Genomic DNA, 72089 nt, shown 5'->3' with positions numbered 1-72089 from the left:
TTAGTTTTCAGTGACAGGTTAATGAGTCGGTGGAACAATTCTGAAGTACTCTCTTCTTTATAGTGCCCTTTTAAAATCATACTCAGCTGTTGCAAGATCTATTGACTCTTCATTTCTAGCATACTTTGGAGGTTCAATCCTGGGCTGATCACTTTCACCACCTCCTCAACGATCTCATCTGGCTGGTAGCCTTTCTGTAAGCCTGCATCGATCTGGTGCAACAAGTTTATATAAGACAGTTTCTCTTTCTGTTCACACTCTACAATCTGTCCCAGAATCTTGAATTCTTTCCTTATGGTGATTTGTGGAGTTAGAGAAGACTGTCTTCCTGATTTATCTAACCCGAGCAGGTTAAAGGTTCTTCTATTTGAGTCTGTCACTAATTGAGAGGTTTTGGTCGATTCCTGCAGGGCTGTTATTAGGGCTTTGAGTTGTTCTTTCAATTCCTGTAGTTCAGTCTGCGGACAGAGATTCCCGCATTTGGTAATTGGTGCTGCCTCTCCATCTTCCAACTTCAACCTGTTTAGAAACTGTGTTAGCTCCTGAAGGAATGTCCCCATGAGGTCTTCAGCTTCTTTCTTCCCCAGCTCATCCTTTTTTGCATTAATAGTAGCTAACAGTTGCCTGCGGTTGTGTGCTTTAGAAAACTGTTCTTCTGACATCTTTATATGTTTTTCTACTGTTCTCATTTCTTCACACGTTAACAGAACAAACAGCTCACTAATTCTGTCATTTTGTATTTACATATCCATTGCTGCTAGTGAGTTTTCTTTAGGGCTGGTCCCCTTTAACTAATGTAGCAGAGTTGAGTTGACGTGCTGTGCTGCTGTGTTTTTCCAGACACTTTTTCTCTTCTCCCTCTACACGCTAATTCCCTCTCAGGACTCCCCATACAGGCCACCATTGTTACATGCACGCCGCTAGGTTCAGATAGGGTGAGACGGGTTTCATAAATTCGTTGGAATCCTGGGCGAACCATTACTCAGGGCAACCATAGGCTGCTGCTTCTCTCAGGCACACGATAGATTCAGTTGCTGACCAGACACATCTGACAAGAGTCTTTTTCAACAGTTTAACAGTGGAATTTAATCTGAAGCACGGCCAGTGCAATTCAGGGATATTACAGCAACAATCTTCATTACAGTACAGTCTCATAAAGCAGGCACAGGAACATCAGTCTCTTCAGTAGCATAATTCAGCACAGATTAGATCTCTTGGCAGCACACTTCTATGCATAAAAAGCAGGCTTTTCCTTCACAAGGACTCACTAGTACACAACATTCTTTATCCTGCATGGAGATGGAGAGGGGGGAGGGTTTGGTGAGGGAGATGATCTCTGTGACACAATTCCTTCCAGTCCTTATTTTCCTGCCCAATGATAGACTTCCCGAACTAACAGTGCAGGGTATCTGACCTGTGTTGAGCTTCACCCTGGACTTGAATCCTATTCTCTTTCCTGCACTTCTGTGAGATACAGATCACACACCACTTATCCCTTTGGCTGCAGCCAGAATAGTAAACAAGTTCCCCCCCTGGGGCTCTGCTAACCACTCACTGTCTCTTGTGACTGTGTTAACTTTTATAGTTGCTGGACGCTTTTGAAGCAACAGCACTACTTCTGCATGTCACATATGGCAGGAAGCATTGCACCAGAACACTGTTAGAGAGGTCCAAGGAGACAGTGTTAAATAAAGGAGAGTTTGCAGCCAGAGGTCAGTTGCTATAAGAGTGCATGCAATCCAAATTGTAAAACAAAGCAGTATTTGTATTATTTAAGTTTTGTCACTGAAGAAAAGCATGTTGAGCAATGAGAGAAAGACTGTAAGTGTTGAAGCCAATGCTGGGTTAGAGCAGGCAGGCTCTGGAAGTGACTAGAGTCCAGAGATGGAGAGAGAGAGACCAGTGGACAATGTTAGACAGGCTGTTCTGAGTTCTAGTGAGAGACCTTATGTTGGGAAAGATGTTTATTCCCATGAACCACTCCGTGGTCCGTGCAGTCTTGGTGCAACTCCCCACAGTGTTTCCAGATCATTAAAAATAAAAGAAGGTCCAAGGCACCAGATGTTCTCCTCCAATGAATCTCTTTATTGATTACCGCCTCTTGTGATTATAGGTTATACTGCCTGCACACCTCTTATTATATTTGACTTGGAAAGAAAAGGCAGAAACGTCGCTTGTCTTTTCTACCTTTTGCATGCAAAACCAATAAAGATATTACTTTAAGGAGAATGTCTGGTGCCTTGGACCTACTTTTATCCCTCTTGAGAGTGCCTGTTCTTAAGGTTTCAGCAGAGTGACTAGGGTGATATGGGCATGTAGGGCATTGAAAAACCTACTGGGTTCTTAGAAGATAAGGCAATTTATATTGAGTTATGGCTCCTCCAGTGTAAAGTCCAAATATTGCATTGTAAACTGTGAGTTGGCATTGACCTGTGTGAAATTATTGCTGTTACTGCTACTTCAAGAGAGAGTAACACTTTTTTTCAAGGTCTTGGACTGAAACAGTGTTGGCCTCTCTGTGGTCAGAAACCATAACCTTTAGTGCAAATATAGGGTGTTCATGAAAAGTAGTGGAGTGTTGTCCAAGACAGCAGTATACTGAAGACTAGTGCAACCCGCACAAGGCTGTTCCAGGGAGAAGTCTGCCAGAGTCTAATAATGGCACCACAGTACAGGCAAAGGAAGACAGTGTCTTTGGCCACAGGCACATTTAGGGACATTACAACATCTCAATGACTGTCATTCTTGAAATATTGAACTAACTGTTGTGGTAAAGCGGCTGGCTCGGCTGTACACGGAGATAGACACGGAACACTGTCTCTTTAAGTTTCGGGTTGGTTTAATAATAATGTCATAAACCAACCTAGAGTTCATAAAGTAAACACAGCCTGTGTATTTAAACCCTAGACCACAGGTGGAGATATGGAGAACAACCTCCCGCGCGCTCTATGGTTGTTCTCATAAAAACACACCCTTTTTAAAATGGTGTATTAACCCCTCCCAGCAAATAACATGCTGGAGGAAACATAACAGTTTTAATTCACTGAAGCTGATAGCCTCAGGGAAACATACTGTATCTCTCCTCCAGCACTTTACTAGTGTCTTTGTCACAGTGTGATCTTCTTAGTTTTAATGTTAGATGTTGAGAAGATATTTTGCTGAAATCCAAATGCTACTCAATACATGACATTCAGCAGTGACTCCAGGTATTTGACTCTTAAATGCATACATAAAAATTAATCAACATAGTTCAAGTGGGCATGTTCCAAAAAAGGGTATGTTCATGAACAAAAGGTCATAATCTAAAATAAGATGAGGGAAGATCAGGATTCACTGTAGAAAGTATTTTACTTAGAGAATAGCCAAACCTTGGTACAAGTTTCCTACTGACATAAAGGAAAAATCAACAGTAATAAGTCAGGAGTAAATCAATGACAGTGCAATGATGATGATTCAGAACACAAAAGAAAATTATATTTCTTTTTTTTGCCATCGCAATCTTATTAATTATTTACGTACAAGATCACATTGAAGCATTTGGCCCTTTTCATATAAATGTTAATTAGACAGATCTTAAAAAATAAATTACATACCATAGTTGTTCCACTTTTAGATTCCCACCGTTTTGAGAATAAGGGGCCTAAATCTCCAATCTAACCTAGAGAGTAGGATGAACAAGAGCCATCATCTTCCAACTTCCACATTCATTTGGCTGTTTTTGACAATCTCATTCACCTCTATGGAGAGGGCACATCACGGCACATCTTCATCCTTCTCTAAATCCAAGAACGGAGCATTGAGACCCCTTGTTTTCAACAACGTTGGAGATCAGATTCTTACATAACTTAGTTTTATAGTCAACCGGATTCATTGATTTTCCAGTATGAGCAGGGTCTTACATAGTGTTCACTGCTCATCCAATGGACGACATGCTGACAAGTCACGTCGGCTTTCAAATGTATTGTTAGTAACTGAGTGCAAATTGATTTCTGCAAAAAACTCACGGGTATCAATGTTCAATTTACACTCAATTTTTAACAATCAGTTTGAAAGCAGATGTGACATTCATGACTGATCGGGCCTGGGCGCAGGTTGAATGGAAGGGGATCTCTCAACAATCACTACATGAGACCCTACCCTAAAAGAAAAAAGGAAAACCACTTTAACATTGACAAGGACCTGTAAAGTTGAATGCTGTATTATATCTGACTTCTCGCAGTATTGTATCGAGAGATCACAACAATAACTGGATTTTGTTATTCAGCTAAGGGCTATCATGGGAGTTATACTTTGTTCTACTCTTGTGTGTCACCGAATTCTCATAAGCAATTAGCTAATCAACAGGATATTAATGAATTGCAGGTTGAGGAGATCAAGGGTAAAGATATATCTAGATACAGCATCATATTTTCTTGTAGGACATTTGTCCTCTTCTGATCACTCTGTAACAGTTATCAGACAAGGAAAGGACTGAATTATTAGGCGGAGTACTAGTTAAATGATATATCTTCATGGTGGCAGCTTGCAAATTTAGTTGATATGTGTGTGGACTAATTAGATTAATTAAGTATGCACGCCTCAGCAACAAGGCAGGAGGGAAATCAGATTGAAGACGACTTCTGATCTATTCCATCATTTTCACCCTGCACAGACTAAAAGAATCGCAAGAAGCACAAGGAGACAGACTTTATTAATAGACTCATTGCATTCATCACTTCATTGATGAAGGATAAAATTAAAAAAGTGGCAGCTTGATTTTTGCTTCTCAAGATGAAGCCTCTGTGGCAGTACAGAGAAACTCTGTTAATTCCTACCAAGGTTTATCAATCGTGAGAGTGAGGTCTTTTATCAACGTACAGTTGGCAGACACTAAATGTACCACATGCCAAGATTTGGTCACAGCTGGCCGAGTTGCTGGAACTCACTTGAGAAATGTTTTGGCTGTGTAATTTATGCAATTTTAAGGAGATGCTCCATGGCTACCTTTTCTCTTAGTCATACAGTTGTGGTAAAAACAATTCACAAAGTGCTACGCGTACATGTATCATATATAATTACACAAATGTTGCAATATTTATGTGAGGAGTGGCACAGCAGCTCTTCAGCGATGCCCCTTTCATATGCCACCTTCACTGTGACAGCACACTTCAAAGATGGATCTGCTTTTAAAAGAATAAGAATAACCAACCACATTTGTTGTAGGTGTCAGTGGAGCGACTCCATGCCATAATCATCACTATTGTAGCGTCGGCGTCCCTGCCTCCTGCAAGGCAGGGACGCCGTTCCCCTCACCTCTCCGCTCCGTGCCCGGCGTCTTCCTTCCACTCTGCTGGCAGCGCGTGCTGCTTCCCGGCCACTGTGCTTAGGGTGCGCTCGCGTGCGCTCCCCCTCTCTTAAAGGGGCCGCGCGCGCCCTCCTAAGGAGTCCCCGGCCAATGGCCGGAGGATCTCACCATATATAAGGCACCTCCTCCAAAATGGAGGTGCCCGAGCAATGTTGTTGCGAAGCCTATCAACTCTGCTTCAGCCCTCAGGTCCCGTTACCAAATACCTGCCAGTTACCTGCCAGATTCCTGCTTGATACCTGCCTGATACCTGTCTATCTGCTTGCATTCCTGCAGTCCGACAGTCTGCCTACCAGCACCTGCCAGTCTGTCTATGGATCAGTCTGCCCGCTCACCTGGGAGCGCCCACCTGCTACCTGCCTGCTAGCCTACCTGGAGGCTCTGCCATCACTTGCCGTGACCACCTGCCAGCCAGCCGTGAGACTCTTACCCGCTCGCCTGGGAGCGCTCACCTGCTACCCGCCTGCTAGTCTGCCTGGAGGCTTAGCCTTCACTTGCCGTGACCACCTGCCTGTCCAGAGACTCTTGCCAGCTCACCTGGGAGCGCTCACCTGCTACCCGCCTGCTAGCCTACCTGGAGGCTTAGCCGTTACTTGCTGTGACCACCGGCCTGTCCAGAGACTCTTGCCCGCTCACCTGGGAGCGCCCACCTGCTACCTGCCTGTTAGCCTACCTGGAGGCTTAGCCGTCACTTGCTGTGACCACCTGCCTGTCCAGAGACTCTTGCCCGCTCACCTGGGAGCGCCCACCTGCTACCTGCCTGCTAGCCTACCTGGAGACTCTGCCGTCACTTGCTGTGACCACCTGCCTGTCCAGAGACTCTTGCCCTCTCACCTGGGAGCACTCACCTGTTACCTGCCTGCTAGCCTACCTGGAGGCTCTGCTGTCACTTGCCGTGACCACCCGCCTGTCAAGAGACTGTTCCCGTCACTTGCCGTGTCCGTTCTGTCCTTCTACCCTGAGACTGTTCTTGTCACCTGCCGTGTCTACCTTCCCACCTTCCCTGGGAGCCACCTGCCTCCTTACAAAGACTGCCCCTTTGTATAATAGCTCAGAGGTTCCACCTCCCAGACCCGTTACAGTTTGCTCGGGCCATGGAACCCGGTGGCACCCAAGCTCCCTCGCTCTCGGACCTATGTCATGAACTCTCCCGTCAGAGGTCCCAACACGAGTCCATCCTGAGTCACCTGCGTAGTGTTAACTCCCGCCTGGACACATTGACTGCCTCATCCGGAGCTGCCTCTACTCGCACACTTACTACCCCGGCACCGCCGCTGCCCATCAATACCATGGCATCTCTTCCCGGTCCCCGCCTCTCCGCCCCGCATCGTTTTGGCGGAGATCCCGGCCAGGAACGGGGCTTCATTAACCAGTGCACTCTGCACTTCGAACTGTTGGCACACCAGTTTTCCACCGACCGAGCCAAAGTAGCCTTCATCATGTCCCATCTCACGGGGGAGGCGCTGGCTTGGCTAAATCCTCTATGGGAGAGAGGAGACCCCCTGGTGTCTAACCTGCCAGCCTTTCTCACGGCTTTCCGGAAAGTCTTCGACGAACCAGGACGGAAGACCTCATCCGCCTCATCTCTGCTACGCCTCCGCCAAGGAAGTCTCACCGTGGGCCAATATGCCATACGGTTCCGTACCCTTGCTTCGGAGCTTGCCTGGGATAACGACGCCCTGGTGTCCGTCTTCTGGGAGAGTCTGTCCGGCCGTATTAAAGATGAACTCGCCGGTCAGGACATTCCTACCACTCTCGACGACTTAATAACACTTGCCACCCGGATTGACATCCAGTTCCAGGAGCGCACCAAAGAGGTCACCCGTGAGAGGAGGTTTCCACGCCTTGCTCCTACCTTCCAGAGACCCGTCACTTCCTCCGTTACTCCCCAGGCGCACTCACCCGAGCCTATGCACCTCGACCAGACCAAGATGGTCAAAACCCTCAAGAATTACGCCGTGCCGAGGGGAGCTGCTTCTACTGTGGCAGTAAGGAGCACCGGATCCGTTCCTGCCCGGAGAGGTCGGGAAATGCCTGTGTCTAGGATCGTTCAGAGAGGTCGCCCTAGACAAAAGTAAACCCTCTCCATCTCTGATGCTGTCGGTCTCTATCATCTGCGGGGAGAACCGTTATTTTGAACTGGCTCAACTTGACTCTGGAGCTGCCGGAAATCTCATTTCTCAGTCCCTGGTAGAGAAATACTGCATTCCTACCAAACCTCTGGCTGTACCCTTATCTGTCGCCGCCGTGGATGGGGGTCTCTTACCACATCCCATCCAACTCCTCACTGAATCCATAACTCTGCAGGTGGGAATGCTGCACTCTGAGAGCATCTTCTTCCATGTTCTGCCTGGATTCTCTCACGACCTCTTGCTAGGCCTACCTTGGCTCCAGAGACATGCACCCGTGCTTGATTGGCAGACCGGAGAAGTCCTTCGCTGGGGACAGGACTGCCATAAGACTTGTTTAGTTCCCGTCCAACCTGCTCGTCCTTCTCCTACCCCAGCCAATCTACCCGGCCTACCGGTTCCCTATTGGTCTTATGCGGACGTCTTTAATAAAAGAGAAGCAGAGACATTACCCCCTCATAGACCATATGACTGCCCAATCGACCTGATGCCCTGCGCTACTCCTCCCCGTGGGCGTATTTACCCTTTGTCCGCTGCTGAGACCCGGTCCATGTCTGAATATATTGAGGAGAATCTGGCCCGGGGATTTATCCGGAAATCTACCTCCCCGGCGGGAGCAGGCTTCTTCTTCGTCAAAAAGAAGGACGGCTCACTCCGTCCCTGTATAGACTATAGAGGCCTTAACCAGATCACAGTGAAAAATAAATACCCCTTCCGCTCATTCCTGAATTATTTGACCGTCTGAGGGGGGGCTAGAATCTTCACCAAGCTGGACCTCCGTGGGGCGTATAACCTGGTCCGTATCCGTTAGGGGGATGAATGGAAGACGGCATTCAACACCCGGGACGGCCACTATGAATACCTTGTAATGCCCTTCGGTCTCTGTAACGCTCCCGCCGTCTTTCAAGAGTTGGTCAATGACATCTTCCGTGACCTTCTCTACTCCTGCGTGGTGGTGTACCTGGACGACATCTTGGTCTTCTCTCCGGATCTTCTCACTCACCGGAGGGACGTTCGTCAGGTCCTGCTCAGGCTCAGGCAGAACCACCTCTACGCTAAATATGAGAAGTGCCTCTTTGAGCAGACCTCGCTTCCGTTTCTGGGCTACATAATCTCTCAGACCGGTCTACGAATGGAACCTGAGAAACTGTCTGCCATCCAGAAGGGGTTGAAGGCTATTCAGCGGTTCCTGGGCTTCGCCAACTACTACCGCCTCTTCATTCCGCACTTCTCTTCCCGGACTGCCCCTATCTCTGCGCTCACCCGTAAGGGCGCTAATCCCAGAGAATGGCCGCCCGAAGCAGAGGAGGCCTTCCTTTCCTTAAAACAAGCTTTCTCCTCCGCTTCTGTGCTGCATCGTCCGGACGGCAACAAACAATTCTTCCTAGAGGTTGACGCTTCCTCCTCCGGAGCCGGAGTGGTACTTACCCAAAAGTCGTCTTCCAGAAGAATGGTAACCTGCGGCTTCTTCTCCAAACTCTTCTCCTCTTCTGAGCGCAATTATTCTATAGGAGACCGAGAATTATTGGCCATTAAGCTGGCACTGGAGGAGTGGCGTTACCTGCTCGAGGGGGCTCTTCACCCGGTAATAATTTACACGGACCTCAAGAACTTGGCTTACCTCCAGAGCGCCCAGAGACTTAACCCGCACCAAGCCCGGTGGTCCTTGTTCTTCGCCCGCTTTGATTTCATTCTTCATTTTCGCCCGGCAGACAAAAACATCAAAGCTGATGCCTTGTCCCGATCCTTTTTGGTCTCTGATCTTGAGGAGCAGCCTAAGCACATCATCGACCCCGCCAGAGTAATGCAGGTGGCCCCCGTGAATCTAAATCGTCTTCCACCCGGAAAGACGTTCGTAACAGTACCTGATCGTGAGAAGGTCCTACACTGGGGACACTCATCTAAGCTAGCTGGCCACGCTGGTCAGAAGAAGACCCTCCAGCTTATTACCCGGCATTACTGGTGGCCTACCCTGCACAAGGACGTAATAGATTTTGTTTCAGCCAGTGTGTCCTGCGCCCGCAACAAGGTTCCGAGACACCTGCCAGCCGGCCGCCTCCTTCCTCTTCCTGTACCTGCTGCCCCATGGCAGCATATAGCTATGGACTTTATAACGGACCTCCCTGTCTCTGCCGGTTGTACGGTCATTTGGGTGGTCGCTGACCACTTTTCCAAGATGACTCACTTCATTCCCCTGCCGGGTCTCCCGTCTGCATCTGAGTTAGCTAAAAACTTTATCCATCATGTTTTCCGTCTTCATGGTCTTCCTCTCCACATTGTATCCGACCGAGGGGTTCAGTTCACCTCTCGCTTTTGGCGAGCCATGTGTAAATTGCTGGGGGTCACCTTGGACTTTTCTTCTGCTTATCACCCACAGTCCAATGGCCAAGTAGAGCGGATCAACCAAATTTTAACCAGTTTCCTTCGGCACTTTGTTAATGCTCACCATTCCGATTGGGTGGATCTTTTACCGTGGGCCGAATTTTCCTACAATAATCACGAGAGCGAATCTTCCACCAAATCCCCGTTTTTTGTAGTCTTCGGTCAGCATCCTCGGATCCCATTTCCTGTCTCCACCTCGGTGGACAATCCGGCTGCGGAATCTCTCATTAGCGAATTTTCCTCCATTTGGGAGAGTACCCGATCCGCACTTCTTTGGTCATCCGAGCGGATGAAAAAACAGGCTGACAAAAGACATTTGGATCCACCACAATTCCGTCCTGGAGATAAAGTCTGGCTCTCGTCCAAATATGTCCGGCTCAAGATTCCTTCCTACAAGTTAGGGCCTCGGTTCATCGGCCCACTGGAAGTTATCAAACAAATCAACCCGGTGGCCTATAAATTGAAACTCCCGGCCAACTTGCGGATTCCTAACTCCTTCCATGTATCTCTACTCAAACCTGTGGTACTTAACTCTTTTTCCAAGTCTACAGGTACGCCTCTTGCTCCGGTTTCCGCTGAAAACGAGTTTGAGGTAGAGAACATTCTGGCCACCAAAAGGGTAAGAGGAAAGTCCTTTTTTCTAGTGGATTGGAAGGGGTTTGGTCCTGAGGAGAGAACGTGGGAACCCCGGGAGAACATCCATGCCCCTCTCATCCTTGATAAATTTCTCTCTGGCCTAAAAAAGGGGGGGCCTAAAGGGGGGGTACTGTAACGTCGGCGTCCCTGCCTCCTGCTAGGCAGGGACGCCGTTCCCCTCACCTCTCCGCTCCGTGCCCGGCGTCTTCCTCCCGCTCTGCTGGCAGCATGCGCTGCTTCCCCGCCACTGTGCTTAGGGCGCGCACGCGCGCGCTCCCCCTCTCTTAAAGGGGCCGCGCGCCGTCCTAAGGAGTCCCCGGCCAATGGCCGGAGGATCTCACCATATATAAGGCACCTCCTCCAAAATGGAGGTGCCCGAGCAATGTTGTTGCAAAGCCTATCAACTCTGCTTCAGCCCTCAGGTCCCGTTACCAGATACCTGCCAGTTACCTGCCAGATTCCTGCTTGATACCTGCCTGATACCTATCTATCTGCTTGCATTCCTGCAGTCCGACAGTCTGCCTACCAGTACCTGCCAGTCTGTCTATGGATCAGTCTGCCCGCTCACCTGGGAGCGCCTACCTGCTACCTGCCTGCTAGCCTACCTGGAGGCTCTGCCATCACTTGCCGTGACCACCTGCCAGCCAGCCGTGAGACTCTTACCCGCTCACCTGGGAGCGCTCACCTGCTACCCACCTGCTAGCCTACCTGGAGGCTTAGCCGTCACTTGCTGTGACCACCTGCCTGTCCAGAGACTCTTGCCCGCTCACCTGGGAGCGCCCACCTGCTACCTGCCTGCTAGCCTACCTGGAGGCTCTGCCGTCACTTGCTGTGACCACCTGCCTGTCCAGAGACTCTTGCCCGCTCACCTGGGAGCGCCCACCTGCTACCTGCCTGCTAGCCTACCTGGAGGCTTAGCCGTCACTTGCTGTGACCACCTGCCTGTCCAGAGACTCTTGCCCGCTCACCTGGGAGCGCCCACCTGCTACCTGCCTGCTAGCCTACCTGGAGGCTCTGCCGTCACTTGCTGTGACCACCTGCCTGTCCAGAGACTCTTGCCCGCTCACCTGGGAGAGCTCACCTGTTACCTGCCTGCTAGCCTACCTGGAGGCTCTGCTGTCACTTGCCGTGACCACCCACCTGTCAAGAGACTGTTCCCGTCACTTGCCGTGTCCGTTCTGTCCTTCTACCCTGAGACTGTTCTTGTCACCTGCTGTGTCTACCTTCCCGCCTTCCCTGGGAGCCACCTGCCTCCTTACAAAGACTGCCCCTTTGTATAATAGCTCAGAGGTTCCACCTCCCAGACCCGTTACAACTATGCATAAAGAAGGTCAAAATGTTACTCGGTTGCCACCTGTTATTCTTGGATGTGTCTCTTTGGCACCATTCAGACATCCTCGAATCACATACAGAATCTTTCTGTGATTTTCACGGATAGTATATGACGCACCCCCTGGGCCATGTTCAGGGGATACCCGGAGCTGGATCTGGGTAGGGGTAGTAGTCCTTGTGGCGGTGACCCGGTCCGTGCCCAGGGTGTCAAACTAAGTGGCAGTCTAAGGCAGTAGATGTTAACTTGATCGACTACGCCACCCGTTGAGTGCGGCTTTGAAGCCGCCGCTGCAGAACAGTCCACTGAGGCCAGGTGTATAAGGATGTGCAGCGTGGTGGTATAACCCCCAACGGGAGGGGTATGGCCTCAGGGCAGCAGGTGAAGATGAGGGGGGTTGTGACGGTGCAGTAAGAAGAGTCAGAGTCAGGAGATGCAGTTTCAGGGGTTTTACTCACAAGTGTTCTCTCAGTCACTCTGGCCTTGAGTGACCACCCGAGCCGTGCTGCGTCCACCAGGTCCTGGACTCGGCTAACCCCCAGGCAGTTCTGGAGCGTGGTCCTGAGCTCCCTTCTCCCTCTCTGTCTCTGGCCATTCCCACCAGGGATCCACCTTTGGCCGGCTCCCTCGGGTCTCTTAGTGGTCAAACCTCCTCTGGGTTCCCTGACCCTATGCTTGGTGTGCCTTTCTGGTGGATTTGGTGAGGGTCGTGGCAAATCTTGACCACGACCTCCGGTTCCTGGCTGAGGATAAGTGGCCTCCACCAGTTCGGGTTCCGGTACCCATGTCCGCCAACCCTTCACCCTTTTTGGTCTGATTCTGGGTTCTTAGGGTTCCCTCTGATCTTCCACTCTGGGCCTTTCTTTCTCCTCTCTCCTCTGCAGGCTTGGCTCTGGAGCTGGGCCCAACTGGAGCCACAGCTCCCAGTCAGCCCTCCTGGCTGAGCTCCTCTGCTCTGCTCCTCCTCAGGCTGAACTCGACCCTGTCCTAAGATGGTGCCCATCATATATACTCCCTCTATGTGTGAGCCCAGGTGACTAGCACCCAATGAGCTCCTAGCTTTACCCAGAGTACTCCCCCTATCTGCCCCTACACTACTGGGATGTTCCACCCCCCTCCCACTCCAGCCAGGGACAGACGCTGTCGTTCCTGCACATATACTTGGTGGGAGTACCGTAGTTCTGTCCCCCGGAAATGGGATGTATGTAGTGCATGCAGCCTACTGAGCTCAGTCCCACACTCCATCCTTACCCGGGAGTGGAATACCACACCTCTGGAGTGAGGTGCAATACCCCTGTAGCAGCCGAGTCCTCAGGGTGCTACATATACATAACGTAGACATTAAAATTTGTGGTGCTATTCACATGCACATGCTCTCATGGGGTGCACTTAGATAGTGCTGGGCTGCCCACCTAATCTAATAGTATGGATGTCACCAATAGGCTGTAAGCCAGACACTGTGCATTACCTGTGTGTGATGAGCGCCGTATACAAGCCGCTTTTGTGCAATTCAGTACTAATCATTCAGCCCCTCCATGAATTGGTAGGTTGTGAGTGGTTCTCTCATCAGTATTTTGCACCTGTGTTGCCGCCATCTTTACTATAGGGTTTTGCTGCATCCTTATAGTGCATTAGTTCTGAGACCTGGGCAGGTAAATACTGCTGCCCTTTTTTGAAGTGTTAACCCTCCGTCACATACAATATCGGTTCTAACGAGTTCACATACAATGTGACTGTCAGGCGCAGGCTAGAAAAATACCTATAATATCTAATGTTTGCAATTTCAGTGCTCTAAAAGTGATCAGTGACCTTCATAGGGATGTAATAAAAGAGACTACACATAATCAGGTGCAAAAAAACCCCATTTACTTAACATAAAACTAATAACTCTGAAATACAAACATTTCAAAACTCCCGCCAAATAGTCCCGAGTTCGACTCTGTCAAAAAACTCTACAAAGAAAATTTATGCAAACAAACTTAATTTTAAGGTACCTTAAGTACTATTAAACACATATTCAATCAGAATTAGATCCTGAAGTTTCCCCAGAAAAATTACACTTGCAGAGCAAAGAGCAAGAATTACACATCATTTTTGCATGTGTCAGACAGATTGCATTATGACATTTGTGACATTCATAATTAGAAAGCCTTCTGATTCTGCTTTCCGTGGTGCAGGTGGTGCATCTCCTTATTTTGGGAGGTGGTGCAGGTGGTGAATTTTCACTATCATCTTCTGGGCGGAATCTTTTGAGCTGAACTTGAAGGCGAGAGTGGATACCGATTGTTTTCATACTTCTCCTGCGTAGCTCTCTAAGCACTAGTTCATGGGCCAATTTTTTCAGATAGAATCGTCTATGTAGTGGTTCAAGCTTGTTTTCAAGGTAAATGACTTGTGAATTTATACCACCCAAATTCAACATAGCAAAAAATATGACCATTGGCCAGCGTTTGGTGTTTCTGCTGACGTTGAAAGTTGAGCACATCTGATAAGCTGTATCAACACCCCCTTTGGTTGCATTATAAAATGTAATTATCTACGGGTTTTTTTGTGCCTCAGTCCCAGGATCGATGGCATCATCATTAGAGATGAGCGGTGTTCGACTAGAACTGTTCGCCAATCTCAAATTCGAGCTGTTTTGGGCGGTGTTCAAGTTGTTCGACGAACCCGAACGATTTGCAAAAAATTCGGCTGTTCGAGGTTATGTTCGATAACTGTTCGTGCACCAAAAGCGTGTCCTGCATGGATTGTCTGCCACTCACTGTAATGCCACAGCCATGGTGGTTGTGGCATTACAGTGATTGCCCAAATCGATGGGAACAGTGCCAACAGTGAAACATGAAAAGCCGGCAATTCAGCAGCGGCATACACCTGTACCCGACAATTTAGAACCGAAAGAATAGAGCTTCACACATAGATTAGATAGATATAAACATGTCAGCCACATATATAATAAGTACAGTGATAGTGTTGCTTACTGTACTTGTCATTTAGCGTAAAGGATTTATCAAAAAAAATAATAGTGTTTTCATGCACCGTCTCTTTAAAAAAGCCGGCCGGCAATTCAGCAGCGGTACCCGACAATTTATAACAGACAGAATAGAGCTTCACACATAGATTAGATAGATAGAAACATGTCAGTCACATATATATGAAGTACAGTGATAGTGTTGGTTACTGTACTTGTCATTTAGTATTAAAATAAAGGATTTATTATTAAAAAAATTGGCGTGGGGTTCCCCTTAATTTTAGGCTCTAGCGGAGGTTAAGCAGACGGCTGGGGCAGATGTTTGAAGCCTGGGAAGGGGGTAATACCCACGGAGCTTCCCAGGCTACTAATATCAGCCCCCAGCTGAATACATAGCCTTTACTAGCTATTAAAATGGGGGACCCCCCCAAAAAAATGACGTGGGGTCCCCCCTAATTTAATAGCTAGCAAAGGCTAGGCAGACAGCTGGGGGCTGATATTAATAGCCCAGGAAGGGAGCCATGAATATTGGCCCCCTCCCAGGCTAGAAACACCAGCCGTCAGCCGCCCCAGAAATGGCGCATTCATAGGATGCGCCAATTCTGGCACTTAGCCTCGCTCTTCCACGCTGCCCTGGTGCGGTGGCAGGGGGTAATAGGGTTGGGGTTGATGTCAGCTTATAATGCCAGCTGACATCAAGCCCAGGTTAGTAATGGAGAGGCGTCTATAAGACACCCCCATTACTAACCCCATAGTCAAAGTTAAAAAAAACACAAACACCCAGAATAAAGTCCTTTAATTGAAATAAAGACACAGTCCTTTATTGTTCTAAATTAAACCATACTTACCGTCACGCCCATTCCAGCTGAAGCCAACGATCTCCTGCAATAAAAGAAAAATAATAAAGCAACCTCATCCTTACCTTTCCATGGTTCCCACGACAGCTTCAGCTCTGCTACATCGAGATGACAGGCTGGACCGCAGCAGAACGCTGCCATCCAGCCTCTCATCCCGCAGACACTGAGAAGTGCAGGCTTGCTTGCGCTGCTCAGCGTCTCTCTGTGACGACATCCAGATGAGCCGAGTTCATGTCCAATGAACTCGGCTCACCTCATGCACGTCACTGACAGCGTGGGAAAATTCTCAAGCTGAAGCGCTGAGTGCAGGAGAATTTTCCCACGCTGTCAGTGACGTGCATAAGGTGAGCTCATGTCCAATGAACTCAGCTCACCTCCTGCACGTCACTGACAGCGTGGGAGAATTCTCCTGCACTCAGCGCTTCAGTGCGAGAATTCTCCCACGCTGAAGCGCTGAGTGCAGGAGAATTTTCCCACGCTGTCAGTGACGTGCATGAAGTGAGCCGAGTTCATTGGACATTAACTCGGCTCATCTGGATGCCCTCACAGAGAGACACTGTGGAGCGCAAGCAAGCCTGCGCTTCTCAGTGTCTGCGGGATGACAGACTGGATGGCAGCGTTCTGCTGCGGTACAGCCTGTCATCTCGATGTAGCAGAGCTGAAGCTGTCATGGGAACCATGGAAAGGTAAGGATGATGTTGCTTTATTATTTTTCTTTTATTTCAGGAGATCGTTGGCTTCAGCTGGAATGGGCGTGATGGTAAGTATGGTTTAATTTAGAACAATAAAGAATTGTGTGTTTATTTCAATTAAAGGACTTTTTTCTGGGTGTTGTGTTTTTTTTAAATTCTTTACTAGAAATTCATGGTGGTCATGTCTAATATTGGCGTGACCCCATGAATTTCGGGCTTAGGGCCAGCTGATAATGCCAAGCTGGCCCTAACCCCTTTATTACCCAGTGAGCCACCGCATCAGGGCCCTGGATGAGTTGGGTACAGCGCCAGAAGATGGCGCTTCTATGAACGCGCCATTTTCCAGGGTGGCTGCGGACTGCAATTTGCAGCGGGGGTGGCCCAGAAAGCTTGGGCCTCCCTGCGCTGCGGATTCCAGCCCCCAGCTGCCTAGTTGTACCTGGCTGGACACAAAAACAGGGCGAAGCCCCACGTCAATTTTCTTTAAATTATTTCATGAAATAATTAAGAAAAAAGGGCTTCCCTATATTGTTGTGTCCGGCCAGGTACAAATAGGCAGCTGGTGGTTGGGGGCAGCCCGTTCCTGCCTGCTGTACCTGGCTGGACACAAATATAGTGCGAAGCCCCACGTCAATTTTTTTAAAATTATTTCATGAATTTCCTGAAATAATTTAAAAAAATTTAAGTGGGGCTTCGCACTATATTTGTGTCCAGCCAGGTACAGCAGGCAGGAACGGGCTGCCCCCATCCACCAGCTGCCTATTTGTACCTGGCCGGACACAACAATATAGGGAAGCCCTTTTTTTCTTAATTATTTCATGAATTTCATGAAATAATTAAAAAAAATTGAAGTGGGGCTTCGCACAATATTTGTGTCCAGCCAGGTACAGCAGGCAGGAACGGGCTGCCCCCAACCACCAGCTGCCTATTTGTACCTGGCCGGACACAACAATATAGGGAAGGCCTTTTTTTCTTAATTATTTCATGAATTTCATGAAATAATTAAAAAAAAAGTACGTGGGGCTTCGCCCTATTTTTGTGTCCAGCCAGGTACAACTAGGCAGCTGGGGGCTGGAATCTGCAGCGCAGGGAGGCCCAAGCTTTCTGGGCCCCCCCCCGCTACAAATTGCAGTCCGCAGCCACCCCGGAAAATGGCGCGTTCATAGAAGCGCCATCTTCTGGCGCTGTACCCAACTCATCCAGGGCCCTGGTGCGGTGGCTCACTGGGTAATAAAGGGGTTAGGGCCAGCTTGGTATTATCAGCTGGCCCCAAGCCCAAAATTCATGGGGTCACGCCAGTATTAGACATGACCGCCATGAATTTCTAGTAAAGTATTTAAAAAAAACACAACACCCAGAATAAAGTCCTTTAATTGAAATAAAGACACAATTCTTTATTGTTCTAAATTAAACCATACTTACCATCACACCCATTCCAGCTGAAGCCAACGATCTCCTGCAATAAAAGAAAAATAATAAACCAACCTCATCCTTACCTTTCCATGGTTCCCACGACAGCTTCAGCTCTGCTACATCGAGATGACTGGCTGGACCGCAGCAGAACGCTGCCATCCAGTCTGTCATCCCGCAGACACTGAGAAGCGCAGGCATGCTTGCGCTCCTCACTGTCTCGCTGTGACGGCATCCAGATGAGCCGAGGTCATGTCCAATGAACTCGGCTCACCTCATGCACGTCACTGACAGCGTGGGAAAATTCTCACGCTGAAGTGCTGAGTGCAGGAGAATTCTCCCACGCTGTCAGTGATGTGCATGAGGTGAGCTCATGTCCAATGAACTCAGCTCACCTCCTGCACGTCACTGACAGCGTGGGAAAATTCTCCTGCAATCAGCGCTTCAGCGTGAGAATTTTCCCACGCTGTCAGTGACGTGAATGAGGTGAGCCGAGTTCATTGGACATGAACTCGGCTCATCTGGATGTCGTCACAGAGAGACGCTGAGCAGCGCAAGCAAGCCTGCGCTTCTCAGTGTCTGCGGGATGACAGGCTGGATGGCAGCGTTCTGCTGCGGTCCAGCCTGTCATCTCGATGTAGCAGAGCTGAAGCTGTCGTGGGAACCATGGAAAGGTAAGGATGATGTTGCTTTATTATTTTACTTTTATTGCAGGAGATCGTTGGCTTCAGCTGGAATGGGCGTGACGGTAAGTATGGTTTAATTTAGAACAATAAAGGACTGTGTCTTTATTTCAATTAAAGGACTTTATTCTGGGTGTTTGTGTTTTTTTTAACTTTGACTATGGGGTTAGTAATGGGGGTGTCTTATAGACGCCTCTCCATTACTAACCTGGGCTTGATGTCAGCTGGCATTATAAGCTGACATCAACCCCAACCCTATTACCCCCTGCCACCGCACCAGGGCAGCGTGGAAGAGCGAGGCTAAGTGCCAGAATTGGCGCATCCTATGAATGCGCCATTTCTGGGGCGGCTGACGGCTGGTGTTTCTAGCCTGGGAGGGGGCCAATATTCATGGCTCCCTTCCTGGGCTATTAATATCAGCCCCCAGCTGTCTGCCTAGCCTTTGCTAGCTATTAAATTAGGGGGGACCCCACGTCATTTTTTTTGGGGGGTCCCCCATTTTAATAGCTAGTAAAGGCTATGTATTCAGCTGGGGGCTGATATTAGTAGCCTGGGAAGCTCCGTGGGTATTACCCCCTTCCCAGGCTTCAAACATCTGCCCCAGCCGTCTGCTTAACCTCCGCTAGAGCCTAAAATTAAGGGGAACCCCACGCCAATTTTTTTAATAATAAATCCTTTATTTTAATACTAAATGACAAGTACAGTAACCAACACTATCACTGTACTTCATATATATGTGACTGACATGTTTCTATCTATCTAATCTATGTGTGATGCTCTATCTTTCTGTTCTAAATTGTCGGGTACCGCTGCTGAATTGCCGGCCGGCTTTTTTAAAGAGACAGTGCATGAAAACACTATTATTTTTTTAAATAAATCCTTTACACTAAATGACAAGTACAGTAAGCAACACTATCACTGTACTTATTATATATGTGACTGACATGTTTCTATCTATCTAATCTATGTGTGAAGCTCTATTCTTTCTGTTCTAAATTGTCGGGTACAGATGCTGAATTGCCGGCCGGCTTTTTTAAAGAGACGGTGCATGAAAACACTAATATTTTTTTTAATAAATCCTTTACACTAAATGACAAGTGCAGTAACCAACACTGTCACTGTGCTTCTTATATGTGTGACTGACATGTTTCTATCTATCTAATCTATGTGTGATGCTCTATTCCTTCTTGTCTAAATTGTCGGGTACCGGTGTATGCCGCTGCTGAATTTGCCGGCCGGCTTTTTTAAAGAGAGTGTCTTCTGAGCAGTTTGTCAGCTTTTGGACACCTTTGCAGGTGTTTTCTATGTGTTTCTATGTGTTTTTGTTTGCCTGCCATTGGTTTTAACGGTGTTCGACGGTGTTCTAAGGTGTTCGACGAACAGTTCGACGAACAGTTCCTCGAACATCCCGGTGTTCGACGAACCGAACCGAACCCGAACACTACGGGGGTGGCTCAACACTAATCATCATCATGAAGTGTTGATAGAAGAAGTACAATTTTTTTTGCTTGTGGTACATAGGAAACCAAAACCTTTCCATTATGGAATGTAAACATACTGCTGTACTGTTGTCTCCCTTTCACACTTACAAACTGTGTAGGCAATTCTTTTTTATTTTTTCTTACAGTTCCGACATATGAAAGCTTCTGCATTTTCAGATAATCAATCAGATCACAATTTGAAAACCAATTGTCAGCTGTTATATTGCGACCCGATCCAAATAAGGGCTCAGCCAGTCTTTTTACAACATCACTGGGTTTGTTGCTGACACAGTAAGGACCTTCTAGTTGTTTTCCCGCATAAACTTCCAGGTTGTAAGTGTAGGTCATACTGGCATCGACAAGGGCATACATTTTTATTCCATATTTGTTAGGCTTTGATGGAATATATTGACGAAAGGCACATTTACCACGAAAACCAGGGAGCATTTCGTCAATAGTGAGATTCTCCCCAGGGCAATAGCTTTTTTACAGTTTTCAACAAATTTTTGGAATATATCATGAATTGGAGCAAGTCGGTCATGTGTTTTATGTTCGGTTCGGGTAGTTCTGTCGTCAAACCGAAGGCAACGAATTAGAAGCTTGAATCTGTTTATGGACATAACAAGGCCAAATTTTTCAACTCCATCCCCATCTTTACTCCAAAGTTCCTCCATACTTTGTCTATTTTCCCTATAAGCTCCTGCAAGGTATAATAATCCAGAAAAAGCACGCAGTTCTATTTCATCTGTGGCCTTGATGGTTCTGTTGCAGATGAACTTGTCCTTTATAATGTCTATAAATTGGTTGGTATATGTGACAATAGAGTCCAGAATGTCATCTGTGAATAAACTATTCCAGCATTCAACTGCAGTTTTTGCATTACTTGCAGTTCCTATAACTGCAAGAAGGTGAGTAATAATGTTTTGAGGTTCCCTGGAGTGGCTTCTTGTTCCATTGTTTTTTTTTTATCTTTTTCCCATATAATAAGATTCTACATCTTCATCCTCATTACTGTCACCATCTTGCTCTGTTTCAGAATCCACTTCACATACTTCCACCTCATCATGAGAATCAATCTCACTTTCCTCTCCTAAATCCTCATTCAGTGTGGGGTCTGCATCATCTAACAGCATGTTTGTTACTTCCTCAACATCAAGGTTTTTTGATAAATTGTACATTTTCCTCTCCATTTCAGCAGATAATCTGAAGCAAGAGAAGGAATATGTGTTAGGGAACTACTGTGAGCAGCACACTTTCTTTTTTAATCTGCCTTATTTCTATGAAATATCATCACACTTTGTGTTATACATTCATAAAACAAGCTAAATAAACAATTGTGATGAATAAAAACATAAAATACCAACCTTATTGAGTGTGACGTGTTCACATACAATGAGCCTGAGAGATTAGCGCAGTTATATCTGTCCCCCTGAAGCTCTGCAATCCAACTGTGGTATGAGGTTTCACAGAGCTGCTAGAGACAGGAGACTACCTGGAGGGAGGGGATTTCCTCACAATCTGGTGAGGAAGGAGAAATGAAAGTAAAAGAGATGTGCCTGTCAGGCCTATTGTATGTGACGGAGGGTTAATTCTTGAATATTTGGAGGATTTTTTATTCCTCTTTTTCTTTACTTTTAATTTTAGTGATAGGACTCGCAAGTGTGAGAACCCTTGACATGGGTTGTGAGCTTGCATACCTTAGCCAAAATATCGACCAATACGTCATGTATCATAAAAAAATTTTGCACGTCATTTTTCAGGGTGCAGCCAAGCCCAGCATTTATGGCCTTGTAAACTACAGTGTCTGTTCTCCTGGGGTGCACTTAGATAGTGCTGGGCAGCCCACCTAAACTAATAGTGCATAAAGAGTAGTTCTCATTCTTTAGGGCCTGTCTTGTTCTGAGCTACGCAGACAACCAACAGATTTGAATGAGCACTGTGTAATGTCGAATTTCTTCTGTTGTGGCGCTGTAAGGAATCTGAACACTTATTGCTAGGTTTCCCCACAGATTAAGCAGCATGCAGTCAGTCTCCCAGCAGAGCGCTCGGTCATACAGAGCCTCAGGTTGTGAACAAGGTCCGGGAAGGACCAAAATGTTAGCCGTCGTAACTAATATGGATACAAGCTACATGCTGACCTTCTAATAAAAATTCCTATAAATTGCAATTTGAGGGTCTTAGTTTACTACTATATGTATAACAGATCTACACTCAACCTTAGAGTATCAAGAAAGTGCTATGGGTGCCAACCATAAACCATTCCCTGCAAACTACAGCTGATTTCAGGGGGTCCTCAGTAGTGTTGAGCCACCCCCGTAGTGTTCGGGTTCGGTTCGGTTCGTCGAACACCGGGATGTTCGAGGAACTGTTCGTCGAACTGTTCGTCGAACACCTTAGAACACCGTCGAACACCGTTAAAACCAATGGCAGGCAAACAAAAACACATAGAAACACATAGAAAACACCTGCAAAGGTGTCCAAAAGCTGACAAACTGCTCAGAAGACACTCTCTTTAAAAAAGCCGGCCGGCAAATTCAGCAGCGGCATACACCGGTACCCGACAATTTAGACAAGAAGGAATAGAGCATCACACATAGATTAGATACATAGAAACATGTCAGTCACACATATAAGAAGCACAGTGACAGTGTTGGTTACTGCACTTGTCATTTAGTGTAAAGGATTTATTAAAAAAAATATTAGTGTTTTCATGCACTGTCTCTTTAAAAAAGCCGGCCGGCAATTCAGCATCTGTACCCGACAATTTAGAACAGAAAGAATAGAGCTTCACACATAGATTAGATAGATAGAAACATTTCAGTCACATATATAATAAGTACAGTGATAGTGTTGCTTACTGTACTTGTCATTTAGTGTAAAGGATTTATTTAAAAAAATAATAGTGTTTTCATGCACTGTCTCTTTAAAAAAGCCGGCCGGCAATTCAGCAGCGGTACCCGACAATTTAGAACAGAAAGATAGAGCATCACACATAGATTAGATAGATAGAAACATGTCAGTCACATATATATGAAGTACAGTGATAGTGTTGGTTACTGTACTTGTCATTTAGTATTAAAATAAAGGATTTATTATTAAAAAAATTGGCGTGGGGTTCCCCTTAATTTTAGGCTCTAGCGGAGGTTAAGCAGACGGCTGGGGCAGATGTTTGAAGCCTGGGAAGGGGGTAATACCCACGGAGCTTCCCAGGCTACTAATATCAGCCCCCAGCTGAATACATAGCCTTTACTAGCTATTAAAATGGGGGACCCCCCCAAAAAAATGACGTGGGGTCCCCTCTAATTTAATAGCTAGCAAAGGCTAGGCAGACAGCTGGGGGCTGATATTAATAGCCCAGGAAGGGAGCCATGAATATTGGCCCCCTCCCAGGCTAGAAACACCAGCCGTCAGCCGCCCCAGAAATGGCGCATTCATAGGATGCGCCAATTCTGGCACTTAGCCTCGCTCTTCCACGCTGCCCTGGTGCGGTGGCAGGGGGTAATAGGGTTGGGGTTGATGTCAGCTTATAATGCCAGCTGACATCAAGCCCAGGTTAGTAATGGAGAGGCGTCTATAAGACACCCCCATTACTAACCCCATAGTAAAAGTTAAAAAAAACACAAACACCCAGAATAAAGTCCTTTAATTGAAATAAAGACACAATCCTTTATTGTTCTAAATTAAACCATACTTACCATCACGCCCATTCCAGCTGAAGCCAACGATCTCCTGCAATAAAAGAAAAATAATAAAGCAACCTCATCCTTACCTTTCCATGGTTCCCACGACAGCTTCAGCTCTGCTACATCGAGATGACAGGCTGGACCGCAGCAGAACGCTGCCATCCAGCCTCTCATCCCGCAGACACTGAGAAGCGCAGGCTTGCTTGCGCTGCTCAGCGTCTCTCTGTGACGACATCCAGATGAGCCGAGTTCATGTCCAATGAACTCGGCTCACCTCATGCACGTCACTGACAGCGTGGGAAAATTCTCACGCTGAAGCGCTGATTGCAGGAGAATTTTCCCACGCTGTCAGTGACGTGCAGGAGGTGAGCTGAGTTCATTGGACATGAGCTCACCTCATGCACATCACTGACAGCGTGGGAGAATTCTCCTGCACTCAGCACTTCAGCGTGAGAATTTTCCCACGCTGTCAGTGACGTGCATGAGGTGAGCCGAGTTCATTGGACATGACCTCGGCTCATCTGGATGCCGTCACAGCGAGACAGTGAGGAGCGCAAGCATGCCTGCGCTTCTCAGTGTCTGCGGGATGACAGACTGGATGGCAGCGTTCTGCTGCGGTCCAGCCAGTCATCTCGATGTAGCAGAGCTGAAGCTGTCGTGGGAACCATGGAAAGGTAAGGATGAGGTTGGTTTATTATTTTTCTTTTATTGCAGGAGATCGTTGGCTTCAGCTGGAATGGGTGTGATGGTAAGTATGGTTTAATTTAGAACAATAAAGAATTGTGTCTTTTTTTCAATTAAAGGACTTTATTCTGGGTGTTGTGTTTTTTTTAAATACTTTACTAGAAATTCATGGCGGTCATGTCTAATATTGGCGTGACCCCATGAATTTTGGGCTTGGGGCCAGCTGATAATACCAAGCTGGCCCTAACCCCTTTATTACCCAGTGAGCCACCGCACCAGGGCCCTGGATGAGTTGGGTACAGCGCCAGAAGATGGCGCTTCTATGAACGCGCCATTTTCCGGGGTGGCTGCGGACTGCAATTTGTAGCGGGGGGGGGCCCAGAAAGCTTGGGCCTCCCTGCGCTGCAGATTCCAGCCCCCAGCTGCCTAGTTGTACCTGGCTGGACACAAAAATAGGGCGAAGCCCCACGTACTTTTTTTTTAATTATTTCATGAAATTCATGAAATAATTAAGAAAAAAAGGCCTTCCCTATATTGTTGTGTCCGGCCAGGTACAAATAGGCAGCTGGTGGTTGGGGCAGCCCGTTCCTGCCTGCTGTACCTGGCTGGACACAAATATAGTGCGAAGCCCCACTTCAATTTTTTTTAAATATTTCATGAAATTCATGAAATAATTAAGAAAAAAAGGGCTTCCCTATATTGTTGTGTCCGGCCAGGTACAAATAGGCAGCTGGTGGATGGGGGCAGCCCGTTCCTGCCTGCTGTACCTGGCTGGACACAAATATAGTGCGAAGCCCCACTTCAATTTTTTTAAATTATTTCAGGAAATTCATGAAATAATTTAAAAAAAATTGACGTGGGGCTTCGCACTATATTTGTGTCCAGCCAGGTACAGCAGGCAGGAACGGGCTGCCCCCAACCACCAGCTGCCTATTTGTACCTGGCCGGACACAACAATATAGGGAAGCCCTTTTTTTCTTAATTATTTCATGAAATAATTTAAAGAAAATTGACGTGGGGCTTCGCCCTGTTTTTGTGTCCAGCCAGGTACAACTAGGCAGCTGGGGGCTGGAATCCGCAGCGCAGGGAGGCCCAAGCTTTCTGGGCCACCCCCGCTGCAAATTGCAGTCCGCAGCCACCCCGGAAAATGGCGCGTTCATAGAAGCGCCATCTTCTGGCGCTGTACCCAACTCATCCAGGGCCCTGATGCGGTGGCTCACTGGGTAATAAAGGGGTTAGGGCCAGCTTGGCATTATCAGCTGGCCCTAAGCCCGAAATTCATGGGGTCACGCGAATATTAGACATGACCACCATGAATTTCTAGTAAAGTATTTAAAAAAAACACAACACCCAGAAAAAAGTCCTTTAATTGAAATAAACACACAATTCTTTATTGTTCTAAATTAAACCATACTTACCATCACGCCCATTCCAGCTGAAGCCAACGATCTCCTGAAATAAAAGAAAAATAATAAAGCAACCTCATCCTTACCTTTCCATGGTTCCCATGACAGCTTCAGCTCTGCTACATCGAGATGACAGGCTGGACCGCAGCAGAACGCTGCCATCCAGCCTCTCATCCCGCAGACACTGAGAAGCGCAGGCTTGCTTGCGCTCCACAGTGTCTCTCTGTGAGGGCATCCAGATGAGCCGAGTTCATGTCCAATGAACTCGGCTCACCTCATGCACGTCACTGACAGCGTGGGAAAATTCTCCTGCACTCAGCGCTTCAGCGTGGGAGAATTCTCACGCTGAAGCGCTGAGTGCAGGAGAATTCTCCCACGCTGTCAGTGAAGTGCAGGAGGTGAGCTGAGTTCATTGGACATGAGCTCACCTTATGCACGTCACTGACAGCGTGGGAGAATTCTCCTGCACTCACCGCATCAGCGTGAGAATTTTCCCACGCTGTCAGTGACGTGCATGAGGTGAGCCGAGTTCATTGGACATGAACTCGGCTCATCTGGATGTCGTCACAGAGAGACGCTGAGCAGCGCAAGCAAGCCTGCGCTTCTCAGTGTCTGCGGGATGAGAGGCTGGATGGCAGCGTTCTGCTGCGGTCCAGCCTGTCATCTCGATGTAGCAGAGCTGAAGCTGTCGTGGGAACCATGGAAAGGTAAGGATGAGGTTGCTTTATTATTTTTCTTTTATTGCAGGAGATCGTTGGCTTCAGCTGGAATGGGCGTGACAGTAAGTATGGTTTAATTTAGAACAATAAAGGATTGTGTCTTTATTTCAATTAAAGGACTTTATTCTGGGTGTTTGTGTTTTTTTTAACTTTGACTATGGGGTTAGTAATGGGGGTGTCTTATAGACGCCTCTCCATTACTAACCTGGGCTTGATGTCAGCTGGCATTATAAGCTGACATCAACCCCAACCCTATTACCCCCTGCCACCGCACCAGGGCAGCGTGGAAGAGCAAGGCTAAGTGCCAGAATTGGCGCATCCTATGAATGCGCCATTTCTGGGGCGGCTGACGGCTGGTGTTTCTAGCCTGGGAGGGGGCCAATATTCATGGCTCCCTTCCTGGGCTATTAATATCAGCCCCCAGCTGTCTGCCTAGCCTTTGCTAGCTATTAAATTAGGGGGGACCCCACGTCATTTTTTTTGGGGTGTCCCCCATTTTAATAGCTAGTAAAGGCTATGTATTCAGCTGGGGGCTGATATTAGTAGCCTGGGAAGCTCCGTGGGTATTACCCCCTTCCCAGGCTTCAAACATCTGCCCCAGCCGTCTGCTTAACCTCCGCTAGAGCCTAAAATTAAGGGGAACCCCACGCCAATTTTTTTAATAATAAATCCTTTATTTTAATACTAAATGACAAGTACAGTAACCAACACTATCACTGTACTTCATATATATGTGACTGACATGTTTCTATCTATCTAATCTATGTGTGAAGCTCTATTCTGTCTGTTATAAATTGTCGGGTACCGCTGCTGAATTGCCGGCCGGCTTTTTTAAAGAGACGGTGCATGAAAACACTATTATTTTTTTTGATAAATCCTTTACGCTAAATGACAAGTACAGTAAGCAACACTGTCACTGTACTTCGTATATATGTGACTGACATGTTTATATCTATCTAATCTATGTGTGAAGCTCTATTCTTTCGGTTCTAAATTGTCGGGTACAGGTGTATGCCGCTGCTGAATTGCCGGCTTTTCATGTTTCACTGTTGGCACTGTTCCCATCGATTTGGGCAATCACTGTAATGCCACAACCACCATGGCTGTGGCATTACAGTGAGTGGCAGACAATCCCTGCATGATTGGTGCTCTAAATAGCGCCAGACATGCAGGACACGCTTTTGGTGCACGAACAGTTATCGAACATAACCTCGAACAGCCGAATTTTTTGCAAATCGTTCGGGTTCGTCGAACAACTCGAACACCGCCCAAAACAGCTCGAATTTGAGATTGGCGAACAGTTCTAGTCGAACACCGCTCATCTCTAGTCCTCAGGTCATTGTCAAGAACCTTTCTTTCAAGTAGGCATTGACCAAAACGGAAAAAAATCTTTAAGCTTAAAAAAGGAGACCCCACCCAGTGGGCTATAATCCTTTTACTATACAGTATTCTGACTTCTAAACATACAGTACATTATTGGCTTATCTACATACATACAATACATTATCAGCTGACAATCTACAGAAATGAATATACATTAGGACATTTTAGGGCCTAGTGAGCAATGATGTTTGTAATAAACCTCCTGTCTAGTGATCCTACTGAATGTTAGAAGAGCTATCTGGAGATGTCTCATAATGACTACAAGAAATGTTTATTCAATGGGAACTGTCTCTAGCTTTGTCAGCGTTTGAGATCTTTAAATATACGTCTCCGAATGTTATTATTGGCTTCATTATCTAAGTCAACGTTTGCGGCAGTCGCTCTTTAAAGTGAACCTTATGGAAACATTAAAATGACTTGCCCTCATTTATCATCTTTAGGCTGAGCACACACTGGTGTTTTTTCCTCTATTTTCTCTTCTGTGACCATTTTAAGTAAATGGCATGGATGACAGCAGAGAGACAGCAGAAAAAGAACTGGGTCAGTAAATGGTTTCTTGGCCCACTGCAAACCGTAGGACTCTAAATGTATCGTCTATGTTTTATCAAGGCTGTATGTGAAAAATTAAAGTGGTTGTGCCTTTTCAACCATCTTTTTCCCATATACTCAGTTACTTGAAAAAATTTAAAAAAATGAGTTTCACTTACCCTTCCCAGGTCCAGTGATGTGTCTCCGATGCTGCCCCAGTCTCTGTTGTTTGGCTGCAGAGATAACATGATGTTGACCACTGCTGCCAATCACTGAATTTGGCCAATGTAGACAGCACAAACCACTGACCTCACTAATAGGCTGCAACTCATGACATCATTGATGCTGCCAAACAACAGAAAATGGGGCAGTAGTGGAGACACAGCGCTTGACCTGGTGAGGGTAAGGCTGGATTTACATGGGCAGACATTTAATAGCCGGTTAGACAGGCCAACCGCACATCAGATGCATACAGAACAACCAGTAATAAATCATTCGTTGCACATAGACTATGATTATTCTCAGCAGCACATGTCCTATTTACTCAGGAAATGTGCTGCCGAGAATGATGTTTTAAGCTAGCCAAAAGATCAGTTCACTTCCATTTGTCGGGTGATTTTCAGCCTGTTTACATTGCCAATTATCAGGAAATGGGCGCTCCTAGGAAGGCTTTACCAGGATAATCAGCCTGCTTAAGGGCTCTTTCACACGTAAGTATCTCCAGTACGAGTGGTTACAGTTTCCACACGTACCAGAGACACTGACACACGCAGTCCCATTCAAATTAATGGGTCTGTGCACATCTCAGTGTGTTTTCCGCAAAACGTACCACACGTATGACATCCGTGTGTCATCCGTGTGACACGTACCGGCGCCTGAGAATCAGCGCTACAGTTAGCGATGTTCCAAAGCACTGGTGCTGAACACTGCCCTCATCATGGTTCCTGCCGGCGCTGCGATCAGCACAAGCAAGAGACAATGATGAGGGTAGTAGTGTCTGCTCCCGGTGTCCACCTGTGTCAAATTAAGAATAAAATAATAAAATCCATATACTCACCTCTCCTAAGTGTCCCCCGCTGTAAACCATGTGACCGCTGAAGCCGGGTTGCCGGGGAGAATGAGCCACTCCGGAGCGGCAGCTCAGGAGCGGTGTCCTGTCACTCACTGAGCGCAGCTCCAGAGCCAATCACAGCTCCAGAGCCAATCGCAGCGCCGGCAGGGAACCATGATGAGGGCAGTATTCAGCACCGGCGCTTGGAAACAGTGCTACCTATAACGCTGACTCCCAGGTGCCTGTCCGTGTGATCCTGATGGGGCACATGGGCGGCACACGGTTGCCACACGTGTGACACACGGGACACGGATATCTCCGGTACTTTTTTTTCCGGTACCGGAGATATGCAGACGTGTGAAACCAGCCTTAATCTGCCCTGAATAAAGCCCAGTTTATTTCTTTACAAGTAACTAAGAATATTTGTAAAAGTTTTTGAAAAGGGACAAACCTTGCAATGTATATAGTTACATCTTGCAAAAAATACAAATTTTTCAATTGGAAAAATTTCTTAAAAATGTGCCTGTGTTATCAGATGCATACTCTTTATAGCACTTTCTTTTGTTTCATTCGCAAGAAGAAGCTGCTGCTAGTGAGCTGATTTTTATTTACTGGCTTGCACATCATTAAAAATCTCTCCACTTTCCATGTATTAAAAGATCGCATCCGTCTAAGTGACAGGGCATGTGTGACCATCAGCAATGGACACATTAGATGGACATTCTCAGTCATTAAATCAGTCATCATGTGCGGGGAAAGATGTGAATATACGTCAAAGGTCGTGAAGGGGTTAAAAAAGAAAATGTAAATATAGTTACATTTTGTGTAATCCAACAAACAAATTTAATACTATCATTGGACAACCCTTTTTAAGGTAAAGAGTTGTAATTACAGAGTCTACTGCCACAGGAATGAATTATCAGAAAATGACAGGTTTTTGTGTTTGCCTTTTTCTTTTAGAAAATACATTAATGTCTTTTTCATATAACAATCTGTATTCTAAAAAATAATTGAAATCTTGCAATTTTACACTGGACACTGGGGCTATATTAGACTTATTCTTCCTTTTCTTTACATAAGACTTTTCAGAAGCCTCATTATCATGGATTACAATAAACACAACTGTTAACATCGGATCCATCAATCACAACAGGTGAAATTACAGCTCTTCCTCCCTTCTCAGTGATCTTTGCACACGCTCATTAGATGCTTCAATACACTACACAAGGTAGGGCTGAATCAGTCAATTGCTGCTAATGTACATGTTAATTTCCTAAAAGAACAGTAAGAAGGTGTCTTGAATAGTTCCAGAGGCCAGTGTGAAAACTGCAGGAGTTTTAGTTCTTTTTTATACAGATCATGATATAAAAAAAGTTATCATTTTTTTTAAAGATATTTAACCTAAATAAACTCATTTAAACTAAGGTCATTTTCTGATGACACATTCCTCTTTTGGTCTTATTTTAAGCTATTTTATCATTCTCACTAATGTGTTACATATAACTACTCAGTCAAATCAGTTTGCTCTTTAAGAATTGTGTGCCAGCCCCATAGGGAACTGATATTTCAATTAACTAAAAACAGATGAAAATGATTCTATCTCCATACTCAGCTCGTTAACAGCAAACCACTTAATTAAAATTTGTATTGCGAACGAAGTAAACAAATGCCTTTGCAAAGCAGGACATTAATAAAAGAGTAATCTCGGAGAATCAGTGGTGTCAGGGCTGCATAAGAGATTGAAATAATGAGCAACGCCAATGAAGTATGATGCGCACCGATCATGTATGTAAACACGCTGCAGACGGTATGTAGTCTGCTTGGCACGGGGGAACGGTTCTGCTTCCTCATCGCTTATACACTGTAGACAACTTTCAGAATTAATAAAGAGCTTTACCCTATTTACACATACGCACCATATTAAACCCTCTGAAGATTTGATTTATGAAGATTTTAGTGTTTGGGTAAGAGTTTCTAAACTCTACATTGAAAATGTGTGCGTGTATGTATATATTCATGGATTTAGTATGAATAATTTATTATCTTGTTCTGCCTATGGGCAGCCCTGTAGGAAGGGCATGTGTGACTGTGTGTATTGATTAGAGATGAGCGTTGTTCTACTCGAACTGTTCGCCAATCTCAAATTCGAGCTGTTTTGGGCGGTGTTCGAGCCGTTCGGCGAACACGAACAATTTGAGAAAAATTCGGCTGTTCGAGGTTATGTTCGATAACTGTTCGTGCACCAAAATCATAACTGGATTTTTTCTCAGTAATGATGAAAATTAATGTTAATACGCAGTTTGAGTGTACAGCGGGGTGGGGGGAGGGGCAGGGGATGGATCTCTGCAGGAACAATGAAGATCTCCATTTTTTTTTCTCTTTCCCGCATTTGCAGTGGGGAGGTGCAATCTGTCAGCCTATCAGCAGCGCACACACGGAGCGAAGTGCTTTTTTTCACACAAGCAAGGGCATGTGTCATTGGCAGTGTATGTCACATGTCCTTGCCCTATAAGACCAAGCCATTTTCCCCGTCGCCACCATTTTCTCACTGCTGCAGCTGCGTGTTAGACGGCACCGCTGTTGCTGTGTGCGCTATACCTTGTTAATTTCAAGCCAATTTTCGCACAAATCTACAGATAGCTTGGGAGTAGGGAATAGTTGTGATTGCAGTCCTTTTAAGGACTAGGTTACAGCATTTCCTACGACTTTTATCAGGCAGGTCTGTGCTCTTAAATAGATAGATTGTGGGAGTAAAGACTAATTGTAATTGGAGTCCTTTTCAGGACTAGGTTACATCAGTTCCTATCAGTTTTTGCCAGGCAGGTCTGTGCCAGTGCTGTGCAAGTTTTTTTCACAGCATTTGGCTGAATCTAGCAAAGCTAATCCTTTTTGGCCTATTGCAGAGTGTGTTAGTCAGTGGAGTAGCCTATCTGTGTTGCAAGATATACCACCTGTGTATAGAATACCAATTTTTTTACTGCACCTAGTGAAGTAAAATCTTTTGGGCATAGCATCATTCTATTAGTCCATCTATACTGACCTCCATCAGGTTGCAAATTGAATATAATTTTTTTCTGCATCTAGCTCTGAAAAAATATTGGGCTTCTAGCTGTGTGTGGGACTTGTTCTATTAATCCATCTATACAGACCTCCATCAGGTTGCAAACTGAATATATTTTTTTCTGCATCTACCTCTGAAAAAATATTGGGCTTCTAGCTGTGTGTGGGACTTGTTCTATTAATCCATCTATACAGACCTCCATCAGGTTGCAAACTGAATATATTTTTTTCTGCATCTACCTCTGAAAAAATATTGGGCTTCTAGCTGTGTGTGGGACTTGTTGTATTAGTCCATCTATACTGACCTCCATCAGGTTGCAAACTGAATATATTTTTTTCTGCATCTACCTCTGAAAAAATATTGGGCTTCTAGCTGTGTGTGGGACTTGTTCTATTAATCCATCTATACAGACCTCCATCAGGTTGCAAACTGAATATATTTTTTTCTGCATCTAGCTCTGAAAAAATATTTGGGCTTCTAGCTGTGTGTGGGACTTGTTCTATTAATCCATCTATACAGACCTCCATCAGGTTGCAAACTGAATATATTTTTTTCTGAATCTACCTCTGAAAAAATATTGGGCTTCTAGCTGTGTGTGGGACTTGTTCTATTAATCCATCTATACAGACCTCCATCAGGTTGCAAACTGAATATATTTTTTTCTGCATCTAGCTCTGAAAAAATATTGGGCTTCTAGCTGTGTGTGGGACTTGTTCTATTAATCCATCTATACAGACCTCCATCAGGTTGCAAACTGAATATATTTTTTTTCTGCATCTACCTCTGAAAAAATATTGGGCTTCTAGCTGTGTGTGGGACTTGTTGTATTAGTCCATCTATACTGACCTCCATCAGGTTGCAAACTGAATATATTTTTTTCTGCATCTACCTCTGAAAAAATATTGGGCTTCTAGCTGTGTGTGGGACTTGTTCTATTAATCCATTTATACAGACCTCCATCAGGTTGCAAACTGAATATATTTTTTTCTGCATCTACCTCTGAAAAAATATTGGGCTTCTAGCTGTGTGTGGGACTTGTTCTATTAATCCATCTATACAGACCTCCATCAGGTTGCAAACTGAATATATTTTTTTCTGCATCTACCTCTGAAAAAATATTGGGCATCTAGCTGTGTGTGGGACTTGTTCTATTAATCCATCTATACAGACCTCCATCAGGTTGCAAACTGAATATATTTTTTTCTGCATCTACCTCTGAAAAAATATTGGGCTTCTAGCTGTGTGTGGGACTTGTTCTATTAATCCATCTATACAGACCTCCATCAGGTTGCAAACTGAATATATTTTTTTCTGCATCTACCTCTGAAAAAATATTGGGCTTCTAGCTGTGTGTGGGACTTGTTCTATTAATCCATCTATACAGTCCTCCATCAGGTTGCAAACTGAATATATTTTTTTCTGCATCTACCTCTGAAAAAATATTGGGCTTCTAGCTGTGTGTGGGACTTGTTCTATTAATCCATCTATACAGACCTCCATCAGGTTGCAAACTGAATATATTTTTTTCTGCATCTAGCTCTGAAAAAATATTGGGCTTCTAGCTGTGTGTGGGACTTGTTCTATTAATCCATCTATACAGACCTCCATCAGGTTGCAAACTGAATATATTTTTTTTCTGCATCTACCTCTGAAAAAATATTGGGCTTCTAGCTGTGTGTGGGACTTGTTGTATTAGTCCATCTATACTGACCTCCATCAGGTTGCAAACTGAATATATTTTTTTCTGCATCTACCTCTGGAAAAATATTGGGCTTCTAGCTGTGTGTGGGACTTGTTCTATTAATCCATCTATACAGACCTCCATCAGGTTACAAATTGAATATAATTTTTTTCTTCATCTAACCCAGCCAATAGTTTTGGCCTAATACCACAGTTTGGCCACTCAGCTCTACTCGGTTCCCATCCATTGTTTTTTTGTGCAAACAACTCCAGAGTTGTGAATTAGTTAACCACCAAAATGAGTGGAAAAAGGCCTGCTGCTGGTGGAAAGGGGAATAGGCGTGTTGGGAAGGGGAAAAAAGGTTGTGTCCGTGGGGTAGGTGTTAAAGCAACAGTAACATCTGCAGAAGAAAGACCATCTTCCAGCCAAATTAAAATGTCTACTTCATTTAGCGGACAATGTGATAAGATCCCTTTCTTACGGCCACGCCAATCGCTACAAATTCCAGATGAGGCACAAAAACAGCAGGTGCTTCAACGGATATCAAGTGCTCCTTTAAGTGGGCTCTCCTCCACATCAACTTCAACATCACAAATACTCCAGTCCTCAAAGGTGTCACCCCAATCGCACTTGCTTCCTCACAGCTCCCAAATCTCCAGCTGCCCGTCTGAGTATGAGGTAGAACAGATGGTTGAGTCTGCAGAGCTGTTTACTCATACTATAGCCTGGGAATCAGAGGTCGACTCCAGCGCTTCTGTGAATCCAGACGAGGAAATGATCTGCACTGATGCCCAGAATCTTTATGAGTCGGATCCAGGACCAGACGCAGAAGGTTCTGACCATAATTTAGACCCTCATTCCCAAACTGTAACTCCTGTTGGTGGAGACAATGAGGAAGACGATGATAAGACTCAAATACCTGATTGGAGCGACAACTTTAGTTTTTTGTCAGGGCAGGAAGAGGTTGGCTCTGAGGACGACGGGTGTGATAACGCACAGGGTGATGATGATGAGGTTGGAGATCCCACTTACTGTCAACCCACAGTCAGCCAAGAGATGAGGTCAGCAGAGGAGGTGGAGGAAGATGCTAGTGACGACGAGGTCAGGTTGCGCCTTCCTGGACAGAGACGTAGTACTGGAAGCACGTCAACAACTGCATCCTCAAACACAACTCTGCCTCTCACCACAAGTCGTGGTGGCTCTTCAGGTCGCATGGGTGCTAAGCCTTGCATAGCCTGGGCATTTTTTCAGATCGATAAAGATGACCCAACTCGTGTTATCTGTAACATTTGTCAGCAAAAGCTAAGTAGAGGCAAAAAAATACATAGTTTGAGTACTTCATGCATGAACCGGCACATGGACATGAAGCATAAGTTGCAGTGGGAAGCTCAGTGTGCTACAATGCGGCCTAGCCAGCCGGGCCAACCACCGTCTGCCATATCTTGTGCATCCGCGGCCTCTTCATCCTCTGTAACTGGGGGGACAGCAGTCACACCTGTTTTGGGGCGCAGACCTGCCACCTCTTTACCCGCAACAGCCAGCGTGATTGGCGTGTCATCATTTTCTTTGGAGGTGGTAACACCAGCTGGTGTTGAGCGCTGTCCGACATCGATAGCACCACCTTTGGATCAAGGCAACGTAACATGTCCGCCTGCATCTTCCTCACAGACCGGCAGTTTGCCGGGGACACCCTTATCAACCCCGTCTAAGCACAATAGCCAGCCCTCGGTCCCTCAGATGTGGACAAGTAAAAGACCATTTCCTCCTAGCCATTAGAAAGCTAAGAGGTTGAATTTCACCATCTGCAAGCTCTTGGCTACAGAAATGCTGCCTTTCCGCCTGGTGGACACAGAGGATTTTCGAGACCTTATGTCCGTCGCAGTGCCCCAGTACCAGATGCCCAGTCGGCACTACTTCTCAAAGAAAGGTGTGCCTGCGCTCCACTAGCATGTCGCACACAACATCACCGCTTCTTTGAGAAACTCTGTGTGTGACAGGGTGCATTTCACCACAGACACTTGGATGAGTAGGCATGGACAGGGGCGTTACATGTCGCTGACTGGGCACTGGGTAACTATGGTGACAGCAGGACAAGGGGCTGCTGTCCAAGTCTTGCCGTCCCCACGAGTTGTGCGTCAATCCTCTTTATGTCAAAGTTCCTCCACTGCTTCTGCCTCCTCAACCTCCTCTCGGTCTTCCACCTGCACCCAAAGCCTGTCTGGTCATGCCACAAGCTTTCTAACTGCGCAGAAGGGATCCTGCACACCTCCTTACTATGCTGGCAGTAGGGCTCAACGTCATCAGGCGGTTTTTACATTGAAATGTCTGGGAAATGTGAGTCACACAGCTGAGGAGTTGTGGTCAGCTCTGGAGAACCAATTTCATGAATGGTTGTCTCCACTGGACCTGAAACCAGGGAAGGCCGTGTGCGACAATGCTGCAAACCTGGGTGCGGCCCTTCGCCGGGGCAATGTCACACACGTGCCTTGTATGGCTCACGTGTTGAACCTGGTTGTCCAGCAATTTTTAGCCCACTATCCCAGACTAGATGGCCTTCTGCAGAGGGCACGGTCGCTGTGTGCTCACTTCCGCCGTTCGCATCCCGCAGCTCAGCGACTTACATCTCTACAGAAGTCGTTGGGCCTGCCACTTCACCGGCTAAAATGCGATGTGCCTACCCGGTGGAATTCAACTCTGCACATGTTGCAGCGACTGTGGCAGCACCGACAAGCCCTGGTGCAATACGTTCTGACGTATAGCCTGGGCCAACGAGATTCAGAGGTGGGGCAAATCACGCTGGAGGAGTGGTCTCAGATCAGGGACCTATGCACCCTTCTGCACAGTTTTGAAATGGCGATGAAGATGTTTAGTGCTGACGATGCCATTATCAGCATGACTATTCCGGTGATTTACATGCTGGAGCACATGTTAAACAGAATTCGGAGTCAGGTGGTGGCACAAGAGGAGGTGGAGGAAGTAGAGGAGGAGGAGTTGTATGCGGAAGGGCTAACATCTGCAAGGTCCAGACGGTCGGCAGCACCAAGGCGGCAGGCATGTGAGGGTGGGGGAGATGGTTTTACCAGGGCGCATGGTAGCAGCCAAACTAGTGAGGAAGGTGCAGGAGCCCAGGAAGAAGTGGAGGACGAACTGATGGAAGACTCATTAGATGAGGGAGACCTTGATCACATTTCTGTTGTGCGAGGTTGGGGGGAGAGGACAGAGGAAGGAAGCATGATTGTTACCTCGCCACCAACACAACAGGGACTTGGTGCTCCTGGATGCGCAACACACATGAGTGCCTTCTTGCTGCACTACCTGCAACATGACCCTCGAATTGTGAGAATTAGAAATAATCCTGACTACTGGGTTGCCACACTGTTAGATCCCCGGTACAAAAGTAAATTTGCAGAAATTATTCCTGCCATAGAAAGGGATGCACGCATGCAGGAGTATCAGCAGAGACTGTTGCAGAATCTTACATGTGCTTTTCCACAAAATACCAGTGGTGCACGTAGTGAATCTCACAGTTCCAACTTGCCAACCGTGGGACCGTCAAGTGTTCAGCACTCAAACCGTAACAGAACCACAGTATCTGCTGGTAACATCAATTTTGCGGAATCATTTCACCACTTTTTTAGCCCATCCTTTGCAAGGCCACAGGAGACAAGAAGTCTGACACATAGTCAACGCCTAGAGACGATGGTACAGGAGTATCTCCAAGTAAACATTGAAGCCACGACTGTGTCACTGGACCCTTGCTCTTTTTGGGCTTCCAATCTGGATAAATGGCCGGAGCTAGCCACTTACGCCTTGGAGATCTTGTCATGCCCCGCAGCCAGCGTTCTGTCTGAACGTGTGTTCAGCGCTGCTGGTGGTGTGCTGACAGATAAGCGCACGCGGCTCTCCACTGATAATGTAGACAGACTCACGTTCATAAAGATGAACAAATCATGGATCCGAAACGACTTTTCTACCCCTGTGTCATCCTGGGGAGAGTAAAAGCTTGATGATTGGTTAAAATCACCCTACCAACCGTTTTAAGCTTTCAAATTACTAATCATGTTTATCTGTATCTTGGCTGGAAAATAATTTGGGCTTTGTAGCAGTGTGCAGCACTGATTCTATTAGGCCATCTATAATAAGCTCCACCAGATTTAAAATTACTAATCATGTTTATCTGTATCTTGACTGGAAAATAATTTGGGCTTTGTAGCATTGTGCAGCACTGATCCTATTAGGCCATCTATACTAAAGCTTCACCAGATTTAAAATTAATAATAATTTTTAGCTGCATCTAGCCCGGAAAATAATTTTGGGGCTCCGAGATGCGCAAGACACATAAGTGCCTTCTTGCTGCACTACCTGCAGCATGACCCTCATATTGTCAGAATTCGAAGTAATCATGACTACTGGGTTGCCACACTCTTAGATCCCCCAAACTTTTCGATCAACCTTTTCATTTTAATAAAGACCAAAAAAATGGTCATTTTTGAAATTATAAGCATTAGCAGGTTGTTAGAAACTGAAATCAAACAGTTTTCAACTCAAAACTTTATTCTAGGTGATGTTACATTTTCACATAGGACCCCTTGTTCGAAAGGAGCTTCTGAACTCTCTCGTCCATTGAATTTGTCAGGTTTTGGATGGTTTCTGCTTCAATTGTTTTGCATGAGGACAGAATACCCTCCCAGAGCTGTTGCTTAGATGTGAACTGCCTCCCGCCATCATAGACACTCCTTTTAATGATGCTCCAAAGGTTCTGAATGGAGTACAGGTCAGGGGAGCATGGGGGTCACACCATAAGTTTGTCCCCTTTTATGCCCATATCAGCCAGAGATGCAGATGTTTTATGTGCAGCATGAGATGGTGCATTATCATGCAGAAAAATGATCTTGCTGTGAAATACACGGTTCTTCTTCTTGAACCATGGCAGGAAGTGCTGTTTGAGAAAATCCACATACATTATGGAGTTCATCTTTAGCGCCTTCAGGGATCCTAAAGGGGCCGACAATCTCTCTCCCCATGATTCCAGCCCAAAACATTACTCCACCTCCTCCTTGTTGGCGCTGTAGCCGTGCTTGCGTGGGGTGTCCATCAACCAGCCATCCTCCACTCCATCCATCTGGACCATCGAGCGCTGCACGGCACTCTTCCGTGAACAAAACAGTTTTGAAATCAGTCTTCATGTAATGTTTGGCCCACTGGAGCCGTTTCTGCTTGTGTGAAGTGGATAGAGGAGGTCGACAGGATGGCGTATGCACAGCTGCAAACCTCTGAAGGACCCTGCATCTTGTTGTTCGGGGGACGTTGGAGGCACAAGCAGCTTCAAAAACTTGTCTGCTGCTATGACAAGGCTTTTTTGCCGCTGCTCTTTCAACCTGACGTAATTGCCTGTAGGAAAGAGTCCTCAATTTGCCCTTATCAGCACGCACACGTGTGTACTGTGAATCAGCTACATACTTCTTGATTGCCAAGACACTTCATCCTGATCATCGCACAATGTTGATTGTAGTCATGCCTTGACCTAAACACTCCACAATTTGTTGCTTCTCAGCAGCCGACACATCCTTTTTCTTTCCCATTTTGGCAGAAAATGTAGGCTGCTTAATAATGTGAGACAACCTTCTTAAGTAGTCTTGCCTTTCATTGGACACACCTGCCAAACTAATTAGCACAGGTGTCTGCAATTGCTTACAGTGATATAAAGAGCCCTGACACACATCACCATCAATGAGTTTAACTGACAAACAAACAAATTCTTCCCTTATCACTCCTAAACACTTTTTGCATAATAATTTGGAACGCAGTGTACATGTGCTTTTCCACAAAACACCAGTGGTTCACGTAGTGAATCTTACAGTTCTAACTTGCCAACCGTGGTCTGTATGGAGTTGTTCAATAAAGGGCCCAAAATTAAGATAACATAGATGGGAGAGGTCTCTATGAATAGGAATTCCTAAGTATTTGATACCCTGTGAGGGCCAGGCAAAGGGAAAGTTGGACTGGATGGAATCCTATATGGATTTGGGGAGGGAGACATCAAGGGCCTCAGACTTCGCTGCATTGATTTTAAAATTTGACCATGTAACAAAGTGATCTATTTCAGCCATAACAGCATGGATGGATATATGTGATTGAGTGATATATACTAGGACATCATCAGCAAATAGAGAGCACTTGTACTCGGTGCCTCCCACCTCAATCCACCTAATATTGGGGTTATGGCGAATTGATGAGAGCAGGTGCTCTGTCACTAGGATGTATAAGAGAGGGGACAGAGGACATCCCTGCCTTGTCCCATTGGTGATTGTGAAAGGTGATGAAAATGTTCTGATGCACCCCCTGGGCCTTGGGACACCCGGAGCCGGACCCTTTTTGGTGGATGCTGGTGGTTGTAGTCTTCGTGGCGGCGACCCGGTTCCGTGGCTCAGGGTGGTCAAACCAGTGGCGGAACTATTTATGCGGTTTTGATGTTTAAATGTTCGACTACGCCACCCGTGGATTGCGGTCAGAGTGAACCGCCGCTGCAGGGCAGACCGCTGAGGCTGGTGTTGTGGGTGCAGCAGAGCGTAGCATAACTCCCCACGGGAGGAGTATAGCCTCAGGGCAGTGTATGCGGAGGATGGGGGTGATGGTGCAGGGCAGCAGCAGTAATGACACGGAGTCAGTGATGCAGTCCAGGGCCTTTACTCACAGTTCTTATTATCCAGACCACGTCTGCAGGTAACGGCTGCCCACGTCGTACTGTGCTCACCAGGTGAGGGGCTCAGACAACTCCCAGATAACTTTGGAGCGCTTCACAGGACCCCCTTTGTGTGTCCTTTGTCTGGCCTTTCTTACCAACACTTCTGTCCGGCTGCCTCGGGCCTCCTCTTGGTAAACTTGGCGCCAGTTTCCCTGACCCTATGTGGTGCCTTCCTAGCGGGTGTAGCGAGGGGCTGCGCCACATAAAATGTCACAGCCTCCGGTTTCTAGCTGAGGGTCGTTTCCTGCCTCCACTAGTTTCGGGGACCGGTCTCCCCCTTTGGCCTGACCCCTCCACGCAGGTGGATTCGGGCGTGCGGTGGCGACTCGCCCGTCCGCACCCCTGGGATCCCTTCATTCCTCGTTCCTGGAGCCTTCTCCGCTCCTCTTCCTTCCTTCTCCCTCTTCCAGGCCTGGGCCTCTGTTACTAGGCCCGCCTCCGGAGCAGAGCTCATGCAGAGCCCCTGCTCCCTGCCACTTCTGCTCAGACTTCTCTGCACTGAACTAAGATGGTGCCCACCTTTTATACTCCCTTCTCAATGCACCCAGGAACTGCTTCCTCCCTGCTCCTGCACTACAGGGTTCCCCTTCCTCAGTGTTCCCTCCCCCCACTCCAGCCAGGGACAGGGACTGTCGTGCCCATCTCAGAGGCATATTGGTCGCCCTGCCCCACGGCAATGTGGTGTAATGCATGCAGGTGTCGGGTCCTGATCCACACTCCATCCTTACCTGAGAGTGAGATATCACACCTCTGGGTGAGGTGCAATACCTCTGTAGCAACCGAGCCCTCAGGGTGCTACAGTTCCATTTATCTTCAGCCTAGGTGACGTATTGTGATACAGGGCCGTGATTTTGGCTATAAAAGGGTCCCCTAGACCCCTACCCCAAGCTTTTTAAGAGAATCATATATGGCGTGCCAGGAGACTCTATGGAATGCTTTCTCAGCATCCAACGAAAGTATCTAATTACAAATTTTTAACTGCATCTAGCCCAGGAAATACTTTGTGCCTAGTAGCAGTGTCTGCTAGTCAGCGGATTATCCCGGCTGTTAAGCAAGCTACACCACCTGTAGTTTAGACACTTAATTTTTTCAAAGGAAATGCTTCGGGACCATGGGATACTCAGTGAAGAGCATCAGGAGGCACCCCAAGGCATAGGGGCTGGGACTGGCAGTAGGATGCCTTGCGGTGGACAGCCGAGCTCGATCCTTATAAAAGCTTTTTAACTGCAGCAGCTTTAGTGGACGCTACTGGAGCTGGAATTACGCGGCTGCTGGCATGAGACTTGCCCTCCAATAGATCCTTGTAAATGGATTTAAAGTGTATTCATTCAAATTAGAGAGACAATTTAAATTAAAAAGCTTAGAGCTGCCTCCACCACAGGGGGGCTCGCTCGACCCACCAGCGGACAGGCACCAGTATTGGGAGAGGGGGGCTGGCCATCAGGGTTCACCGCGGCTCTGGCACAAACCCGGCGACACGGAGGTGGCACGGGCAGGAGCGGACTGGCCGTGTCGGCTTCTCACTTTTTGGATTTTAGAAGGGCATGACATGCCTATATCTGTGTCTCCCCCTCCTTTTACTCCTCCACCTCTTTTATTTTCGCATGACTATATGTACTTGTCACTTTTCCATGTGTTAGTTATGTCTTCTGAGCAGTTTGTCAGCTTTTGGACACCTTTGAAGGTGTTTTCTATGTGTTTCTATGTGTTTTTGTTTGCCTGCCATTGGTTTTAACGGTGTTCGAAGGTGTTCGACGAACAGTTCGACGAACAGTTCGGCGAACACACGGGTGTTCGACGAACCGAACCGAACTCGAACACTACGGGGGTGGCTCAACACTAGTATTGATATGTAAATTATGATTACAAATATGGTAATTAGGCCGTAATAGTGCAGCCAGAAGGACAGTAGGACACCTAGGGAGAGGCAAGGAGATGTCTGCAGAGGGAGCTAGATGTTGTGAGAAGCGCACAACCGTGTTCTGCATTAAATTGTAAGAATCGTCATGTATTTTAACCTCTTAGGAAAACACTAAACTGAGAAATGAATGATTACCTTGAAAAAGAAATATATATTTTTTACTGTTTGTTAGTCTGCAGAATTTACTATATATTCCTGGCACCTTCAATTTTGTAAAAATCCTGCTCAGAGCACTGAATTAATCTCCAGCTCATCAGTTGCATCTTTTAGCCAAAGGAAAGGAGCTTAGGTATTAGAGATGAACCAATCAATTTGAAGAAAATCAAATGTATTTAAAATGTTTGGTAATTTTCCTGGACTCGGTGGATATGAACTTTTAATTTAAATTTGCTTATTGTGAATTGCCAAAATTGGCAGGCACCATTTCACACAATGCAGAAGAGTGTATGAGTCAGAGAAGTATCAATTGACTTTAGACACGGCCAGGCAGTCTTCTCTATAATGTCTTGCTGCTATCACATCACATGATATAACACAACCAATCAGGAGGAACCACCATAGCCGCTATAAAAGTAGAAGCAGGAAATGCAACTACCATTTTATGGTGAATCAGGATAGTAAGAGGGCATCATAGCTCACAGTTTAGCCATAGCAATAGAGAGAATAAGCCATGAATCAACTGTAAGGCTGCATTCATACGTTGCGGCCATAGTTTTTTTCACAATATTTAAAACTTTCTAAAATTTTCAGAATTTCTAGATTTGCAGGAAAAAAACATTATGGTTCTAAGGCAAGTATAGCAAAAAAAAATTGCAACGCGGCTTAAAGGGAATCTGTCACCAGAAAAAGATATGGGGTTAATCTGCAGGTTAATAGCGTGATTAACCTGCCTGGCGCCCAAACATAGCCAAACAGGGAGAAAATTAACTTTATTTCTCTTGGCAATATTCGGGGTTCAGTCACTGCTCTGAGAAAATAGAGCAGCAGCTGTAACCGCACTGCCAGGACTGACTCACAGCCGGCCCTGACTGACAGCCGGCCCCAATGCAGAGTCAACGTCAGTCAGTGCCGGGGGTGCAGTTACAGCAGTATACAGAGTATACAGAGCGGTAAATGAACCCACGCCCGCGCCGCCCCCGTGATTGGAACCGGAATGCTACCTGGGGAATAAAGTTAATTTTCTCGCTGCAGTGTTCGGTTAAGTGCAGGTACCGGGCTGGTAAGTAACGCTATTAACCTATAGATTAACACCGTATCTGCAGGTTAATAGCGTTTTTCTGGTGACAGGTTCCCTTTAAGGTTTGTGTGTGTGACAGCACTTCAGTGAAGAATGATTCGTGTGTGAAACAGAATAGTTATCAAATCAAAATTTCTGGAAAAATTCAGTGAATCTGGTGAATTTGAATTATAAAACATTATAAACATTCCAAAATATAAAACATACACTCATTTCTAGTACCAATCTTTTGTCCTACTGAAGAGAAGTGAGAGGGGGGAGGGTTCTGCTGCAGCTGGTTGTATAACAGCCAAACATTATACAATGAGGATGAGGAAGACATCACATGACTGATCTCCTGTGGCTCAGAGAAGATTTCTTTATATATTTCCTAGTTTTGATCTTAATTTAAGACAAAGTAGAATAAAAAAAGAAGAGATTGAGGAAGGTAGTGCTGAGATATGTGTATTTTATTTATTTTCTGTACTTTGAATTTTGTACACCGCTATCTTGGGACACCTATGGGGAGTTCTGAAAAGACAAGTTGAGCATCCCTCTCCATCCAGTATGCAGGATCTAAAAGAGGTCGTTCTTGAAGACTGGAAAAAGATAGATGTTGCAATATGTCACCAACTTGTTCATTCCATGCCTAGAAGACTTGATGATGTCCTTAAAAATCATGGAGGTCATACAAAATATTGGATGTAGTAGTTTTTGATGTGGGGTGTATTCATTTTTGTATCAACTAATTCTATTTGACTGAAGATTTGTAATGAAAGTTATATTATTAACCTTTCATGTTATGGGTTAATAAAATGTTCAATGTAGTTTAGTCTCTGACTCCACGGTCACTAGTTATTTTCTTTTTCCCAAAGCAACTCATTTTTCCTTGATGCTTTTATCTTGCAGAGTTGTATTGGGCAATTGCCAGTTAATCAATTTTCTTTCATTTACGTCCTCTGAATGTCAATACTACAGACCTATGGACATCAGAAGGTTGATGCTAGCCATACATATTAGACAGCTATAAGCAGAACTATTGTTTGGCTGACAGATATTTCTCCCGACTCCTCCATGTTGCACAGCTTCTGGATACCCACAGTTGTGGTAGAAACTTAACAGAGCAGATTACATGGGATAACAAGCTTTTACTTCTCAGAACATGAGGTAAAGGAAAAAACACACAGTCACACAGTACAGCACCAGGAAGTAAGAACAAAACAGAAAAAACAAGAGACTTTTTTTCTTTTACGATACAGTAAACAAGGAAACTTTACACAACATCGCCATCTACTGTCAGATCAGCCCTCCTTCACACAAACAAAGAAGTCCACAACTGTTACATATACTAACACCCTTTCTCAACAGTAAGGACTTATTCAGTCAAACCCAATTTCTTCATTAGTTTCTGATGTTTTTCAGCATTCAATGCCTTTGTGAAAATGTCTGCTGTCATATCTTCAGTTAGACAATATTCTAATTTCAGGATTCCTTGTTCCTTATGGTCCCTCAAGAAATGATACTTCACATCAATGTGCTTGGTTCTTGGGTTAATTCTTTCCATCTGAGCAAGAACAAGACATCCCTGATTGTCCTCATTTATTTTGTTGGTTCCAATTGTACTTGTCCTAGGTCTGTTAGCAATTGTCTTAACCATAGAACTTCTTGACTCGCATGTGCTGCTGCAACATATTCTGCTTCTGTTGACGACAGCGTTACTATTGATTGTTTTTTACTAGTCCAACTAATTGGTCCAGCTGAGAGAAAGAAAAGATAGCCACTGGTAGATTTTCTGTCAGTTGGATCTCCAGCCCAATCTGCATCAACGTATCCAGTTAAAATGCATTTATCACTTGTAGGCAGTTTCAGTTTAACATTGCTGGTTCCTTTCAAATAACGTATTACTCTCTTCACAGCATTCCAATCTGCTTTATTTGGCTTGGACACTTTTCTACTCAGAATTCCTACTGCTGCTGCAATGTCTGGCCTTGTAACAGTCGCTAGGTACAGTAATTTTCCTATCGCCATTCTGTACTCTTCATTATTTGGTAACACATTTTTCTCACTACTCATCTCTTTAAGATAATTAGTTTCCATTGGAGACTTTGCTGGTTTTGCATCCTTCATTCCAAATGTTTCGGTTATGTCTTGAGTCATGTGATTTTGATTAAGTAGGAAACTTCTATCGTCTTCTCTTTCTACCTGTATTCCTAAGTACTGTTTCACATTTCCCAAGTCTTTGATCTCGAAATGTTGATTCAGGATTTTTAGTATGTCCTCTTTATCCCTTTCTTTTTCAAAACAAACTAAGATGTCATCAACATATATGAACACATAGATCCATCTGTCCATTAGTCTTTTTGTGTACAGGCAAGGATCAGCTTTGCTTCTTTTAAATTTTTCATTTGTGAGCACCTCCGTGATTTTATCATTCCACACTTTTAAACCGTATATACTTTTCTGTAATTTGCAAACCATGTTTGGGTTACTTTCAACTTTGAATCCTGGAGGTTGTTCCATGTAAATATCTTCTGTTAAACTTCCATTCAAAAATGCTGTCTTTACATCCAGGTGTTTCAGTTCCATTTGTTTCATTGCTGTAACTGCAAACAAAGTTCTTATTGTAGTATGCTTGACAACTGGAGCAAATGTTTCATAGTCTTCTCCATATTTTTGAGAATAACCTTTTGCTACAAGTCTTGCTCGGTATCGTTCAGCTGTGCCATCTGTTCGGTACTTTACTTTAAAAACTCATTTACATCCTATAGCTTTTCTTCCTTCTGGTAATTCTGTTAGTGTCCATGTTTTTACTACTCCTGATGTAGCCACTTTCATGGGTCCACATACATCAGTATGCACCAAATCAAGTGGTCTTGTGCTTTTCGTTTCACTTTCTTTAGGAATAGATATCCTTGTGGCTTTGGATTTTATTCAACATTCACATCTTACAGTAATTGAGCAATCAGATATCAATAGATCCTTTGTCAATTCTTTCCTTTGTAGCTCTATTATACTTTCAGGATGTCTGTGTCCTAGACGTCTATGCCACATGTGAATACAATTTTTGTGATCATGTGTACACAACTTCATCTGTTCCTTTAATGTGTCTAGATGATATAATTATTCATCTGCCTTGACATTGGTTATTACCTTGTTTCCTGCTAGGATTGTACACTCATCATCTTTGAATTTTATAGTAAGGCCTTTAGCTGTTAAACGTTTTACAGATAACAATCCTCCTTCTAATCCTGGAACATATAACTCATCCTGTACAAGTATTTTTGAATCATGCCCAAACTTGTTAGAACAGTTTAGCATTCCTTGTCCAACACCTTCTGCAGTTATTTTGCTTCCATCTTCAATGTAAATGGCTTCCTTCTTATTTAAATTAAGTTCAGTAAATACATTTTTATTACTTGTCATGTGACTTGTTGCTCCTGAGTCAATAAACCAACCCAGCGATGATTTCTTATCAGTCACTTTAAATGTGCCATTCCAATTATTTTCACATGAATCAGAAATTGTGTTCACCTTCTGTGTATTCTGTTTATGATGTAATTTCTGTTGTTCTGCTTTCCATATAGTACAGTCTTTCTTTAAATGTCCTTTTTTCTTACATCTGAAACATTCTCTTGTCTCTTTATTATAGGGTCTTTTTGATTCTGTAGCTTTAAGAGCATTTCTATTATCTTTTTCAGCAGAATAATCATTTGTTTGTTCTTTCCTTCTTTGATATATATGTAACTGCAAACAAAGTTCTTATTGTAGTATGTTTGACAACTGGAGCAAATGTTTCATAGTCTTCTCCATATTTTTGAGAATAACCTTTAGCTACAAGTCTTGCTCGGTATCGTTCAGCTGTGCCATCTGTTCGGTACTTTACTTTAAAAACTCACTTACATCCTATAGCTTTTCTTCCTTCTGGTAATTCTGTTAGTGTCCATGTTTTTGAGTCATGCATGAATTTTATTTCTATTTCTGTTGCCTCTATCCATTTATTGGCTTCTTCTTCAGGAAGTCGAGATATGTCTTCCCAAGAGGTAGGCTCATAAATTTTACTTGTACTTGCCTTGTATGAAAGGCGTATTGGTGGTTTTCCTTTGTTTTTTCTTATTGAACGTGTTGGTTCTGTGTTTGTTTGTAGTTGTATCTCTTCACTTTCAGTATTCTGATTTTTATTAATTTCAACTTCTTTTTCATCAGATATTCCTTCAGCTATATCATTGCTGTTTTTCTCATTTTTTCTTTCCAGTGGAATCATAGTGTCTTCATTTAGATCCTCAATGAATGTCACACTGTTACTTATCATAACTCTGTCTGTTTTTGGATCTAGGATTCTATATCCTTTGCAATTTTCACTATATCCAACAAATATTCCTTCCATGGACCTATTTTGAAGTTTGGAACATTTTTCTGTTGGAATGAATACAAAAACTTTACAAACAAAAACTCTTAAATGATTTACACTTGGTTTCATACCTAGCCACAGTTCATATGTTGTTGTTTTTCAGTTTTCTAGAAAAAAAGTCGGTTCTGTAGATATGTAGCAGTCATTGCTGTTTCACCCCAATATTTCTCTGATAGTTTGGAATCTGTCAGCATACACCATATCATTTCAGTCAGAGTTCTGTTTTTCCTTTCTGCTACTCCATTTTGTTCAGGTGTGTATGTAACAGTCTTTTGATGCTCTATACCATTTTTTCTTAAGTAGTTTTCTATTTGGTGTCCTGTGAATTCACCTCCATTATCACTTCTAATGACAATTGGCTTCCTCTGAAACTTGTTATTCGACTTTGTCACGTAGTCTACTAGTTTATTGAAAACTTCGCTTTTGTTCTTGATCAAGTATGTGACTTTGTATCTTGAGTAGTCATCTGTAAAACTCACCATATATCTATTGCCTCCTGATGTAGTCACTTTCATGGGTCCACATACATCAGTATGCACCAAATCAAGTGGTCTTGTGCTTTTCGTTTCACTTTCTTTAGGAATAGATATCCTTATGGCTTTGGATTTTATTCAACATTCACATCTTACGGTAATTGAGCAATCAGATATCAATAGATCCTTTGTCAATTCTTTCCTTTGTAGCTCTATTATACTTTCAGGATGTCTGTGTCCTAGACGTCTATGCCACATGTGAATACAATTTTTGTGATCATGTGTACACAACTTCAGCTGTTCCTTTAATGTGTCTAGATTATATAATTGTTCATCTGCCTTGACATTGGTTATTACCTTGTTTCCTGCTAGGATTGTACACTCATAATCTTTGAATTTTATAGTAAGTCCCTTAGCTGTTAAACGTTTTACAGATAACAATCCTCCTTCTAATCCTGGAACATATAACTCATCATGTACAACTATTTTTGAATCATGCCCAAACTTGTTAGAACAGTTTAGCATTCCTTGTCCAACACCTTCTGCAGTTATTTTGCTTCCATCTTCAAGATAAATGGCTTCCTTCTTATTTAAATTAAGTTCAGTAAATACATTTTTATTACTTGTCATGTGACTTGTTGCTCCTGAGTCAATAAACCAACCCAGCGATGATTTCTTATCAGTCACTTTACATGTGCCATTCCAATTATTTTCACATGAATCAGAAATTGTGTTCACCTTCTGTGTATTCTCTTTATGATGTAATTTCTGTTGTTCTGCTTTCCATATAGTACTGTCTTTCTTTAAATGTCCTTTTTTCTTACATCTGAAACATTCTCTTGTCTCTTTATTATAGGGTCTTTTTGATTCTGTAGCTTTAAGAGCATTTCCATTATCTTTTTCAGTAGAAGAATCATTTGTTTGTTCGTTCCTTCTTTGATATTCATCTATGAGTCTGGTCTTCACAAACTCTAATGTAATGTCTGTTTCAGGTCTTGTCTCTAGTGCATTTATCAAAGCAGTATATGAATCCAGTAAACTGCACAATAATATTGCTGCTACATGGCTTTCCTTAATATCTTCTCTAATTGATCTCAGCTGTGATATCACTTCCATAATAGAGAATATATGATTCTGCATGTCATTGTCTGCACTTAGTCTCATACTGTAAAGCTTTCTTAGCAGAAATAACTTGTGATTTAAGATGGGTCTTTCATGTAGCTTTCTTAGTGCTTCCCACATTCCCTTTGCTGTATCCTCATTCCTTATGTGGATTAATTGAGCATCATCCACTAATAGGCTGATGGTAGCTCTTGCTTGTCTATTTTTCTCATCCCATGTTTTATTATCCTCATCAGGTCTATCTGTAGTGATTATTTCCCATAAATCATCTTTAGACAATAACATTTCTACTTTGAACTTCCATAACTGATAATTCTCATTATTCAGCTTAGCTGCTGTGAGTTTTAGCTCTGTGCTACTTGTCATCTTTAACTTGTCTTCCTTGTTTGGAGAGAATTGTAGTGAAGAATTCTGCATTCACCAGGGTCTTGCTGAGAGTTCCGGTGTTCTGGGTGTCTGGGATCCTCGGTGCCTGGGCCCATAACCTGTTGCACAGCTTCTGGATACACACAGTTGCGGTAAAAACTTCACAGAGCAGATTACATGGGATAACAAGCTTTTACTTCTCAGAACATGAGGTAAAGGAAAAAACGCACAGTACTGCACCAGGAAGTAAGAACAAAACAGAAAAAACAAGAGAGACTTTTTTTTCTTTTACAATACAGTAAACAAGGAAACTTTACACAACATCACCATCTACTGACAGATCAGCATAAAGTCCTCCTTCACACAAACAAAGAAGTCCACAACTGTTGCATATACCAACACTCCATACACAGGAATGCTTGGCTGGGCCAAGCAATCCTCCTTTCTGTATGAGAGACCCACTGCCAGAATCAGAAAATGGTGGCTTATCTCCCCACCAAATAAAATAATCGGCCACTTGAATTCCAACCACCTGATTCTTATATCCTCAACTTAATCTGTAGGGGAACGATCAGGAGCATCCGATATACATGAGATGATCTGCTGATCCTGTGGTAATCAGTGGGTTTGATTGACCTTTCGAGGCTTTAAGGTTCCTGGAAACAGCAGCACAAATCTCAGCTTTTGGATCCCCATAAAATGATATAGGTGTTTTTTTTTTTTTTCTTAAATGGCCTTCGGCTTGATCATGAGCCATGGCGACTTGATGGCTGAATGATCTGTAGGGATATCGATATTGTGCAAGCCTAGATAAGTCCACCAGGGTCTTCTCCACCGTTATCTTGATAGTATCAAGCTATCAGGTGGCTGGTCTTCCTCTTCACCTGGTTTCTTCTATTCTTCCGACCATGATGTCCTTCTCCAGCGATTGTTCTCTTAGTATAATGTGCAAGGTGTAGCTTGGTGATCCTTGTTTCAAGTGACATGTTTGGTTTGATTTGTTCCAAAATTGATTTGCTTGTTCTTCCGCCATCCATGGTATTGATAACATCCTTCTCCAGCACCACATTTCAAAGGCGCCGATTCTTCTTCTGTATTGTTTCTTTATCATCCAGGTTTCGCATCCATATGTTACATATTAAGAAGGACGCAATTGAATTTATAATGCTTTGCTACGTCCGTGAAACTCAATATATTCAGTTTCAATCTTCTCTATTGATCAGATTGGTCATGATTGTGAAATTACATTACATTTAAGGAGGAAATTCTTAAATAATATCCTGAAAAAGATTTACATATGACATGTATATAAGATTTCAATATAACTACATAAAAACATATAAAGAAAAAATTTATTTGAGTTCCAACAAAGACATGCAATGACTTGTATACATTTGGAGAATATACTCTTTCAGGATCAAAATATCACAGGATAACAGTTACTTGAAATTAATCATAGAAGGGTATTTTTTTTAAAAAAAAAGATAAAAAGGGACAAAAAAATTTTCAATGTAACAGTTTGGGTTTTTATTGCCATCTGCTGAACAAGAGTAGTATTACAATTCCTGCATCCAATATTAGGACAGATTTATTATATAAACTAATAAACTACAGTAATAGAGACTGTTAGGCTTTCTTAGGGGACATTTACAGTGGACGTAGGTGTCAAGCTTTATTTTTTCAGATTATCATTGGCCCCATAAGTATATAAGAAATCAATGCCCCACACTCAAACCAGCCATTATCATAGCAAAAATCATAATGCACAGTATATGAATCTAATACCAGTTTATGCATAAATCTTATATTAGTATAAAAGTCATATTAAATAGATGTAGTGCAATACAGTTCTGCACTTTACTGTATGTATCATTGCGTAATAAAAGGGTTAATGTGAATGTTACGGACCACAGTGGACAGACTACAATTTGTGAAAGTTACAACTGCAGCTAGTCATGCAGATCCAATAAAACTATGATTATGGATGCAATTGGCAATGCTAAAATGTAACACTAATTAGGCAGATTTTATTTTAGCTTCTAGCCAGTTAAAGAGGTGCTTTAATTAACCTGACTGATGTGGCGCCTCAGCAACTTAATTGTACAAATTAAGATTTCATGTAGAGAAAGATGTCAAGAAACATGAGAGGTTATGTGCTGAGGTCTTCCAAATGTTTAATAGGAGCAGAACCCATGAAGAAGAACCTTGTCTGATAGGTATATTTATTATTTTATTATATACTGGTCTCCTTACTATAAAGCCACGTGATGGGTGCTGTTGCGCTTGTAAACTCCAGTGCACAATGAACTTAAATGGTTTATCCTAGACTATTTTTTTTACTATGGGCTTAAGAACTAACAGGCAGGTAAGTACTACCTACTTGCCTGTTGTGCCTGGTCCGATCTCTGCTGACACAGAGTGGTTACAGACCGCTCCTGCTGGCGATCCTGTGGCTTCCGCTGACATCACATCGACTGTGCATGGGCTTCTTTTCCGCTCTGCTCTGTTAACAGGGTGTGCCTGACAACGTCATGCTTTGTGATTGCGAGTCAGCATGACATTGGCAGTCATGCCCCAATAACAAAGCAGCCCGGAAGAGGAAGAGCTGCTCTGTTGATGTTGAGCAGCTGAATCACTGGTAGGAGTGGTCAATGACTACAGCATGCCAGCGCCTGGTAGGACAGGGAGGTAGTTAGCAACTAACTGCCTGTTCGTTTTTAAACCCATAGTAAAAAAATATCTTGGATAAACCCTTTAATGATATAGGCATTAATATTATATCCGGTATATGGAGACAAGAGGGTCAGTGGGTGCTTTCACCTGCTGGCCTGGCTGTCTTTAGAAAGACCACACAGGCTGGGGCTCATCCCATTGAACACCCGTACTCCTTCCCTGAGGGCAGAACACTGCTCAGACAACACAGGGTGAGGGTTCCACACTCCGGTAAGACTTTATTGGGTAATCACAGTTATCAGCATATAGTACATTCCCAGCAATGACACAATTGGTGCAAGTGACAGTCTCACCCTTCTGCTGGCTTGCCAAGGATTAGAACCTTCGCAACTTCGGGGCACCCAGGGCCAACTACCTCAACCAACAGCACCCCGTTTTGGCGGGCACCCACTAAGAGAATGTAGCGGCAAGCTTAGGAAGCTGATCGAGCACAGCAAGGTATGTGACCAGGTGATCCAAATGAATTCAGGAGTTCAGTGTTGGGCAGTGGAGCAGTTCTGCAATCCACCAGCTGAAAGCATGGTCCATAGCCTAAAGTCCCGTAAAATCACACCACTGATATGAGCAGGCTCCTTTTAATAACCCTTAGCTCCCATTTCAGGGCATTGTGCCCCACAGGATTGAGGGGGAAGATAATCTTTACTGTTCCCTCATTGTTAGCTAATTAGAATAGACTGAATAATTGTCCTCCAAATGATGCAGATTAGTACACGGCAGGGGGTTGATGCAATCCATAATCTGTAAACATTCCACAAATTTGCATACAACAAGGGGCACAGGACAGTCTCACATGAAACAATGGCTCATGTCCAGAAGTATAGCTAGGGGTTTGGTTCAGGGAGGGCAAAACTTCTGAGAGGGCCCCTAATGAGGTAACCCTGATTACAACTATGGTGGCACACCCTAATAGTGGATGTAGGAGAACCTCAGAAGATGACAGAGCTGTTACTAAAATAAATCTCTATGCAAAGACCGGCACTGATATTACCGCCATATGGTGACCATATAGTGGTAGATACCAGTGCTGCAGAACATATAAGAGATTACAGTACAGTTATAGATGGTGACTTCTGGTGGAGTCAATCACTTTTCCCGTCTTTTCCATCTGGCCCAAACCGAAATGGCAACTTCTTCCAGACAAGACTCGTCTGCAGAGATTACAACAAAAACACATATGACTTCTCACATTTCAGGCACCATCTCCTCTATCCCCAACATGCACAAGCTCCTTATCCTGCTGACACCACGATAGTGAGCTGCTGCTACTGCTGTATGTGTCCCTATTACTGCACCTACTGTGTGGTCCTGTGTGCCCTCTAATTTTCCTCCTACTAGAGCCCTAGAATCCCCTTTCATTGCACTCAAAGTATAATGTCAACAAAAGTGCCCCACAAACACGATAACATACCCCCACTGGAAATTCCTCCACATAACCCTCCACACGCACAGCATGATGACACTACTGTACCATACCTCTCAACTCCCCTGGAAAGTATGGTGACTTCAACACAGTATAATCCCCCAACTGTGACCCCCACACAGCCCTCCATTCTGTATAATGGGCCTACAAACAGTATGATGGCCCCACACATCTCCACACAGTATGATGGCCCCCACACAGCCCTATGCACAGTATAGTGGACCCCACACAAGCCTTCAAACTGTATAATTCCTTGCATACAGTATAAAGGGTCCCACATATCCCTCCAAATATTATAATAGCCCACACATAGCCTTCCATATAGTATAATGCACCCCATAGTCCTCCATATAATATACTGCACTCCCCATAGTCCTCCATATAGTATAATCCACTCCCCATAGTCCTCCATATAGTATAATGAACTCCCTATAGTCATTCATATAGTATAATGCACTCCCCATAGTCCTCCATATGGTATAATACACTCCCCATAGTCCTCCAAATAGTATAATGCACTCCCCATAGTCCTCCATAAAGTATAATGCACTCCCCATGGTCCATACAGTATAATGCACTCCCCATAGTCCATACAGTATAAGGTACTCCCCATAGTCCATACAGTATAATGTACTCCCCATAGTCCATACAGTATAATTTACTCCCCATAGTCCTTCATACAGAATAGTGCACTCCCCATAGTTCTCCATACAGTTCTCCAGTATAATGCACTCCCCATAGTCCATACGGTATAATTTACTCCCATAGTCCTTCATACAGTATAGTGCACTCTCCATTATTCTCCATACAGTATAATGCACTTCCCATAGTTCATACAGTATAATGCACTCCTCATAGTCCTACATACAGTATAATGCACTCCCCATAGTCCTCCATACAGTATAATGTACTCCCCATAGTCCTCCATAGTCCATACAGTATAATGCATTTCCCGTAGTCCATACAGTATAATGCACTCCCCATAGTCCTTACAGTATAATTTACTCCCCATAGTCCTTCATACAGTATAGTGCACTTCCCATAGTCCTCCATACAGTCCACCTCATAGTTCTCCAAACAGTATAGTGCACTTCCTATAGTCATCTGTGCAGTATAATGCTCTCCCCATAGTCATCCATACAGTATAATGCACTCCACATAGTCCTCCATATGCCATACCATATAATGTACCCCCATAATCCTCCATAGTCCATATAGTATAATGCATACTCCATATACTGTAGTATACCACACTCCCCATAGTCCTCCATAAAGTATAATGCACTCCCCATAGTCCATACTGTATAATGCACTCCCCATAGTCCTTCATACAGAATAGTGCACTCCCCATAGTTCTCTATACTGTACTCCAGTATAATGCACTCTCCATAGTCCATACGGTATAATTTACTCCCATAGTCCTTCATACAGTATAGTACACTCCCCATTGTTCTCCATACAGTATAATGCACTCCCCATAGTGCTCCATACAGTATAATGCACTCCCCATTGTTCATACAGTATAATGCACTCCTCATAGTCCTCCATACAGTATAATGCACTCCCCATAGTCCTCCATACAGAATAATGCGCTCCCCATAGTCCTCCATAGTCCATACAGTATAATGCACTCCCCATAGTCCATACAGTATAATGCACTCCCCATAGTCCTTCTTACAGTATAGTGCACTTCCCATAGTCCTTCATACAGTATAATGCACTCCTCATAGTCCTCCAAACAGTATAGTGCACTTCCCATAGTCATCCATGCAGTATAATGCATTCCCCATAGTAATCCATACAGTATAATGCACTCCCCATAGTCATCCATATTCCATACAGTATAATGTACTCCTCATAATCCTCCATAGTCCATACAGTATAATGCATTCTTCATAGTCCATATAGTGTAGTGCACTCCCCATAGTCCTCCATACAGTATTCTGGCCACTACAATTTTCTCACTGATTTAAAAAAAAAACATAATACTCCCCTCTCTTCTTTGTTCCCCTCTCTTCCTCGTTCTCTGCAAGCGTTTTTCTGAAGCACAGCACATCTCAGTATATCGGTCGCCATGTAGTGACGTCATCGTGTCCACGGCACTGAGACATCAGATGCCGAGGGAGAATGATTGAGGAGGGAGCGACAGGATGCCGATACAGTTGAAGTTACGATGATGGGCAGAGAGGGGCACTGGCTTGCGTGGCCAGAGGCAGTGCAGGGAGACTGTGTCTCCCTGCTCTGACGCTGCGCACACCGATACAGTTAAAAGTAGCGTAGCTTTGAGTGGGTCCTGCAGAGTGCGGGGCCCAGGACCCCCGGTATCTCCGCTATTGCTCATGTACCTTGAGTTACTGAACAAAGGAATAGTACACCTGGCATAATTAAGAATAGTTCACACCCACACAAGGGGCCAGATTTTCCTCATTGACACTGAGTTGTCTCACTGTACACTATAAAATTTCTTTAATTCTCACTAGGGGCGGAAGAAAGGCGATTCTGGCACCTAAACAGTAAAAGGTTCTTTACAGTCAGGGCAGTCGGACTGTGGAAGGCACTTTGGAAGTGCATTGAGCTGTAGGTTGTATTGCTGGTAAAGGGGAAAAAAAAAACTCTTTAGATCTTCTTCCTTAGAGAGTGTGAACGAGCTGAGTGTGACTGGAGTGTAAGTGCAAACGGAAGTAAGTGTGTGACTTGTTTTTCAGTGACTTGGATTCAAGGAGTTTGGAAGGGAGGAATTTGGACTGAATTGCTGTCTGTATTTTATTAACTCTTTACATTTCTTTTTACTTAACATTTCTGTCTAGTGCAATCCCCATTAGGAAATGAGCTCCATTATTGACAATGCTATCCAGTGTACATCTTCCCACTTGTATGCAATCCTTGAACAGCCGGTCGTGGGTGCATACTGCTGTGCGAGATGTGTGCACGTTGTGCATTTGGAAGCCCAGGTACTGGATCTAAATGAGCAGCTGGCAACACTGAGATCCATTAACAATATGGAAAGGAGTCTGCTGCTCACAGAGCAGAGGCTCACTGGGGTAGACATGGGGGAGGGTGGTAGTAGGGAGCTGCAGGACAGTGAGGCAGCTAGCTGGGTGACAGTTAGAAGGGAGGTAGAGGGAAGAGTGTCAGGGAGGCTAGTCCTGATCTGGCACACCCCAATAAGTTTGCAAAGTTGGCAGATGAGGGGGATGTGGGTACAGGGATACACTGCTGCAGCAAGGCAGGTGCTGGTAGTGGGGGACTCAATTATTAGGGGAACAGATAGGGCAATCTGTCACAAAGACAGGGATCGTCAAACAGTGTGTTGCCTACCTGGCGCTCGAGACCGGTACATCTCTGATCGGGTAGACAGATTACTGGGAGGGGCTGGAGAGGACCCAGCGGTCATGGTGCATATTGGCTCAAATGACAAAGTTAGAGGTATGTGGAAGGTCCTTAAAGATGATTTCAGGGAATTAGGCTGCAAGTTTAAAGCAAGGACCTCCAAGGTGGTATTCTCTGAAATACTGCCTGTACCACGTGCCACACCAGAGAGGCAACGTGAAATTAGGGAGCTAAATAAGTGGCTCAGGAATTGGTGTAGGAAGGAGGGGTTTAGGTTCCTGGAGAACTGGGCGCCGACTTCTCAGTTGGCTACAGGTTCTACGCTAGGGACAGGCTGCACCTCAATGGGGAGGGTGCAGCTGTGCTTGGGGAGAAACTGGCTAGAAGGTTGGAAGAGTGTTTAAACTAGGGATTGGGGAGGCGTATTCATTTTATAGGTGGGGAAGATAGTGCAGATAGTGACCTGGGCACAAATAAAGAAATTGGGGGTGGGGTTAGAAGAGTCAATATAGTAAGAAGGAATAGAGGTACAGAGAGATACATAAAATGCATGTACACTAATGCCAGAAGCCTCACCAACAAAATGGAGGAATTAGAATTAATTTTGTTGGAAAATAATTATGACATGGTGGGGATATCTGAGACATGACTCGATGAGAGCCATGATTGGGCAGTTAATTTACAGGGCTACAGTCTGTTCAGAAATGACCTTACAAACAAGCGAGGGGGGAGTGTGTGTTTATATGTAAAATCATCCTTAAAACCCATCTTGCATGAGAATATATGTGAATCTAATGAAAATGTAGAGTCCCTGTGGGTGGAGATAAGGTGAGGGGGAAAAAATAATAAATTACTGATAGGGGTTTGCTATAAGTCTCCAAAAATAATAGAAGCAGTGGAGAATATCCTCATAAAGCAAATAGATGAAGCAGCGACTCAAGGAGAAGTCATTATTATGGGGACTTCAACTACCCTGAAATACATTGGGGAACAGTAACCTGTAGTTCAAGCAAAGGTAATAGGTTTTTGACAACTATGAGAGACAATTACCTTTCGCAACTGGTTCAGGACCCAACAAGAAGGGGGGGCACTGCTAGACCTAATATTAACCAATAGGCCAGACCGCATATCAAATATACGAGCTGGCGGTCACTTGGGTAATAGTGATCACAAAATAATACGTTTTCATATAACCTTTGATAAGATGTGTAGTAGAGGGGTTACAAGGACACTAAACTTCAGGAAGGCTAATTTCCAACGGTTGAGAGATGACCTTAGTGCAATATCCTGAGACATAAAACTACGCAAAGCAAATGGGAGACATTTATTAGCATCCTGAATAGGATCTGTGCACAATATATACCCTACGTGAATAAACATGCTAGAAATAGGAGGAAACCACTATGGCTAAATAGAGCTGTAAGGGGCACAATAAGTGACAAAAAGAAAGCATTTAGAAAACTAAAGCAAGTAGGTAGTGATGAGGCATTAAATAAATATAGAAAATTAAATAAATTTTGTAAAAACCAAATCAAGGCAGCAAAGATTGAGACAGAGAGACTCATTGCCAGAGAAGGTAAAAATAATCCTAAAATATTCTTTAACTACATAAATAGTAAAAAAATAAAAAATGATAGTGTTGGCCCCCTTAAAATAGTCTGTGCTATATGGTGGATGAGGATGAGGAAAAGCCAATATGCTAAATGATTTTTTTCAACAGTATTTACACAAGAAAATCGCATGACAGAAAACATGATTAGTGATGACAAAAATTCTCCATTAAATGTCACTTGCTTAACCCAGCAGGAAGTACGGCGGCATCTAAAAATGACTAAAGTTGACAAATCCCCGAGCCCGGATGGGATACACCCGCGAGTACTGCAGGAAATAAGTAACGTCATATATAGACCATTATTTTTAATCTTTAAAGATTCCATAATAGCAGGGTCTGTACCACAGGACTGGCGTATAGCAAATGTGGTGCCAATATTCAAAAAGGGGATAAAAACCGAACTTGGAAATTATAGGCCAGTAAGCTTAACCTCTACTGTGGGTAAAATCCTGGAGGGTTTCCTAAGAGATGCAATAATAGAGTATCTGAAGAAGAATAACCTCATGACCCAATATCAACATGGGTTTACGAGGGACCGTTCCTGTCAAACTAATCTGATCAGTTTTTATGAGGAGGCAAGTTTCGGACTAGACCAAGGAAATGCAGGGGGTGTTGTGTATATGGACTTTTCTAAAGCTTTTGATACGGTTCCACACAAAAGGTTGATACATAAAATGAGAACAATGGTGATAGGGGAAAATATATGTAAGTGGGTTAAAAACTGGCTCAGTGATAGGAAACAAAAGGTGGTTATTAATAGAACACACTCAGACTGGATCTCAGTTAACAGTGGGATACCACAGGGGTCAGTATTGGGCCCGCTTCTTTTTAACCTATTTATTAATGACCTTGTAGGGGGCATACAGAGTAGTATTTCAATATTTTCAGATGACACTAAAGTCTGCAGGGTAATCAATACAGAGGAGGACAATTTTATATTACAGGAGGATCTATGTAAACTAGAATCTTGGGCTGATAAATGGCAAATGAGCTTTAATGGGGATACATGTAAGGTAATGCACTTGGGCAGAGGAAATAAAATGTATAATTATATGCTTAATTGTAAACACTGGGCAAAACTGTAACTGAAAAAGACCTGGGTGTATGGGTGGACGACAAGCTCATGTTTGGTGGCCAGTGTCCGGCCGCTGCTGCAAAGGCAAATAAAATAAAGGGATGCATTAAAAGAGGCATAGATGCTCATGAGGAGAACATAATTTTACCTCTATACAAGTCATTAGTGCGACCACACTTAGAATACTGTGTACAGTTCAGGTCTCCGGTGTATAAGAAAGACATAACTGAACTAGAGCGGGTGCAGAGAAGAGCGACCAAGGTTATTAGAGGACTGGGGGGTCTGCAATACCAAGACAGGTTATTACACTTGGGGTTATTTACTGTGGAAAAACAAAGGCTTAGGGGTGATCTTATTACTATGGAAAAATATATGAGGGGACAATACAAAGACCTGTCTACCGATCTTTTTACTCTGAGACCTGAGACGGCGACAAGGGGACATCTTCTATGTCTGGAGGAAAGAAGGTTTAATCATAATCAGACACGGATTCTTTACTGTAAGAGCAGTGAGACTATGGAACTCTCTGCCGCATGATGTTGTAATGAGTGATTCACTACTAAAATTTAAGAAGGGCCTGGATGCCTTTCTTGAAAAGTATAATATTACAGGTTATATATACTAGATTCCTTGATAGGGCGTTGATCCAGGAAACTAGTCTGATTGTCGTATGGAGTCAGGAAGGAATTTTTTTCCCCAATGTGGAGCTTAGAGTTTGCCACATGTTTTTTTTTTGCCTTCCTCTGGATCAACATGTTAGGCTATAGGTTGAACTAGATGGACTTAGTCATCCTTCAACATTAAAAACTATGTTACTATGTTACAAGAGGCAGTAATGGCAGACACTATAACAGCTTTTAAAAAGGGCTGGATGCTTTTCTCAGCAGAAATGGCATTGTGGGATATAGATAAATTAGTGACAAAGACTATATATTGGTGGAGAAAAGTTGAACTTGATGGACCCGATTCTTCTTTCAACCTACTATATGTCACTATGTAAATACAAATAAAAAAAAATCACTGACCTAAGTGAGTAAACAATATATTAAAACTGATACTTTATTAATATTATTTAAAATGTACAACAATCCTACAGTACTAAATGCAGGTCTATCCAGCTACTATAGTTCATATAGTGACACCGGAACCAGTTAGTATCACCGTATTTAATTAATAGATGATAAATAAATATTCTATAGAACTGTAAGTCAATAGAAATTAATGTAGTTATAATAGCCTGATGAACTGTGTCACCTATAAATTCTATCAGAGTATAGCGGCAATATAGAGCTCTAATATAACCAATTGGGATTAGAGATCATGTAATGCCTAGATTCTCAGAATTAGAAGATTTATGAAGTTAAAAAGAACCATCAAAAATTGCAATTTGCATGCATTTTTAACACAGGGCAAAAAATGAATGGGAAAAATCCCATACATAGAGCATGCTGCGGTTTGAAAAAAAGCCACTTTCACAAAAAAGGCAATGAATATTATGAAAAAGCCACAACGTGCAGTGTTTGCATTGTAGCTAACATCTGGCTTTAGGGTTCTTTCATCGTGTGTCCGATAAGTGTGGAAACTGTCACCACACGACACTGACACACGTAGACCCATTCAAATCTATGGGTCTGTTCACATGTCAGTGTGTTTCCACGGACCGTGGGTCCATGTGCTCCACACACTAACATGTCCGTTTTTGGACGACAGCACGGATCACACAGACCCATTCAAGCCTATGAGTCCGTGTAAACACGTGCCGCATACGGATGCCATCAATGTGACACGTGCCAATGCCTGGGAATCAACGGTACAGTTAGGGCTGTTCCCAAGCACCGGGTGCTCAACGCTGCCCTCATCATGGTTCCCTGCCGGTGTGGCCATCAGCACCAGCAGGTACAATGATGAGAGTAGTAGTGTCTGCTCCCCCAGTGTCCACCTGTAAAAATAAGAATAAAATAAAAAATCCTTACACTCACCTGTCCTAAGTGTCCCCCGCTGTAATTCATGTGACCGATCAGCAGAGGAGCCGGGGAGAATGAGCCGCTGCAGCGAGCGGGCCTGGAGTTGCGCTCAGTCAATGACAGGACAGCTGTACAGGAAACGACCATAAGACTTTGTGCCTGCTATCTCTTGAATATATCCTATGCCAAGTTCAGTAAAGACTCTATGTTTGAACAACGGTTCCCTTTATTGAACTGTGAAACCTGTGGTCCAAACCAGCCCGCACCACTGGATACATGCAACCTGCATGGGTGTGATGCCCTCACAGCACAAGTCCATACACCCAGCCAGGACCCACACTTTCATGTAGCGTCCTGGAGCGTAAAAGGAGACGAGTTCCTCGCCCGCAGCTAACACTCTGTGCCACGCTATACACTTATATAGTGCTGGGCAGCCTGCATGATCTAATAGTATGAGTGTCACTAATAGGCTGTAAGACAGACACTGTGTACTACCTGTGTGTGAACAGCGCCCATTGCAAGCCTTTTTTGTGTGCAATTTTAATACTAAACAATCACCCTCTTCATGAATAGGTAGGTTGTGAGTGGCTGTCTCATCAGTATTTTGAACTTGTCTTGCTTCCATCTTTATTAAGTGGGTTTGTCGCATTGTGATAGTGCATTAGATTCTGGGACCTGGGAAGTTAAATACTGTTGCACTTTTTTGCTGTGTATTTTCCAGAAACAGTACCATTTTTAAGCGTGCATAAATACATGGTCAACCACAGTTTTGTGCACCGCTGAACAGAGGTCAGGTGGAGTACAGAGTAAGTCTGCTGCCTCATTATAGTGAAAGGATCCCTCGGGGGTTTCATCTGAATCACATAATTCAGAGATTTAGATGGAAACTCCGATGTAAGTTCTCAGCGTAGAGCGCAGGATAAATGTTATGTAAAATGTTCCCAATAAAAGTTTCAACTCAATCCACAAAAAAAGCAAGTCCCCACTCAGGTCCATCATCTGTCAATGGAAATATAGGGAGCTTTCATGTTACTGGTAGCACAAAGTCTCTGGAAAAGCAAAATGGCTCCTCACCCCACAAAAGAAATCCAGCGAATTCTGTGCTCCCAAATCCAAATGCCCATCTCCCTTCTAAGCCACAGTGTGCCTAAACCACATTTAGCACCCGCATGTTTGGCATTTCTGTAGCGATGAGAGCCACTCACTCAGCAGCATCCACCACTGCTTGTTTCTGACAAACACCCATGCAGTCAAAATCATCACTGCACCTCTAGATAAATTCACAGAGGGGTGTAAATTCCAAAATGGGGTCACTTGAGGGGAAATTCTGCTCTTCTGGCACTTAGGTGCTTTGTATATGAAGTCTGCAAACTATTCTGCAATAATTTGTTCTCCAAGAGTCAAATATCAGTACTGTACAGCCATATATGGGGTATTGCCACGTTCAGCAGAAATTGTGTGACAAATTTTGGTGCTATTTTTATCCATTTCCCCATGCGACAATGTAAAATCTGGGGCTAAATTTTTGTGGTAAAAATGGAATTATTTTTTCTTCACTGCCCAATGGTAAAAATTTCTGTGACACACCCATAGTGTCAATATGATCACAGCACCCATAGATGAATTGATTGATAGGTGTAGTTTGTAAATTAGGGTCACTTATGGGTTTTTGCTGTTTTGGCACCTAAGGGGCTCTGCCAATGTGACATGGTACCCTCAAACCATTCCAGCAAAATGTGCACTATAATATGGCACTCCTTCCCTTCTGAGCTTTGTGCTGTGTCTCAAAAGTAGTTTTTGACCACATATGAGGTAATTGTGTAACATATTTTGTGGTCCATTTTCTCCTATTATCCCTTTTGAAAATTGAAAACTTGAGGCCAAAGTAATATTTTTAGTGGAAAAAATGGTAATTTTTCCATTGACTCAGCCCAATGTTATACAATTCTGTGAATCGCTTGAGGATTAAAATGCTCAAGCGACCCCTAGATGAATCCCTCAAGAATTGTAGTTTCCAAAATGGGGTCACTTGTGAGGGTTTCTGCTGTTTTGGCATGTTATGGGCATTCTCAATCTGTTCCAGCCAAAATTGCGCTCCAGAATTCAATTGGCGCTCCTTTCCTTCTGAGCCCTGCCGTGTGCCCAAACAGTAGTTTCCAACCATATATGGGGTATCAGTGTACTCTGGACAAATCTCTCAACTAATTGTACAGTTTATTTTCTCCTGTTACCCCTGTAAAAATGAAAACTTTGGGGCTGAAACAACATTTTTGCTGGGAAAAAATATTTCTTTTTCATTTTCATGATTCAACATAATAAAATTCTGTGAAGCACCTGTGGGTTTACGATGCTCATGACACTTCTAGATAAGTTCCTTGAGGGGTTAAGTTTCCAAAACGGGATCACTTGTGGGGGGTTTCCACTATTTTCGCACATCAGGGACACTGCAAATGCGACATAGCATCTGCTATCTATTCTAGCTAATTTTGCCCTCCAAAGTCAAATGGCGCTCCTTTCTTTCCAAGCCATGCTGTGCGCAAAATAGGTAGTATTTATCCACATATTGGGTATCTATATACTCAAGAGAAATTGCACAACAAATTGTATGGTTCATTTTCTCCTGTTACCCTTGTAAAAATGCTGCATTTGGGGCTAAATGAGCCTTTTTGAGTGAAAATTTTTAATTTTCATTTTCTCCTTCCACATTGCTTTAATTCCTGGGAAGCACCTAAAGGGTTAATAAACTTCTTGAAAGTGGTTTTGAGCACTTTGAGGTGGCCAGTTTTTAGAATGGTGTCACTTTTCAGTATTTTTTGTCATATAGGCTCCTCAAAGTCACTTCCAACGTGAAGTGGTGCCTAAAAAAAAACGTTTTGTAAGTTTTGTTGGAAAAATAAGAACTTGCTGATAACCTTTTAACCCTTCTAACTTCCTAACAAAAAAAATATGTTTCAAAAATGATGCTAATGTAAAGTAGACATATGGGAAATGTTATTTATAAATTATTTTGTACAGCATGACTAACTGGTTTAAGGATCTAAAAATTGAAAGTTTGAAAATTGTAAAATTTTCTCCAAAATTCCGATATTTTTACAAATAAATGCAAAAAAATTCTACCTAAATTTACCACTAACATAAAGTACAATGTGTCACTAAAAACAGACTCAGAATTACTGTGATTTGTTGAAACGTTCCAGAGTTATTACCACATAAAGTGACACTGGTCAGAATTATATTTGAATGCATTCATGATGTATTCATCAGGAAGATGAAAACAGGCTTCTTGGTGAAGGGGTTAAAGAGTGTCTTTTTTATTTAATATCTTGTCCCTACATAACATGTCCAGCAGATCAGTGGGAGTGCGCTTTCTGCGACCCCTACTCAAAAATTCACTCTGCAGCCTGCTGCTCAGCCAGCAGAGGTGCTGTTGGGGTTCTGAGTGCACACAGCAATGTGTGGGATCAATAGAAAGTCTGTGAGCCTGAACTTCACTCTGTGCAGACTTATCATCTTTCCATTGAGTCCATACTGCTCTCTGTTCTTGCACAGGGTTGCCAACTTGACTTTTTATTTTTTCTGGACAACTTATAAAACAGACAGACAATATTTTTTATGGACACATTGGAAAACCTTAATAAATCTTTATGATTATAAGTGATCCATATCTACAGCCCATAATTCTGATATGAAGACATCAGCTGCATTCACTGAACACTGTAAAATGATGATAATTACAGGCAAAATCTATGTAAGTTTGCTTAACGTTATTTTTCTTTTACAGTTAGGGTAAAAAAGTGCCCTATTTTTACGGACTGTCCTGGAATTTCTGGATGCCTGACAACTCTGTTCATGCGCTCATACAAGAACTCAGCACTTCTGCCGGCTGAACAGCGCGCTGAAGAGCATTTTTTTAGGTATCAGTGGGGGACCCAGAACCCAGACCCCCACAAACTGCTGCATATGTTTGGAAGGGTCTAAATATTAAATGAACAATAGAACAATAGGTACCCTTCAAACTTATTTTTGTCTGCCCCTTCTTACTGGTACCAGCTTTGGTATAAATGTTCTTTCCTGAGGCAGATATTATGTTCCTGTTTGTCAGGTTTTTTAACTGTGGAACTCAAGACTTCTGTACAGTCTGAACCTACCGGAGGAAAATAATTTGTTTTGGAAATATTGATAAGTAAATTACGCCTCAGAAATAAACAGAGAAGAATTACACTGCAGCCTGCACCGCAGGACTTTAATGATTGTCGTTAAAAATGTTACAAAACTGGCTGAGCTCCTCGTATATTCCAGAAATCACAGAGTAATGTTAATTATTCAGCTTTCTCTTGCCTCTTCGCTTCTGCTGCTCACTTTGCCTATATAGACATTTTACCGAAAAATTTGAAATGCAATTTTATGACCTTCTGGCACTGGAAGAAGAAAGTGGAGATCCTAGGAGATATATGGAGTACCCCTGAAGGCATAATTACCTTATTGCCATAATTCTCTCAACGTGCTGAGAACAGATGGTTTTAAGACTAGAAGGACCAGCTAATTTGTCTCATAAAGGTATTTATGAGTTCCTTTGGTCAAGAATCAGCCCGGGTGACAAGTCCTGCCTGTTCAAAGTTACTTTATTGGAGTTAAGATCTATGGCTGGAATGAAGCATGGCAGAAATCACTACAGACATCGGCGTGAAATGGCCTATTGATTGAGAGACTTCTCCAGGAAATTATGTGAGGGGCAGTTAATAAGGCAAAGATGGATTCTACAAACAAGCTTCATGTAACACAAGTTTATTGTCCTCCCGCAGCTTTTGATGTGAACGTAATTCTTGGATTTATTGACTAACAACTTGCTGCTTGACACAGCCTATTGTTAGAGATTGATTCTCTATATTGGAGGAATTTCTACAAGTTTTGTAGATTATTTGGACTTATAAATATAATTATATTGTGCTTCAAGATTTAAAAATAGAGCAGGGTTACGATTAATAATCCCAATACAAGTTTAGCATCCATTAGTCAGATATCAGAAGGGTATTAACCTTGGTACATAACAATCCTAGTGCTAATATGAGCATGTGTTACATCATGAGTATAGAGGTGGGTAAGTGTTACTTATATTGGATATAGAGGGCCACTATAGTCTCCAACACAAAGAATTAAAGATGTTGTTAAAGGGAATTTGTCAGCAGGTTTTTACTACGCAATCTAAGGACAACATGAGGTAGGGGTTAAAACTCTGAATTCAACAATGTATCACTTATCAGAATGTGTGCTGTTGATTACTTACAATGAAGGTTTTATCACTAGGACATTACATTGCCCTGACTTGCTGCTGCATGTTAAGGTGTCCGACTCCACCCCCTTTTATGATAAGCACCTTACTGTCAATAGACAATGTACAATGCTTTGTCCGACGTAATTGTGATGTCTGGCGTGCGGCTGGGTGTGGATCCTTCACAAGTGGTGGCAACGGCGAGATTTTGCGGGGTCTCCATGCTGCCGTTTCATCACAATAGTAATATCTCTTATTCATTTCTACTGGATCACACCTCAACATACACTATGTGGACAAAAGTAATAGGACACTCATTTTTGATCCCTAAATTCAGGTTTCTCATTCAGTCACTTTATCACAAGTGTATAAAATCCAGCCCTGCACCATGCAGTCTGACTTTACATACATTTTAGGAAGAATGGGCTTTTCTAATGAGCTCACAAAATTTGAGTGTGGTCCTGTAATAGGACGCCACAATTATAACAAATCAGTTTGTGATATTTCTTATCTCCTAAATTTTCCCCTGTCACCTGGAGTGGTACTATTGAAAAGTGGAAGAATTAAGTAACTACAGCCACACACCCAGAAAGTGGTAGACTACATAAAGTTATAGAGCGGGGTCATCGAGTGCTGAGGAGCATAGTGCATAAAAGTCACCAACTCTCTGCTGCCTCTAGAACTGCAGATTCCAAAATCCCACTGGAGTTAGCAGCACAAAAACTACTCTGGAAGCTTCAAGGAATGTGTTTGCATGGTTGTGCTATATGGGAGCCAGAGAGGGGGGCAATAGATCTAGTAGAAATTAATAAGAGATATTAAGATGAATATGTTTTAAAGTTGTGATCAATTTTAAATAGAGCACTTGTTAATATATTATATGGCAGCACATAATCCTGTACGGGGGGAGCAAAGAGGGTGGCATTATTACTATATTGGGGGCCAGAATGAGGGGCATTATACTATGGGATTTTATTAATACATATAATTTATGGGGCTACAATTTTGTATTCCAACTGACACCAAAAAATCCTCGCACCGCGCATTCTCTGAAGGTTCACAAGTCTGCAGTCACATAGAGTAACTGCAGACTTGTACTGCAAAACCAGACAACCCCTATTAAATATTAACAAATATTTTACACTTCATTTGCATAATGCAAAAATAGTGAATTTCTCTGGATTCGGGCAAAAGATAGCGGATATAAAGGTACCAATGCATTTATCTTTCACCAGTCTAAATGCCCATATAAACAGTTTGAGGTGCTTGATCTTGCTGACAGATTCCCTTTATGGATGGTGACTTTAAAGTCTTTAAAGAGACTTAGATTTATGTTTGATCTCCTACTATCTCCTTCTTCCAACAAGCAAGGGAAAAGCGGGAAACTTTAGTTGTATTTGTCCTATCAGTTTGCATAATACCAAATATTTAACAAGGGGTTAATCCAATCAAAAAGTCCTCCATATCCATGAATGCCTTCTATATTACATGAAAGCATTGCTCAGCTTAGTGATCTCCTGTAAGGCCAAGAATTACAATAGTTAGTGTTTGCTAAAGACAAAAATCAATGCCATGCATATGTACATAGCACTGGCACCACCCTGGTTTCTGGACGACCTTTCGACCAAACCCTAGTTAGGACATCATACATAATGGAACACATATAAATATATAAGAAATTCTTTGTAACTGATAACAATAATGCATTTAACAAAAGAGAACATGTAATTTTATCCGAGAGCATTTATGTAAGCACCTGACTGTAAGAGACAAGCAAATGGAGCACTGACATGGAACAATCGCGGCTGGAGAGAGTGCATTATCTATGGAGATAAAGCCTTGGTAATTTGTCAGCTGTATGCACTAATAACTCTTTTATTCTTCCAGTTTTTAATAGCATTCATCTGAAGATGAAGAGAGAACCCCTTTAAATAAATAGAGCTTTGATGTGCCTTTTTCAGCTGCTGAAAGGCTGAGTCTTTAGAGAGCTCTTCTTGTTTGACGGCCGGTTGCCCCACTGCTTCATAGTGAGCTTCACAAGTCATTGCGTGTTGACATACCTGGGAATTCAGTCTATGCAAGCCAAGGCTTAGGATAATGCACATAAATCAAGTCACTTTCTATGTCTGCCCATCCCTATTCTGCTTTATATTGCACTTCTTCCTATTTAATTGACTGTAAAAAGTGGATTGAGACTCAGGATATCATGGTGGTCAGAGACGGCTGTAGAAGGATGAATTTCAGGGACGATGACATTGTGATGCATTGATGAAACACATTACAGAATTCCCTGCTTTAGAAGGATGTGGAGCGTGTCTAGGACTTTATTAATTCCATGGACGCTTTGATACTTAGTGTACATGATAAGTGTGCAATGTATCTTCTTAGGTGGCCCAAACCTCACTTGAAAAGACAAAATATGTCTAGCTGTATATACAATATATTACAGGATCTGCCAGACGACGTATGTCACTGAATTGATTTTTTTTGTTTTTACCATTTACTCACTGTGGTCCATAGTCACATTTTTGTGTACCAGCTATATACACTTCTTTCTTTTACTTTTTTTTTTTGTTTCTTAGGATAGATTCAGATGACTGATTTCTCCACATCTGAGAAAAACAATTATTCTGATCAGACATTCATCAGTCTTTGAGCAGAGGGCCAACAGTTTTTTTTTGGAAGTGGGGAGGAAAAAAAAAATTTCTCCACCTTCTCCAATTTGTCAGTCCATGAAAATCAGACCGAACTTGGATGTCATCCAAATGCAGTCTGATATTTTTCACTGACCCATAGACTTTGATTGACGATTTTGTTCCCACACTCAGATCAATATCGGACATGATGTACTGTACAATATATGATAATTGTGGTATGAATATATGACTATTTTAGCACATTAGCTGGAAGGGATTTTCTTGTTAGGCAGTGCGCCCACAATGAGTTTTTGATTATTTTTTTGCTGCTGCATATTTTTGCTTGGCAAAAAATGCATCGTCTTAAAGTTCTAGCAAAATGCATGGGATTTATAGAAATCTCATGCCCACTGTGCTTTTTGTTACTCAGCATAAACTGACCTGTGGTGCTTGCTTCAAGTCTGCAACAAGTCAATTTCTCTTGCGGATACGCTGTGTTTTCTGTGCTGATTTTTCCCATCCCAAAAGCAAATATATATCATAAATAATGGCACCTCTACAGTAAGCCCCCAACTCTATAATTGCCCCCGCATTAGCTCCCACACTGTATAATTGTCCCCACAGTAAGCCCAAAACTGTATAATGGGCCCCACTTTAGTTCCTACACTGTATAATGTGCCCCACATTAGCCACCAAAGTGTATAATGGGCCTGTAGGGGGTCTGCCCTTATTGGACATTAAATTACACTGTGACTTTAAGAAACCATGCTCCCCTCTGTTTATTGCTCTTGGACTAGATGTATCATCCTCTGCTGCTTTTTGGTGTGTGCTGTTGGAGGGAGAAGAACCAGGAAGTGAAAGACCTTGTGTGTGTCTGAGGTAACTTACAGGACGTTTGCCGGTGTCCTGATAAAGAGAGACAATAAGAGGAACTGATATTCTCTGGGGAAAGAAAAAGTTCGAACTATTGCAAGATTTGTTGTCAGGACTGTGTCCAAAAGTAAAGACCTCAGTCGCTTCTCCAGAACAGCTTCCCTGAAGATTGGTGACCTGAGGTAACAGATAACACAGAGTGTCAGCCATCTGTCATCATTGAAAGTTAAACCAGACTTGCCTGACCTGCAGAAGGAAAGAGATCTAATATACAGGAGAAAGAACTCAAGTGCAACTAATCCGGCTCAGCTATATCAGAACCAAGCAGCAGCTGTCTATCTGTTCCTGATCTGCACAATTGTGAGTGCTTCACCGGTGTTGAACTGTGTTAGGGTTTAGTGCAGTTTTCCTTAGATAGGACGCTGTAGCAGCTTGGCCTGCCAGATAGAGAATTAGCCGAGAGTAGTTTGTGAAACTTGATTTGTACTGTTTGTATTGTACTTTCATTGCCATTGCTGGAGCATAGTTTTGTGACACGCTTCAGCTATTTCTTCTTATATTTATGTTATTAATATTATCATTGCAAACACTGTTATTCTTATCTTCCTGCATATAGTCCCTTTTTATACAATAAAGCTGGTGTTTTGTTTCTGCCTCCTCGTCTGCTGTTCCGTACTTGAATCCTGCTTTGCGGTGTTCTTTGGATACCGCTACAGGCCCCAAACTGTATAATGGGCTCCACACTTCATATGGATCCCCACAGTAGTTCCTATAATGTATGAGAGCAACCCACTGTTTCAGGATCCCCCATTGTCTAT

Source organism: Phyllobates terribilis, unplaced genomic scaffold (assembly GCF_046119375.1).
Source record: "Phyllobates terribilis strain yellow unplaced genomic scaffold, ASM4611937v1 Scaffold_3__8_contigs__length_932513732, whole genome shotgun sequence".
In the NCBI taxonomy this organism is placed as follows: domain Eukaryota; kingdom Metazoa; phylum Chordata; class Amphibia; order Anura; family Dendrobatidae; genus Phyllobates; species Phyllobates terribilis.
This window is presented reverse-complemented; position numbering follows the sequence as displayed.